Below are 72089 nucleotides of genomic sequence, written 5' to 3' on the forward strand. Positions count from 1 at the left end.
AGTTCAAAGAGTGTATAATCAATTTATCTTTATTTATATGTCACACATTTGATTTACCTACACTTAATCAATTTACCCATGGCTCATTAGCCATAGCCATGGGTAAATTGTACAATACACAGAATTAGTGTGGTTCTCCACAGATGACAGAAATTGATTATTTATTAATAGAATAAATTGTATCCATTCCTTTTGTGGTTTGGAGTAATTGTATAGAGATCCTTTGTAGTAGAAAAATGTCTTTGGAGGTTCTTATAATTTAATTTCCTTACTCAAACGCCTTATTCATTACAAAGTTTGTTACTTAAACCCTAATTAACTTAATTAAAATAAATTAAACTAAATATGAACTTAATCAAAATAAAACAAAAAAAAAGTATTGTTCCAACTAATGTTGGTGGGTTCTGAATGACGTTTGTGTGTTCTTGTGGTGTGAGGCATTATCTTAAAGAAGAAAGACAATTCGCAGTTACACAAGGTAAGGAAGAAGACATATAAAATTAAAGCCTAAAAGAAAAAAAGAATCAATTGTTTGTTATCTCCACGTGGCAATAGCTAATTCGCTCGAAGAAACCCCTTTGCTTGTGGCCACTTGTAACACCCCGCCTTCCCAGAGCGTTAGGTAACGTAAGATTTTGGGGATATTTTTTTTTTCCAATCAACAAAAATTCAACACAAACCGTTCCCTGAAGATCTCGTTATACCTTCTTAGTATATCAATTATAAACCATTAATAAACTAAGACATATACACCATCTCAAATGCAGAAGCTAGATCGAAACCTCAATATACACAAATTGAAACCACTTTATTCATAATATAAAGTTAAACCAACGTTTACATGACGTTATCAAAATTAACAACATAATTGAAAATAACATAAAGTAATTTTTCCTTTCGCACCGCTGCCTTCACCTGGAATGTTTGAATATTCCAGAGACATAGTCCATATTAGATGATGAATCATCTAAGTGAGAGTTCAAAAACACATTTTTGATAAATAAATGCAAGACATGAAATAAACCAATACATCGGTAAGCGTTAGCCCAAGAGAATCCCAAACACTTAACCATACCATGAGAAAAGAGTAATCTCTCTAAAAGCTATGCCACCATACCGACACATCGACACGACGCGATTCTAGCTTAAGAGAGGCAAGCCAACGCATATCTCCAACATCTCGGGAACAATCGTTACCAACTCCTAGCCTAGGAGGGTCACATCAAAGCAAGAATCTGGCTCACCACATTTACATCGGAGATTATGTTCCCACTCTAAACATTCAGGAACCACTACACAATCTCAACTCCAAAATTTCACATGGACCACATAATCATCCTAGTACAATTTCCCTGACCAAACGGCTTGGCACAGAAACTAAAATGGTTATTCCGACATACTCACCAGCATAAGATACCCCTATTATTCCGTCACGCCTTTGAAAAATTATGGCTACACTATCCAGACAACACCCTAGGCTGACATCCCATATGAAAACCACAATATGGACCATCTAGTCATCCTAGTGTAACTTCCCTGACCAAACGGCCCGGCACGGAAATCAAGGCGACTATCCCAGCATGAACAACAACACAAGATACCCCTATTATTCCGTCACGCCTTTGGAGAATTATGGCTACACTATCCAGACAATATCTTAGGCTAACATTTCATACGAACACACAAAACGCAAGACAATACCATATTTCACAATTCAAAACATCATATAAACAATAGTTTTATAAAATGCAATGCATAAGTTCGAAACATTTAGGGACGAACCTCTCTCATAAAACCAACCGTCACCGGTTACCGTTTGCATACAACAAAACAATTTTGTATGAAATAACAATACTTTTAGATAGAACAAACACCAAGTTTTTAGGATAAAACACCCACAGTAAATCAAGTTTTGGAAAAGAACCACTCACAACTTAAAATAAAGTTTACAGGTAGAACATTCACAATAAGTCAAGTTTTGGGGGCGAACACTCACAATAAATCAAGTTTTGGGGGCGAACGCTCACAATAAATCAAGTTTTGGGGGCGAACGCTCACAATAAATCAAGTTTTGGGGGCGAACAGTCACAATAAATCAAGTTTTGGAGGTGAACACTCACAATAAGTCAAGTTTTGAGAGCGAACACTCACAATAAGTTAAGTTTTGAAGGCGAACAGTCACTTCGAACGAAACTCAGAACACCTCGAATCTTGTGCCCAACCTTGACTTTTGAGCAACTCCTCAAGTATTTTGATCAAACCACCTCCTTACACGTCCTCACGCGCTGCCCAAGTGCTTTGCGCGTGTGATTCCTCACGTATGTTTTAAAAGCTCTTTATCCACTAAACCTGAAGCACTCTTATCTAGTACGAATTTATCACAACTTCGAATAAGAGAATCCTTAGCCATGAACCTCCTATTTATAGGTTTTGGAAACTTAGCCACAAAGAAATACATATTCTGCAATCATTTCAAATCTTTCAAAATCTTTTCCAATTATTTGAAATCTTCTAAGATCTTCTATAATCATTGTAAATCTTCTAAGATCTTCTGTAATCATTCCAAATCTTCTAAGATTTTATGCAATCATTGTTATCCGAATCAAATCTTTATCCAAATCAAATCATGTCCAACAGAATCTTATCCAATCAAATCTTATCCTTAAAGTCATCATGAGTCTTCATCTTATCTCTAACGTCATCATGAGGCTTCATCTTATCTCCAACGTCATCATGAGACTTCATCCTTATCTCTAAAGTCATTATGAGGCTTTTCCTGAATCTCTCAAATGCCCTTAGGAAAAAGGTTTCAAGAATTACATTTTAGCCTGAATTTTTGGGTAATTACACTTAGACCATTTTTAACATGGTCCTAGGCTAATTTTTAATTGTATTTTAGTTCTTGAAGAATGGATTAATTATGCTAATACCCCTGATTTTTATGTAAATTACACTTTTACCTGAACCTCAAAAATTATGATTTTGCCTCTGGCTCGGAAATTGAAATTTTGTCTCCAAACATCCTCAGTCCCTTAAAATATCTTATTTTCTCAAATATTTGAATCAAAAAATCTTGAGTATTACATCTTTTACGATCATTCGGTTTTCCAAGCTAAAATTAGTCGTACGGAGAAATTATCTCTGTTCCGATTTCTTTAAGTGTCATAAATCATGTCTCAAAATATTTGTCAATGACATACCTTTTTTTTTTAAATATTTACATTCTAGAGTACTCCATTCCATCGATTCGACAATTATTCAACTAAATTTTCAAACTGATTTTCAGTTCCTTGAACTTACTTGGCACTTTGCAACATGGGGTATTACACCACTCAAAGTTCAATTTAGTAGATGCCCAACACATGCAACAACACGTTTAATCTACGAAGCTTACCAAATTTGTAGATTATTCTTTCTTCCCTTTCTATTTCCCTCTCTCTCATTAAGTTATGTTGTTATATGGTTACAACAATAAATTTGTAGAATAAAAACGTCGTTTTCAAGCTGTCTGAGCCTGTAAAAATAAGAAAACAGTCAGAGAATGCATGAAAGTCCCTGTGTAAACACTCAAACGCTTAAATTAGACACTAAGTATGATAAAATAAACTGTATTGAAATTATTATCAAAGACGTCCCCCCATTTTTAGGAATGAAAGCCTCCTTATTTATAAAGAAATATTGATTGATTTAAAATGTAACAAAATTAGAATTTTTGTAGATAAAGCTTATCTTGACACACAATTCTTTGACACTATTAAAGCACGATTGTTGGTAATAAAAAACTTTCGACTGTCATAGGTTCTAGCTCATGTAATAATAAAAAAAAAAACAAAGAATAAGAAACAACAATCAAATAAGAAAAAATAATAAACTTCTTATGTTTTCTTTATTAGCATTTTCCTTGATGGGAATTACAAATGGCTATTGTCACAAATGGCAAATGGCTATTCACTATCTCTTTTATCAATCTTATTATTTGACACAATTCATAATTATATTTTTCTCATTTTTTGTAATCTCTACAACAATTGTTTTCTCAATTAGATTTTTCTCCCTTTGATTCCATCTTTTCATATCATTGATTTTTGGCTCACCAATTGGTTATCATCATCAATATCATCTCATTTCCCTTATTTCTCGTATTTTTCAGAACCTTGACTTTAACTAACAATTGACTTATTCTACTCAAGCCACAATTGCAAATCTTATTTGTTTGTCATCTTTAATGTCTCTTAACTTTCTATTTTATATTTATCTTTATCATCCAAAAGAACTATAGAATCTACTAGACTTACATCAATATTTTATCCAATAGTCATGATAATATTTTCCCTTATTAACCTTAACCCTTTATCTATTATCTTTGACTATAAAATCTAAAATCTCATCTTTATTGCCTTTGTCTAGCCAACACCACGATCATTATCTTCATTTTTTCTTGTTTTGTCTATCATACTTTTCAAATCTTATCTTTATTATTTTTTAATTATCTTCCTCAACCTGTTTCATATGAAATATCCCGCTTCTTGCTGGGTCCATTTGTAATATTCTTTTACTTAGGTGGTCTTTATGTGATAAACAAATCTCAGCGCGATCGCGGGCTTGGGGCAGTCTTTAGGGCAATATTATTATACATCTTCTTCTTCAAGATTGGGAATTTGTCTGTGAATGAACAAACCCTTCCATGGCCACCGCCTCCCAAACCCGAGTTCCTCCCTCTACTCCTCCCGTCGCGGCAGAGAACAGCCCCTCTCAGCCGTCAGGGACGACTCCCGTTCTCCAACATGGGCCCCTAAACCTCCCAATTCCAAACCGTTCGCCAACTCAAACCCTAAATTCAGTCCCCCTACTCCGCGGCCTCTCCACCGCCCTGTCAGCCTTCTACCGCCGCTATGACGAGTTACAAGAGCACCTCGATTTCATCCGAACCTTCATTGACTCCAAATTGCCCGCAGACCTCGCCGCCTCCCTCCCCGCCCTTCCGGAAGCGACTACTGCGATTCTCCTGGCGGCCGACGAGTTGGAGAAAGGCAATCGGGCGACCAACGATAAGCCGTCTTCTGAAATGGGGATCCATTCTTTTTGCAAGAGTATGTGTAGCCGGAGCGTCCGAAAGTACATCATGACGCATCTCTCGGACACTGCGAAGCTCCGCAAAGAAGTTCCCGAAGCTCTGAAGCTTGCGGAAGACCCTCCGAAGCTTGTTCTTGAATGTTTCGGCCGGTTTTTCCTTCAGGGCATCAAAGCGTACACTAAGGACTCGCCGATGATTCCGGCGAGAGAGGCTTCCATTTTGATTCTGGAGTTGTTTCTTCTGATGGGTTGTGATAACAATCAGATTGAGGCCAAGTTGAAGGAAGAAGCTGAGTCGGCGGCTGTGGCGTGGAGGAATCGGCTCATTGTAGAAGGTGGCTTGAGCAAAGCTTGTGAGATCGAAGCTCGGGGTTTGCTGCTTCTTATTGGTTGTTTTGGCATACCTAGTGTGTTTAAGAATGAAGATATTGCGGATTTGGTTCGGGCAGGAAGGGCAAGGGGGATTTCGGATGCCCTTCGGCGGTCAGATGTTCTCCTCGCAAGGATTCCGGGTACTTTTCTCATGTGCACCTTCCTGTAGATTCATGCATTTCATGTTCAAACTATGATGTTTTTGTTATTTGGGTTATTGAGTTCGTACGTTTATAATTATATGGTTTTGTGATTTATGTTTAAGCTACAGAGTTATCTTGGGTTGTTATTCATAAACAAAGTTCAGAGAGCAATGACTGGACGAAAGAGAAGATGCATATGAAGGAAAAAGTGCTAAAATATACGATGGAAATTGGAGATCCCTCTGTGGCATGGATATTATTTATTTATTTATGATAAGTAATGCAATATCATTAATTCTCTGTTTGGGAGTTGGGTGGGGTAGGAGATGGAACCCAGAACAGTACATAATGGAATTGAAGGAAGGGTGAGTAATGACAAAGTAATAAACAAAGTGATAATTATCCCATCCGCTTTGTTTTATTAATATCTATAGATAGATATTTGAATAGTAAGAATAAAATAGTAAAGTAAATAAAAATGTTTCTTAATGCCTTTCCTTTCACCTCTAGGCGTGGAACTACATAAAATTGATGATGTGCAATTGCCCCCCCCTCCCCTTTCAACTTCTACAATTTCCCTTTGACCCTTTGATATTGTGCATATAAATTATTATGCCCTAACACTTATCCCCTTGAAATAAAAAAGATGGGGGGCTAATTAAGTAATGCCCCACCTGACCCAAGGTCTCGACTACGCCATTGTTCACCTTCCTACACTAAGTGGGGTGTAAGGAAAAATGGAATGTGGGAGGGGAACACTCCTCCCCTCCCCTCCTTATACCCTATTTAAACAAGGGGTAAGAAAGTACCAAAAGAGGTTGAAGCCTGCACAACTATGTTTGTGTAGAAGAATATGTTACTTGAACTTGTTTTAGCTTGCTTTATCTATTGTGTTTCTGTTTAGTTAGCTGTTGTATTTGATATGTATGCTGCTTGTATTTGTTGTTAATTAGTTAGGCGGTGATTAGCATAAGTTGCGGTGATTAGCATAAGTGGCTTAGGCTCGTAAGTATATAAACTTAGCAAGCCTTTTCTCTTGTAAGGTTGATTTCATTTTTACCTTTAGTAAAAGAATTTCACGAGAGCATTTCTTTTCTCTGTCTCGGTTATCTTTGTGCCCTAGGTTTCCAATTGCCTTAATTGTCTTTACATTGTGAGGGAGATAGGGTCGAGGACAGAAAGATACATAATGGAAAGGAATGGAAAGGGAAATGAACTAACATAAAGTTTGTTACCCTTCCATTGTTTGGGAAACATGAAATGTAAATGAATGTAATATAACTTTCCTTTGTTTGGATGGAGAATGGAAGGTGACTGACTATGGTAAAGATAACAAAAATATTTCTCCTTTCCTTCCTTACACCCCGAATTGGGGAGTAAGGAAAATAAGGGTACAGTAGGGGGTGTCACACTCGTAAGGTAGAATTGTCTATTACTTTAAATTTCCATTATGTTGAGTAAGAGTACTAGAGTCATTACAAGTTGTTGGGTAGGGGGATACCTTACCTTCTAGAAGGCCCCTAACCACCTATATATGCAAGAGCCACACGCTCCTAAAATGGCAATCAATGAGAATATTCTAATTTGCCCCCCTTTCTCTCTCTTTTCTGTTATTCTCTCTCTCTCTCTCTATTCTCTCTCCCTATCTCTCTTTCTTTCTCATGAGAACTATCGAATTCCTTATTGAAATTCTACCATTGTCCTTGTCAGTACCTCTAACACTGACAATTGGTATCAGAGTTGACGGTCGTTGGCCAAAAAACATGGTGGAAGGGACTCGTATGAGGTAGCTGGAGTCACGATTGGATGTCATAGAGATGGGGTTAAGACAGAGCCATGAACAAGTGGACGAAGGATTGGAAATTGTAGAAGCGAAGGTCAGGAACATCCAAGAAGATCTAAGTCGTATTTGAGCAGATGTTTTAGAGGTCAAAAGGAACTTAAGAGGAGATTTCGCGCACTTACGGGAGGAATTCTGGGGGTTGAGCTAGCAGCTGAGTGTTGCATTAGCCATTTTCTCTAGACTTACCAACGCTAGCTTGCTAATGGATTTCCCATCTAGAGCAGTTGCTGTCCCGATCATCCCCGGAGCTAAAGGAAGATAAGAGCATGAAAAGCGGATGGAGTTCGCTCCTAAAGCCGTTCAAAGAGGCAGCATGGCAAACCAGCATAACACTTCCATGTTGAAATTGGAGATTCTAGTGTTGGGAGAAACCCTGGTGGTGGATTAGAAGATGTGAACGCTTCTTCTATCATTATAGGGCGGCGGAGGAGAACAAGGTAAATATGGTGATTGCGTTCTTAAATGATGTAGCAGTTGCATGGTTCCAAAGTTGGAGTGGGCGGACGAATGAGTTACGGTAGTCGGAGTTCGTAGAAGAGTTTTGTGATAGATTTGGAGAGAGTAGCTTGATGGACGTGGTGGAACAATTCAACAAGTTAAAGCAAGAAGGAATGGTTGAAGAATACTAGGCCAAGTTTGAGGAGCTGAAGTCTATGATCAGCCATGCTCATCCCACACTCGATTGTCATGACCCTAAGAGCAATAGAGGGGCAAAATTGTAATAGGGATATAAATAGTTGTTAAGAGGGGATTTTGTAATTTGTTAGAATTTCAGTTGTTCTGCACATGGGTGCATGGGTTGAGGCCAAATGGATTGCACATGGGTGCAGGAGCGGTGAGGCTATAAATAAGCCACTGCTGTAGGAAGAAATCAGGTTTTGAATTGATAAATGAAACTCTAATTTCTCTTTCTAGAATTCTCTCCCAATCTCCCTCTAGTTTCCTTATGCTTTCTCTTTAATTTCTTCCTTTATCTGTTCTTATTTCCCTCTCCTTGTTGTTCTGTTGTATTCCTACCCCATTTCTTGCTACCTTTCCTTCCCTATCCATCTAATTCTTCCTTTGATTTCTCTATCAAAATCCTAGGTACATGACAAATTGGTATTAGAGCAATCGTTCTTTGGCTATGAGTTCAGAAATTCAATAGTGTCTTATTTGATTTGAAGTAAGCAAGCCATATTCAAATTAGAGCAAATTGGTCATTGAAAGCGAATTCAAGTGACTCTTAGTGGAAGCGGATGAGTTGTGGATTTTGACGATTTTGGCCGATACGAGTGACCAAGTAATTCTTGCTCGAGTCTTGAAGGCTAAGTTGACAGCAACTCTTAGTTGTGAATTCAGTGAGCGTTGGTCAATAATTGCAAACGAGCAGGCCAGGTAATTTTGAATTGGAAGGCGACTTGGCCAAATAGATCTGATTGTGATTTCGACAAGTTCTTAACAGTTGGGCTTGTATTTGGAGGCATAGTTGGGCAGCTAGAGTAGGAGAGTATTGGAGACGGGCATGATAACGGTGACTCCTAAGGGAGTTCCAATTTGATCAGAATTCTCAGACGAGCAAGCAGTGTTCTAAAAGGCGCTAGGCGCTAGTCGGGCGCCAGGCTGGGGCCTAGCGCCTAGGGGGCCTAGGAAAATTGTTTTTATTTTTTATTTTTTAACTTTGTGATGTAATTTGATGTTATTTTCAATTAAATTAAAGTTGAAAAACATCAATAATGCAACATAAATCAATAATACAACAATAATGGAATGACAAGTGAAATATAGAATTAAGCATGAGAAAACAATTGTTGTAGATCAGTTCTAGATTCAAACTTCAATAAGACAAAAGCAACAATAATGCAACATAAACCATATTTGAAGAATCTAAGTATCTAACTATCTAATTGGAATTCTTCCTCTCCATATTCTTCCAATACATGATCTTCATCAGACTCAAAATCAAATTCATTGAGCTCTTGCTCATCTTCTTCTTCTTCTGATTGAAAATCATCTTCATGAAGCTCTTTCATCCTAGAACTTCTTCGAGGTTGAAGCATCTCGTCTGCTCCGGATGCTTCACCAATCACTTCCCAAGTAAGTCCCGTACCAGGCTCAATTTCTTCATCATCTCCTCCTTCAACAATCCATCTTTGTGCATTGCTAGCATCACTAGCAAGTAGCACATCAATATTCCTTTCCTTCTCCCTCTTTTGCTTGTTCATCAGTTTTGCATTAAATTGGACATAGACAAGATTGTTCAATCGATGCACATTCAGTCTATTTTTTTTCTTCGTATGTATCTACATAAATAAAATAAAAGTAATATCAATTTAAATGATAGATAAGTTATTGATATTAAAGAAATATAGTTCATATTTTCATATGCACTAATCCCTTCAAAAGTGCTCCAATTTCTTTCACAATCGGATGAACTACTGGTTAACGAGAGCATTCTTGTTGCCATTCGTTGCAAGTTTGGAGTTTGATCTCCATAAGTCATCCACCATGTAACTACATAAGTTAACAAGTATAAAGTAAACAAATTTATACACTAATACACATTAGGAACTAAGAAAAGGATTAAAGGAATTTTATACCTGGATTATAATTGTCATCATTTTTTGCACAGCCTTGAGCTGCCCACACTTTTCCAAAAGCTCCCTCTTTACGAGTATACTTTGACAATTCAACATTTATGACATGACCTTGCAATTCAAAATGATCATCACCATGATAAAACATCTCCACACAATTAAAAAACCCATCCATCACTTCATTATCAAGATATATAGTCTTATTCTTGAAAAGGTAGTAGGGATTCAAAAGGTAAGCCGCCAAATGCAATGGACTATCTAGCATATCTTTCACCCTTGTTTCAATAATCTCTATAACAGGCTGATAGTTTTTCTCAAGATTATTTAGGATCTCCTTAATATCTTCCTTTGCTTGCTTAATCTCTCCATATAAAAAACCCATAGAAGGCTTTCTATCTGCATCAAAAATTCGAAGCACCTTCACCAAAGGTGCAAAAACCTTAAGGCATAAAGTTACACCATTCCAGAAAGCAATGCTCATCACAGTAGCATATGCTGCTTTCCCTTTAACATTCTTTGACCATTTACACTCCTCCCATTCAGAGCTAGTAAACATGGACCTCAATTGGGCCTTTTTCTCCATCAAACTCTGCAAAGTAAGAAAAGAAGAAGCAAATCTAGTGACTCCCGGTCTCACTATATCCCTCTTCTTCATAAATGACCTCATTAAGGACAAGGTCTTATGGTGTGTATAAATTAAGATTGTCAAACTCTTTGCCTGATCAATGACTTTCTTATATCTTGGCATTTTTCCAATACTTTCAAGCATCAAGTTGATGGTGTGAGTAGCACATGATGTCCAAAAGATATTTAGCCTCTTCAACTTTAATAATTTTGCCGCTCCCATATTGTTGGCAGCATTGTCGGTTACTACTTGGACGACATTTTGTGGCCCAACTTGCTCAATGCACTTGTCCACATACTCAAATATGAGTTCACTTGTATGTGCTTCATCTGATGCTTCTTTTGAAGAAAGAAAAGTAGTGCCCATGCTAGAATTAACACATAGGTTCATGATGCTTCTTTTTTTTCTGTCTGTCCAAGCGTCTGTCATAATAGAGCACCCATTTTGTGCCCATTCTTCTTCATGCTTCTTCAGTAAGTCTTTCATTCTGTCAACCTCTTCCTTTAATAACGGTTCTCTCAACTGGTATTGACTAGGAGGTTTGAACCTCGGCCCAAATTGACCAACCGCCTCAACAAACAATTTGAAGCTATCATGATCAATAGCATTGAAAGGTATACCAGCTTCGTACACCCATCTAGCACAATATCCTTGTACAGTCTGTGTTCTCTCTTTAAACAATGTTTCACTAATATTTTGTTGCCTTTGCGTCATTCTCGAACTCAAACAAATTTCAGGACTAATGGAGCTTGCAAACTTATTTATAGGGCCAAGAGTACGAGGGGCTTTTTTACTCCCTAACTCTTCCAATTCATCTTCATCATCCACCCCTTTCCCCTTGTCAGAAATATTAACCGAGGATCTCATCATATCTTCCTCCTGCTTCTTATTCTTCTTCTTACTCTTTGCCTCAGCAATAGCATTCTTGCATTTAGCTTTATCATCCGGAGAAGATTTTGGACATGCAGAAACATTTCCGGAAATGTGGCCGATGTGTTCTTTGACTCTGTAAACTCCTCCAGACATAACTTTACCACACAACTTGCATTTAACTTTATCCATGTTCTTTGGATTAATTAACATTCCATACTCCCATTTGACATCATTTGATTTCTTTTTAAGAACTGAGGCAGCATCGGACGATGCTTCCATACTCCCAATTCCATCCGACATGACTTCTTTTTTTTTTCTTTTTTTTCCTGAGTAAATTGACATTGAATGATTGAATTAAAATAGATAATTAGGCTAACTAGCTAACAAACAAAGCCAAAAACTAACAATATATAGTCCAAGCAGCACCAGCAACAGCAAGCAGCAACAAAGGCAGCTTGCTACATTTGTTGCTTGCTTGCAAGTTGCAAATGTTAATTTTTTAAATACATTAATAATAATAATTAATAAGTATTTGAATAACAAATAATCAGATATTAATGTAATTATATAAATACTAAATTAAATAACAGAAAAATAAAAAAAAACAAAACGGGGAGAAGCAACAGCAAGCAGCAGCAGCGCTGCTGCTTGCTTATTGCTGCTACTACTTACCGAAGGAGGTGGAGGCCCGGAGGGTGAGTGAAGATTGAAGAAGATGAAGGCTGAAGCTGCTGCAAGAGCAAGGCTGCAAGAGACAACTGTCAACTGTCAACCAGGGGGTGGCGGTGTGCGAGCAGCGAGCACGAGACGGTGGCGACGGCGAGTGAAGAAGGTGAAGTTGTAACAGAAGAGACAACCAGAGTGTGGCGTGGCGGTGTGTGAGCACGAGATGGTGGCAACGGGCCGACGATGACTCTGCAACTACAAGAGACGGTGGCGGCGTGCGAGCACGAGAGAGGCGACGACGACGGCGACGGCGATTCAGCAATAGACTATTGGTGGCGGTATGCGCGAGAGAGAAGGGGAAATTGACGAGAGAAAGGGGTAACGGGTAAGGAAACAAAACCCTAATCAATTTATACTAAATGCTTCACGCGGCCCAGGCGGTCGATTTGGCCGCCTTGGCCAGGCGATTCACGCGGCTAGGCGTACGCCTTGGACGCCTAGGCGTCGCCTGGTACCGACTAGCCGGGCCGACGCCTAAGGTGGCCGATTTGGCCATAGTCGCGGCGGCCAGCGGCCGCCTAGCCCCTAGGCGGCCGCCTAGGCCGCGTTTTTGTTCACTGCTAGCAAGGCCTTCCCATCCTTGTAGCTGTTCGCAGGAGAATTTCAAAGAAACTGAAACCATTGATTCTCAATTCTGGAGAATTTTGCTAGTTGCATCACAATCGCTCAAGGAAGGTGAGCAGTCCAGACGATTCCAATGGTGAATTCCGGGGATTTGGCGGAATTCTAGCAATTTGAAAGGTTGTTTGACTTTGGAGCAATGGTGAATGAAGGTGATTAACGAAGGTGAACAATGGTGGATTCTAGAGCAGTTGTTCTTCGACTGTGGTTCATGCAATTTTGGGTAAATTGATTCCAACGTCTCTCATCGAAATTGATTTGAGTAGTCCGACGAACTTTCCTTGTCGCAACAGAATCTGGGACTTCGACTGCTGTAGACGCAGTTTAGGGAGGCAACCACAGAGCATTTTGCAATCTGATAGCAGATCGGAATGTGCAAGAATTCTGAAGAAGAGTCGGTGGCCTCGGCCATTGGACGATGATTGGGGTGTGGGTCACGGCTGTTGTAGGTCTTAATTGGCGGCGAGTGCAGTGATTCCCAGGCTATGATTGCTCCATTCCATCATTGCTAATTTCCAATGCTCCACAACGATTAATTTCTAATCGTTTATAGGCATTACTTTTCGATGGTTCTAGGTTTGAATTTTGAGAGGCGAAGTAGACCGAATTAACGTAGTTGAGGCTGTGGTTCCAATTCAAGTTGAAGGTTATTGAATCTGGAAAATTCTGCAAGATTAGCAATGTCGGAAGGGATGTGGATGAAGAACCTTGAGTCCGATGTGCATCGGTTCCACTCGGTAGCCACTGATCTGCAGGCTCGAGTGGAATTACTGGAGATCGGAACCAAATGCAGCCATGAAGCAATCATGGCATTGGATCGGTAGTTGGAGACCTCTTTAGGGGGCTTGGAGAGAAGGTTGAATGGGATTATAGATGAAGTGGGAGCTTAGATTAGGTATGAACTATAGAATTTCATGGACATGTTCACTCGCCAAAATTAGTCATCTCTGAAGGGATCGACTTCAAATATTCTAGAGAGTATTGGGAGGTCTTTTGCTACATCTTTCTCTGCTCAATATAGTGCAGCTTCCCTTGTTTCTATTCATGTAGAAACCATTCAAGGGCTGCACAATGTATATGGGAGCTTTAATGTTCCCACTATGCCTGGCACGCTTGCATCTAGAAACTCTACAATAAATAAGGTTCCTTCAAGTGGAGTTCAACAACATGCTGGAAGCCTTTCTAGTGGTCATTTTGCCTCAAATAATCTCCCTATTGCCCTTTCTCAGATATCTCATGGTAGCACACATGGTCATACAGGGGTGGCAAATAGTGGTGGAATGAGTGTTGTTGGAAGCCTGGATATAGTAATGGGACAAATGGAGTTGGTGGGTATATTCTTGAGATTCTTCCAACCTCTGTTGCAATTGGTAACTGGGGTGCTGTTCCAGGAATAGGAGTATCTCCAATTCTTGGAAATGCAAAATCTCAAATTACAAACTCAATGGGAAACATAGTTGGTGGGGGCAACATTGGGAAGAACATGAGCTCTGGTGAGGTTGCTAGGGTAACTACAAAAGGACCATCAGATCTTTTTGAAAAAGAAGTTCTTGTAAAGGGATATTCCAACAAACATGAAGAAAAATGAGTTGTTGAATTCATTGCATGGAATCAGAGTGGCGTAGCAGATATTGGTGCTGGAGTCTTTCCTCAGATTTCGAACTTACTGAAATACAATCAGATTTGGAACGAAACGTTGACTTGTTGGATGAGTCTATATAAAGTAGCTCGGAGTTGGAGCTGAGAATGGCAATGCCTGTGACATTTATCCTAGGCGGGATCAAGATTGGATGGTCCACATGTAGTTGAAGGCATTCATCAAGGACTTGGACTAAAATGGTGTCACATTCCTAGGGTTAGCTAGAATTGTGATAGGAATTAGGGGAGAATCAGAATTGAAGGAAGGGGGAAATCAACAGAAAGAGGGAGAAGAATTAGAGAAGAAACGAGAGGGAGATTAGAGAGAAATCTTAGAGAGAAAAATGATAAATTCAAGCATATCCCATCTGATTACAGTAGCCCTTTATATAGGCATATCAGATTGCATAACCATCCTCATGCTTCTAACTAATTGCTAAAATCTCTCTTAATAAGCCTATTACTACATTACCTCTTTAATGCTCCTTGGGTCATGACAAATGGTGATGAAATATTAAGGAAATTGGGGTCACTGTTAGCCAATCTTCTGGAAGTACACCAGCCTACATTGATGAAATTGTGGTGGGGAAAGTTGTCGAGGTGTACATGAGAACTACTACAAATCTGCTACGCATACAGAGGATTTTCAAAACTTCTCCATCCAAGCTGTGGAAGAGAAGGAAAAAGGCATATAGGAAGCTGTGGAGGTTTGGCATTTTGATAGATTATTGAAGATAATCTACCTTGATTTACTATAAAATGAAGAGAATTACACTGAAAAAGTAGGAAAATGGACTTTCAAGAGGTCCACTCTCTCCCAATATCTTCCTTCCTTCTGAATGGCCTCTCTATTTTACTATTTTCCTTATTTATATGTTGCTCCAGCTATGCTCCTCTAACAGAATCTGTTGTACGCACATGCTACTTGCCTGCTCTCCCCATAATGCCCCTTTAACCGTATTTGTTTCTTTTCTCCTCTCCCTTATCCCTATTCTGCCCCTGCTTCTTTCGTCTATGGTAACAGAATTGTATGGGTCTTATGGGTCTTCTATCAATGCCTCCCCCCATAGAACTCACCTTGTCCTCAAGGTGGAAGTCAGGAAATTGTTGCTGGAGCATGTCATAGGGTTCCAGGTGGCTTCCAAGGGTGGCAGCCCTTTCCACTAAATGAGTACATCCAAGCCTCTTAAGTTCTTACCCATTCTCGGCCTTACTCCAATAACGGCTTCCGGTTCTACTAACATCTCAAGTTCTTCATTGAGCTGGCTAGGTATATCCGTTATGGTAGTGAGCATACCGTTGGCCTTGCGTAATTGGGAAACATGGAAGATGGGATGAATGCTACAAGTCGCAGGCAAGGACAGCTTGCAAGCGACTTGCCCAACCTTCTTCTCCACAGCGAATGGGCCATAAAATCGGGGTTCTAGCTTCTCATTAGGACATGCAGCCAGCAACTTGCGACCGTAGGGTTTGATCTTCAAATAAACCATGTCTCCCACTTCAAACTGAACATCCCGCCTTTTCCCATCTGCCCTTGCTTTCATCTGAGCTTGAGCCCGCTGTAATTGAGCATTTAATTCATCCAACATCCGATCCTTTGCAACCAGCTGTTGCTCCACTGTCGACACCGGGGTGGACTCCCTTTCGAACCGTAATAACCCCGGAGGCTCCCATCCATAAACCGCCTGGAAGGGAGTAAGTTTGGAAGCCGTGTGGTAAGAAGTGTTGTACCATAACTTCGCCCATGGTAGCCAGCTGAACCAAGCCTTGGGTCTTCTTGACGCAAAGCATCGTAAATAGGTTTCTAGTGTCCGGTTTAAAACTTCCGTCTGCCTATCCGATTGGGGGTGGTAAGTTGCATTTCTACATAGATTCGTGCCTTGGAGGCAAAATAATTTTGCCCAAAAATGGCTCATGAAGACTTTGTCCCTATCTGACACAATAGATCGAGGCACCCCGTGTTGGCGTATCACTTCCTTTACAAAAATCGCAGCTACACTGCTAGCAGTAAAAGGGTGTTTGAGCCCTATGAAATGTCCATATTTACTCAATCTATCCACCACGACCAATATGCTGTCCATATTTTCGGATCTAGGCAAGCCTTCAATAAAATCCATAGCTATATCTTCCCATACCTGACCGAGAATTGGGAGTGGCTGCAAAAGGCCCCCAGGTGATAAAGCTTGGTATTTGTGCTGTCGGCAGATGGTACATTGGTTCACATAGCGGTGGATATCCTCCTTCAATCCAACCCAGTATACATTCGCTGCTATTCGCTTGTATGTCTTCAAGAAGCTTGAATGCCCACCCAAACTCCCATCGTGCCTCTCTTGGAGCAATGTAGGAATCAAAGTTGATCCCTTAGGTAAGTATAATCTGCCCTTGAAGAAGAGTTGATTATTGGCCCACTGATAGTCGGGTTTGGCCGACGGATCCAGCTGGATTTCCTTGATTAATTTTTGCAATTCCACATCTGCCTCCACTTCCTTAGCCAGTTGTTCAAGTTGAATAACCATAGGAACTGTTATTGCAAAAAGACCAGTTGGGCGATTGATTCTAGAGAGGGTATCGGTTGCCTTGTTCTCCCACCCGGGCCGATATTGGATATCAAACTGAAAGCCCATCAGTTTTAGCAACCATTTTTGGTGTTCGGGACTCACCAATCTTTGCTCCATGAGAAACTTCAAGCTCCTTTGATCGGTGCATATGATAAACTTATAGCCTAATAAATAGTGCCTCCATTTTTGGACAGCGAACACTATTGCCATCAACTCCCGCTCATACACCGACTTATTGTGACTGTTAGGATTAAGGGTATGGTTGTAAAAAGCAATGGGGCGATACTCTTGTATCAACACAGCCCCTAAACCTGATCTAGACGCATCCGTTTCCACCTCAAACCGTTTAGTGAAATCGGGTAATGCCAACACTGGTAAGGAGGTCATCGCTTTCTTCAACTGTTGGAAAGCTTTTTCTGCTGTTTCATCCCAACCGAACCCGTTCTTTCTTATTTTTTCTGAGAGGCCAAGCCAACTTCCCATAATCTTTCACAAACCGTCTATAGTACCCTGTCAGCCCCAAAACCCCCCGTAATTCTTTTATCGACCCCGGCCTTAGCCACTCAAGCATGGCCTTAACCTTGGACTGGTCAGCAGCCACCCCTTCGCGTGAGATGACATGGCCCAAATATTCCACTTCCCGTTGCCCGAACTGGCACTTTTTTCTGTTGGCGTAGAGCTGGTTTGCAGCCAACACCTGCAGCACCTCCTTTAAATGTTGCTCATGTGCCCCCAAGTCCTTGCTAAATACCAAAATATCATAAAAAAAAAACCAACACGGATCGTCTCAACTGACGAGGGACTGAAATGTTGCCGGCGCATTGGTCAGCTCGAAGGGCATAACCAAGAACTCGTAGTGCCCCTCGTGAGTACGGAATGCCGTCTTCGGCACATCTTCTTCCTTAACTCTAATCTGGTGGTATTCGGCCTTCAAGTCCAGCTTTGAAAACACCGTGGCCCCATGCAATTCATCTAACAACTCATCAATCACTGGGATAGGAAATTTATCTAGCACCGTTACTTTATTCAAGGCTCGGTAATCTACACAAAACCTCCATCCCCCATCCTTTTTTTTTAACCAACAAAACAGGACTGGAGAAGGGACTAATACGAGGTCTAATAATCCCTGCAGCAAGCATTTCCCGTACTAGCCTCTCAATTTCATTTTTTTGAACATAGGGGTAACGATAGGGCCTCACGCTTACCGGAGAAGCTCTTGGCTATAAGTTGATAGCATGTTCTCGTGTCCTCCTTGGTGGCAGCCCTTTTGGATCATTGAATATGTCACCAAACTCGGCCAACACTTGCTGGATGCCACCCTGTGTGACAGCAGTGAATTCCCCACAATCTGCCGAGAGACACCCTAATTTAAGAAGCACTCTCTCCCCACTGTCCTTTAGTGCTTTCATGATGGCCTTCAAGGTGACAAGGGTTTTGCTTAAGCTGGGATCCCCTTGCAACGTGACCATCACCCCTCCTGCATTGAATCTCATAGTTAGGGACTTCCAATCAACCTGTACCTTGCCCAAGGTTGCCAACCATTTCACTCCTAGGATGACATCTGAATTGCCCAGCTCCAAGGGAAGGAAGTCCTCGGTTATCTCCTAATTTTGAAGAGAAAGAAGCACCCCCTTATAGATTCCGGCGCCCTGCACAGCAATCCCTGTTCCCATGATCACTCCATAACCCGTCGTCTCTGACCTTGGCAGTCCCAATGTCTGTACCAGCTCAGCTGAAATGAAATTATGCGTAGCCCCGCTGTCTACAAGTACTACCACCTTGTGGCCAGCAATCTGCCCTCGCACCTTCATGGTTTGGGGCGGGGTAAGCCCCACCACGGAATTCATAGACAATTCTATCACCTCTCCCTTAGCCTCCTGCACCTCCCGTTCACCACCTCCATCCGTCTCCTCTTCTACCCCCAGCTCATCCTTCTCTTCGTCATAAATTACCATGACTTGTAACTCCCTGTTTTTGCAGCGATGCCTAATAGAGTACTTCTCATCACATCTAAAGCATAGGCCCTTCTCTCGTTTGGCCTTCAATTCTGTCTCACTCAGTCTCTTGAAAGGCGGATTACTCCCCTTACCGGCAACCGGATTCTGGTGCAGCACAACCGCATTGGTCGTTGCTGGCTTTGGCGATGTTGGTGGGGCAATCGTGCTCACCGATCGGTGCTGGTTCGGAAATGGGTTGAAGTGAGTTGTTCCCTTGTTTTGACCACTTCCGAAGGAGCCTCCTCTGACTACCATGTTTCTTTCCTTAATTCGTTGGGCCACTTTCATGAGCTGATCCAATCCATTCGGCCCTAGTATTCGCAGTTCCGCTCTGATTTCTGGCTTCAACCCATTGATGAATTGGCCCTCCAACAAGGCCTCCGGCAAGCCTTCGAGAGGTGAAGCCAATGTCTCAAAGCAAAGGTGATACTCTCTAACTGATCCCCATTGCTTAAGGGCAAGGAATCTCTCCTCCAGGGTCCCTTCATGTGTGGACCTAAATCGGTTCCTTAGCATCACCTTCAATTCTTCCCAACTCCGTATCCTCCTCTGCCTTTGTTCCCATTGGAACCAAGCGAGTGCTGGCCCATCAAAATAGAGAGCTGCGGATTCTAACTTCTCAAGTGCTGACAACTGATTAACGATGAAATACCTTTTAGCCCTGAAAATCCAACCATTTGGATCTTCTCCCTTGAAAATTGGCATTTCCAGGCGCCTCCCCTTGTAATTGGACCTTCTTGCCCCTTCGACTCCATCATCCCCCTTGCTTCTGCCCATTCTCACTTCCGGCGTTCCCTCCATGAACGAAGAGGAACCCTGCGGCATCTTCGTTCCCTCCCGCTTCCCTTTTCTCCCTCGTTCCTGTTCATCCCAATGCACCATCAGGAGAGCGAACTGATCAATTAGAGTGGCCATGTTTTTCTCAATTCCACTCGCCTTCTGCATTTCCGATTTTAGCGACTCCAACCCACTGTACAACCCATCTATCTACCCTTCCAGGTCCCCTACTCGGTTTTGCTGCTCTGATACCAAAATGAGAGATTACTGAAGATAATCTACCTTGATTTACTATAAAATGAAGAGAATTACACAGAAAAAGTAGGAAAATGGACTTTCGAGAGGTTCACTCTCTCCCAATATCTTCCTTCCTTTCGAATGGCCTCTCTATTCTACTATCTTCCTTATTTATATGTTGCTCCAGCTATGCTCCTCTAACAGAATCTGTTGTACGCACATGCCACCTGGTTGCTCTCCCCATAATGCCTCTTTAACCATTTTTGTTTCTTTCCTCCTCTCCCTTATCCCTATTCTGCCCCTGCTTCTTCTGTCTATGGTAACGGAATTGTATGGGTCTTCTATCACATTTTTTAGGGACAAGAAATGTTTTAAGGCAAGGGAGAATTGTCATGACCCTAGGAGCAATAAAATGGCAAAATTGTAATAGGGATCTAAATAGTTGTTAGAGGGTATTTTGCAATTTGTTAGAATTTCAGTTATTCTGCACATGGGTGCATGGGTTGAGGCCAAACGGATTGCACATGGGTGTAAGAGCGGTGAGGCTATAAATAAGTCACTATTGTAGGAAGAAATTAGGTTTTGAATTGATAAATGAAACTTTGATTTCTCTCTCTAGAATTCTCTCCCAATCTCCCTCTCGTTTCCCTCTGCTCTCTCTCTAATTTCTTCCATTCTCTATTCCGATTTCCCTTTCTTTGCTATTTTGCTATATTCCTTCCCCATTTCTTGTCGCCTTTTTTCCCCTATCCATCTAATTCTTCCTTTGATTTCTCTCAATTCTCTATCAAAACCCTAGGTACACGACATCGATGAGCATTACTTTGTGTCAAGTTTCCTCAATGGGCTGAATGAGGAACTTAGGCCTATGATCAAGATGTTTACAACCCACCATCGTGAGGCAGGCTGTAGAGAAGGCTTGGCTACACAAACTTTCCCTGGAAGCTTTCGTGAGGAAACAAAAGATCTCGTCCAAGGGAGCCGAAGAAGGTTGGCAGAGTCAGGGGGGAGGGTACAAGGGGGGAAGCTCCCAGATGAACAAAGGAGTCAGGGGGGAGGGTACAAGCGGGGAAGCTCCCTGATGAACAAAAGGGGTTACCTACCCAGAGCACCCATCCAGGCTGCCCCCATGAGATCTCTCACTATGGACCAAAAGAGATAGATGGGGCTATGTTTCAAATGTGGTGAGAAGTACACCCAAGGGCACATATGCAGGGAGCAATTGATGTAGATGGAAGGGCAAGAAGATGAGGATGAAGAAGAGGTAGATGAAGAAACAAAGGAGCAAGAAATAAGGGAAAACATTGAAGAAGAAGAGGGAGGACAGATCTCCCTTCATGCTTTGGAGGGCCAACCCTCTGAGAAGGTGATCAAAATTAGAGGAATGGTGGGAAGAAAGAAGTTGATTGTGCTCATTGATAGTGGGAGCATGCATAGTTTCTTGGATGAGCAATCATTGATAATGGGAGCATGCATAGTTTCTTGGATGAGAATATAGCTAAGGAACTCTCGTGTGTGTTGCAGACCACCATACCCTTTTCAGTGACTGTGACTAATGGCCACCAGATGATCAGTAGGTACAAATGTTAGGGGTTTACATGGAGAATGCATAGGTATGAATCTTCAGCAAACGTGAGGATCTTGCAACTAGGAGGGTGTCAAATCGTATCGGGAGTGGACTGGATGAGGACGGTGAGTCCTCTAATCTTTGATTTCAACACCTTAGAGGTGACCTTTGAGAAAGGAGGAAGGAGATTGACGTTGACCTGATGTATGGAAGGAGGAGAATGCAGGGCCATCTCGGGAAGTCACCTGCAGAGGCTATTTAAGCATGAAGAAGGAGCTATAGCCCAACTGCATTATGTAATTGCTGTTGAGGTGGATGAGAAAGGCAGGGGGAATGGCGAGTCTAGAACAAAGGACCGCCAATGGCTCAAACTAGATGGCCTCACCAGATCCCCAAGCAAGGTAAATCTCAATGACTCTTTACATTCCTTATTGGTTGAGTTTGAGAACTTATTCCTAGAGCCTTCATCCCTACCCCCTAACTGTTTCTTAGAACATACAATCCACCTTAAGCCTAACACAGAACCTATAAATGTCCGTTCCTACCGATACTCCCCTTCAGAAAGCAGAAACTGAACGTCTTGTTAAAGACATGCTTTCCAAGAACATAATCCAACCCATCCAAAGCCCCTTCGCATCCCTTGTTCTTCTTGTTAAGAAGAAAGATGGGAGCTAGAGGTTCTATATAGATTATGGATAGTTGAATTTCCACACGATAAAAAAACAAATTTCCTAATCCCATTATTGACGACTTGCTAGATGAATTGGCTGGAGCAACCATATATTCAAAACTTGATCTTAGATTCGTGTACCACCAAGTCCGGATGAGTTGTTCAGACATCCCCAAAATCGCCTTTTGTACTCACCAACGATTGTATGAATTCCAGGTTATGCCCTTTGGCCTAATCAATGCTCCAGCCACCTTCCAAGCATTGATGAACCATGTGTTTAGTCTCTATCTCCGAAAATTCATCTTAGTCTTCTTTGATGACATTTTAGTATATAGCCCTAACGTGGAACGACACTTAAACTATCTCAAAACCACTTTCCAAGTCCTTAGATCCCACCAATTGTTTGTAAAGAAGTCCAAATGTACCTTTGCAAAAGGGAAGGTGGAATACCTAGGGCACATAATTACAGGTGAGGGAGTAACCACAGATCTTAAGAAAATCACGACTATGATGGAGTGGTCGGTTCCCAAGACCATAAAGGAGTTAAGGGGATTCCTTGAGCTTACTAGCCTATTATAGGAAGTTCATTAAGGGCTATGGAGTGATCATCAAACCCCTAATTGAGCTGCTTAAGAAGAATGGATTCGAATGGAGTGACAAGGCAAAAGTAGCTTTTAACGCTCTGAAGATAGCTATGGTCCAAGCCCCTATTTTAGCCTTGCCTGATTTCACCAAATCTTTCACCCTAGAAACAGATGCTTGTGACACAGGAGTAGGGGCCTTGCCTGATTTCACCAAATCCTTCACCCTAGAAACAGATGCTTGTGACACAAGAGTAGGGGCAGTGTTGGTTCAAGAGGGCAGATCTATTGCATTCCTAGCCAGGCCTTAGCTCCCAAACATTTGGGGTTGAGCATATATGACAAAGAGCTTATAGCAGTCCTCATGGCGGTGGATAAATGGAGATACTATTTGGAAGAGAATCCATTTGTCATCAGAACACACCACTAAAGTCTAAAATTTCTATGGGAACAAAGGTTGCACACGCAACTTCAAAGGGAAGGGGTGACCAAATTGCTTGGGTTGGACTATACCATTTAGTACAGAAAGAGCAAAGAGAATATAGTGGCTGATGCATTATCTAGAAGGGAGGAAAAAAGAGAATGCCAAGCCATATCAATGGTAGTCCCTGATTGGATAAAGGAGGTATCAGGGAGTTATGAGCAGTCAACCTGGGCTAAAGACCTTGTTACATAGTTGGCAGCTGGGCCAACAAAGGGATATACCTTAAAGGCAGGCTTACTGAGGTACAAAGGGAGACTGGTGATTGGGGAAGACCCCCAACTTAGGGAAAGAATTTTGCAAGCTTTGCATGCATCGTCTATTGGAGAGGGCACTTGGGCTTGAACGTCACCTACAACAAGGTAAGGTAGTTATTCTTTTGGCTTGGGATGAAGAAGGAGGTTATTGCCTTTGTGCTAAGGTATCCTATATGTCAGAAATGCAAACATAAATAGGTGCCATACCCGGGGCTACTCCAACCCCTGGACATACTTGAACAAGCATGGCAACCCATCTCTATGGATTTTGTGGAGGGGTTATCGAGGTTTGAAGGTAAGAACACCATCTTGGTAGTTGTGGACTAGTTTACTAAGTTCAGTTACTTCCTTAGTATAGCCCAGCCATTCACAACCCCTTATGTGGCTAGATTGTTATTAGACGTTATGGTAAAGGTGCATGGCCTACCCTTATCCATCACTCCTGATAGGGATAAGGTGTTCACTAGCAACTTCTAGAAGGAATTGTTCAAACAATTGGGGGTTAGGTTGCACATGTCAACCGCATACCACCTTGAAACAGACGGGCAAACATAACATGTGAACCAATGTCTTGAGGTTTATCTAAGGTGTGTCTGCTTCTCCAAGCCAAAGAGTTGGAATAAATGGCTACCTCTTACTCAGTGGTATTATAATTCTAACTACCATAGCTCACTCAAGAGATCTCCCTTCAAGGCATTGTTTGGCTATAAGCCCCCATTGAAACTTGTAATGATGCACTATTGTAATGTGGAGCTTATGGTTGATCAACACTTGAGGTAGAGACAAGAGGCCTTGTAGGTGATCAAAAAGGAGCTAACAGTGGCACAACACAGGATGAAGCAATTGTCAGATTGGAGGAGGAGTGAAAGGAGTTTTGAGGAGGGTGATATGGTATATCTAAAAGTGAGGAGGCTCCAACAACAGCTATTCACCAGTCTTCTTCCAACTAAGTTAGGCCCTAAGTATTTTGGGCCATACCAAGTGGTAGCTAAAGTGGGAAGGGTGGCTTATCGGCTGCAACTTTCCAAAGGGATTGGAATCCACCCGGTCTTCCACGTGTCCCTCCTAAAGAAGTTTGTAGGACCCCATGACTCAGTCAGTGCAGAGCTGTCCTCTTGCCTTCCTTAGAGACAGACCCTCTAGAGACGACAGAGCCGTTGGCTGTGCTAGATGACTCTCTACCCTTGACACGTGCTGGTGTAATGAACCAACCGCCATCTAGATCACACCACGTGGGAGCATCTACCGGAGTTGCTCACACAATTTTCCCAAGTGATCAGACTATTGTAATTTCTTGAGGACAAGAAATGTTTTTTTAAGGGAGGGGGTATTGTCACGCTTCTAGGGTAGAATTGTCTATTACTGTTATAATTGGGAGCATTGGCAGTCCAAGAAATTACCCTATGAATCAAGAAAAATGTTCACTCTTGGACGCACTCACAATCCTCTTGGTTTGGACACAAACATCATACCAGAAAATAAATGTAAGCAAAACAGAACAAAAATAATAAACAAGAAACAGAAACAGAAACAGAAACACAAACCACAATGACACCAGATTTTATCCTGGTTCGGATTGCTTTTAAGGACAACCCTACATACAGTCTTGAACCTCCTCGAGAGTAGCCTTTATCTTATTCAAAAACCGATCAGTACAACAGCATGATTGATCACTCTCTTCCCTCTCTATCCCACCCGAATACAATCTTGTTGGAGATTACAAAGAACTTTTTTTGGATACAAGTCTTTCCTCACACACACTGCATTTGAACATAGAGAATGAGAGTGAAATCTAATACACACACACCCCATGCCCTCTATTTATAATAGTGGGCAAATATCCCAACGAAGACTTTTAAATAATTACAGTTTAACCCCTGAACTATAACTAATTATAGATTGCCCTTTCCACTGCTAGACTTTATTCCTAGCTCCCTAAAACTGGCCTTTTAGGCTTTACCACTGTCCTTCCTCTAATGTTTATTTCAAACAAGACTGCTCGAATTTTCAAGACTACTCTATCTACCTACCAATCTACCAAGATATGCTTAAGATTAGGGTAACCTAGGCTGTCTTAAGCTGTCCTTACCCTATTCCAATCTCTATGCCTTAGAATTTCCCAGCTTATCCTTCCCCCCACACTCTCAAACACTGATCTAAACACTTAGCTACACCTTGAGAGTTCTATTTGGAGAAAATGCCAATGAAGCTGCCTCTCAATATACTAGGCATACCACTGGAATACTCATAGCTTCCACATGCACTCAATTTCTTCCAATCTTATATCATACCTAAGGAATTACTATCATACCTAGAAAGACCTTCTAAGCAACCAATCTTTGCTTACCTTTCCCTCTAGCCTCTTATCCCTTGGCTATACTATAAGATCACTTTTCCCTTAGTTTTCACATGGATAATTAGCTGTTCGTGATACCTATTTGATCCAAAGTTAAGCCTTTATGAGCTGTCTTACCTGATGGCCATTTGCCTAGCCTTTCTCCCTAGGCTTTCCCATCTCCGGCATTTCCTTAACTTACAAATAGACACATAGCACTCCACCTATTTAACCTAAGGGATCTTCCACCTAAGTCCAAGATTCTCCCCAAATTTACATGGCTCCATGCCATTCATTTGGATAAGAGTGCATCACCTCTTCTTATACAAGAGGTTCCATTTTTCAGCCTATTCCATAGCACTCAAACCAGAGCCTAAACATCCTTCAAACCCAACATTCCATACTTCACTAATACTTTCTTGTGGTTTTATCTATTCTCATCCTAGGCACCACTCTAAAACTTCTACTCCCTTGCTCATTATCAGCTTGATGATTCTATTTCCCTTTCCCCTCACTATTCACAAGGACCCTCACTGCAAGAGCCAAAGCTATCTTAAATAGTAGCTTACTCCCTCTCACAATCCAGCGCAAGCTTTCACAATGAATATGACCAAAATTGTTTCCAGATTTCCCTATTGCTATACCTTGGTTCATAGGCTAGTTTCGGACATTCCCAAAGGATTATACATGCTGTTTTATTTTTCCAGCATCCCAGATTCCATCCCTTGCCCTTAGCATCAGCTAATTTTATGTCCTATTAGTAGAGTTTTCCCGCATAGGTAAGAATCCTAGCTTTAGAAGTCTTAGGCATACCTATTTCATAACTCTAAACCACCTAACCTTTCACACCAGAAGCAATTTCCAGCAAGCTCATATTCAATTCCTGCAAGCTCATATATGCTTGGGAATTCATTGGGGACACACCATCTCTACTAGGTTCACTTCACCTAGCTCCACCATGAGACAAGGCCTAGATAGGTTTCCCTAGATCCTAGAAACTGATCTCTAATGAGCTTTTGACATATACAAGGTCTGTTTTGGAGACTTCTACTTTGGTGACCTTACCAAACAACATGGTTTATATTCCCTTGTACTTGTAAATTTTTCCCTCCCCCTAATATCCCTAGCCTTAGATACCTTTCTTAGTCCTTGCTCACCATTGTGAGCCATCCTTAACAAATGACACAGCCTAACCTTATCATAGGCTATCCTTTCTATCTTAGGACTCCAATTCTCCTCTATAGGAGAAACCCTTTCTATCTAATTCTCCTAGGGAAATTAGGTTTATGATTAAACAGGGATAAATTTACAGCTTCTAAAATTTGGAACAGCTCCACTATGCATCCTAATTTCTCCCATCTCCAATTCCCTTGACCTTAATTTGTTACCTAGACAAACCATTTCCCCTCCACCATGTCCCTATGGGTAAATACCCATTTCTTATGAGAAGTGCATCATAAACCTAGTGCCTATGCTACTTTTCCTGCAACAACAACAACAACAATTATAGGACATCCCCACTCTCATAGCCAAAACCACACATGGTGTTTGAACATTCGGGGCTGGTTTTTTCTTGGGATTCTTTCTTCCTATTTGGGCAGTCCTTCTTCATATGCCCTTCTTCATGGCAATGGAAGCATTTAACCACTCTCTTGCCATTCCTAGACTTAGACCGAGACCTACCATTTAACCTAGGGTCTCTTTTTCCTGTTCTAGAGTTCACTGTCAAAGCTTCTATGGCAGATTTTTGGGACTCTACCTTGTGTTGTAAATCCTTGGAATTCAAAGCTCCTATCACGACATCTAGGGTCAGCTTATCTCTCCCATGCTTCAAGATATCTACAAAGGTCCCATAAGACTTAGGAAGAGAGTGTAATAAGACCAAAGTCTTATTCTCATCTTCATAACTAATATTTATATTCCCAAGATCCAAACACAGTTTATTAAAACTGTCCATATAGTCTTGCAAACCTTTGACCGTCACTCATCTTGAAAGGAAAAAAATTGTGTTGTGTTTTCAAGTACAGCCGGTTAGAGAGGGTTTTAATCATGTAGAGTGCATCTAACCTATTCCAAAACTCCTCCGTGGTTGTCATCTTTGACACCTCCCGTAAGACTCTGTCTCCTAGGCTTAGAATAAGGGTTTAAAGGGTCTTTTGTTGATTTCCTTTCTCCTTTCACAGATTTCTTTTTTCTGTTCTTCAGGGAGAGACTTGGGTATTTTCTTTTCTGCCTCTATGGCTTCATCTAGACCTAGGTTTCCCAATAAGGCCCTCATCTTCATCTTCCATAGGCCAAAATCATTTTGGCCATCGAATTTCTCAACATCATGCTGTGTGACAGAGGCTGAAGAAGCCATTCCTGCGGGTATGTGTTTAATTCTAATCAATCTTGAAGGTTCTTGATGAGAGACCCGGCTATGATACCAATTTGTTATAATTGGAAGCATTGGCAGTCCAAGAAATCACCTTATGAATCAAGAAATATGTTCACTCTTGGACACTCTCACAATCCTCTCGGTTTGGACACAAACATTATATTAGAAAATAAATGCAAGCAAAACAGAACATAAACAATAAACAAGAAACAGAAATGCAAAGCACAATGACACCAGATTTTATCCTGGTTTGGATTGCCTTTTAGGACAACCATACATCCAGTCTTGAACCTCCTTGAGCGCAGCCTTTATCTTATTCAAAAATCCGATTAGTACAACAGCATGATTGATCACTCTCTTCCCTTTCTATCCCACCTGAATACAATCTTGTTGGAGATTAGAAAGAACTTTCTTGGACGCAAGTCTTTCCTCACACACACTGCATTTGAACATAGAGAATGAGAGTGAAATCTAATTCACACACACCCCATGCCCTTTATTTATAATAGCGGGTGGATATCCCAATGAAGACTTTTAGATAATTACAATTTAATCCCCCAACTATATCTAATTACAGATTGGGATATAAACTTCTATTTAATTTTTCATTGGCCCTAAAAATGCATTGCTTTCATTGATCTTCTTATCTTATACTCTAGACAACTTTTAACAATTACTTTAAATTTCTTGTAATTTCCATTATGTTGAGTAGGAGTACTAGAGCCGTTACAGGCTGTTGGGCAGGGGGATACCTTCTAGAAGGCCCCCTAACCACTTATATATTTAAGAGCCACACGTTCCTAAAAGAGCAATCAATGAGAATATTCTGATTTGCTCCTTTCTCTCTCTTTTCTGTTACTCTCTCTCTCTTCTCTCCCCCTTTGTTTCTAATGGCAACTACCGAATTCCTCATTGGAATTCTACCATCGCCCTTACGTCTGGAACTGATAGAGGGCATGAGGGTATCATGTACCCTCCCTTCCCCTTCTGTTTCATAATGAAACTCTCTCCCAAATTAGGGAAAGAGTCTCCCTACCCCTAATGTGCCATACATTTGCCCTTTGATCCACCATCCAAACATAAGAGAGGCAAAGGATAGGCAAAAATTGCACCATGAAAAATCTATAAAATGAACTCATCAACAAAATAAGTGAAAGGGAATAAACAAATGGAAATCCTCTTTTAGCCACAAAAAAATGGAGAAACAAGAAATTCTGCTTTGAGAAAGCATATATAACACTTTTTGATTTAAACACCACTCATGCAAAAAGAATGATGTTCCAGGCCAATCTCAAACTTTTTTTTGGCATCTCCTCGCCTACATCTTTAAGCTAAACAGATTCAATCAGTTTGTTATCACAAGTAGTTCCTACATGGGATTGGACTAATGATATTTATAATGTTTGAATTCTTGATGTAGATGCTGTAGGCTTCCTCCACTCCTCAGAAATTCCATGATTACCATCTCTAGAATATTGAGTCTCCAATCTCCTCCTTTGATTGATGATACTAATACTGCATAACACCACTTGAAATATCATCCTGGACTGACACTTTCACTTTACTAATGACTAATCTCCCCACGTGGTCTTCTTCCCCGACATTGTGAACATCAATCGCAGTATGAAACTCCTTATGGTTCCCTTCTCTAATGAGCTTTTCTAATTTTGTTTGCAACTTTCTATTTACTTCTTTCTGACAGCAGGAGTCTATCAACTTCTCATCTTCCCTCTTCCATATGCAATTTCTCACTCCCTAAGATAGGCTCTCTACCCTGTTGGTTCATCCAAAATCTTGATGTTTGCTAACAACCCATTTTTCTTGAACCACCCATTTTTCTTGAACCTCACTTTACTAAAGATCTCCACTTGTTATAATTCTTTGTCTATAGCTTCAAATTTCTGTTGAACAAACATTATAATGTGAAGCTCTAGCTAGATCTGTAAAACTCTCCTCTTTAAGCCACATGTTTTCATACCTAAATAGGGAAGGACTGTCAGCTGAGATCTTTGCCTTCAATGTAATAGGGTTGTGTTCAAATCACCACAACAATGATATGAACCTTCAATATTGGAAAAGTACTCTCAAACAAGGTAGACCAATATATATAGGGATAATTACAGAATTGTCAGGACCCTAGTCCTAACTGATGTTTCCTTAGAAGATAGAATTGAAAATTGAGGGAGAAGTAACAAGAATTGAGGGGGAACATACTGAAATTAGGGAAAACTGACTGAAATGAGGGGAGAATCCAAGAGAATGGGGGGAGAAAAATAGACAGAACTTGAGGGAGAACAAGAGAATTCAATAAACTTGATAATTCATACATTCATATCCGGCCATGAGGGTTATGGTTGTCATATATAAGCAGCCCACAATTCTATAGAGCAGTTACCAGTCCTCCACTACTAGTAACTGCTCCTTTAAGTACTCCACTACCTCTCCACTACTCCATAACTAAGAATAATCAGATAATAAAAGTAATAACTAACTACTTCAGCAAAATAAGTGCAAATAGAAATAAAAATAACAAGCTGGTCATGGCAAGAATCATACCCAAGGTTTGCTATAATTTGCACTTTTCATTGAACTTGTTAACATCACCGTTTCATACCTAAACCATTTTAAACCTAACAGAAACATACCTAAGGTCCAAATTTTCATAGAGAAAAATTTCACAAAAATAATCAGTACACTTTTCAAAGGTAGATAAAAGTGTTTGTGAAGTTGCAAACCCAAAAAAATTCATTTGAGGGGCGTTAGTTATCTAAAATTGACTTCTGTAGTTGACTTTTTGATACTTAAAATCCTTTTAATGATTTTTTTTTGGACTCAAGACTTTATCAACACTTCTATTAACAGTTGGAAAGTGAATCGACTATTTTTGCGAAATTTTTCTTCATGAAAATTTAGACCTTAGGTAGGTTTCTTTTAGGTTAAAAAAATTCAGGTATGTTTCTATAAGGTTAATAGGAGTTTAATGAAAAGTGTATATTATGGAAAACCTCAGGTATGTTTATGTAATTATCCTCTATATGTATATTTATATTTATATATCAGTAGGAAACTTCAGAGGTTTTTTCAATAGGCCTAAACCAGCTAATGAGACCTCGTCAAAAGAAAGGTGTTAACTCCTCAAAATTTGGTGAAATAGTGAAATAGAGAAGCTTCTCATCACTTCATCCCTTGTACATCCTTTTCTAGCTGAACCTGATTACCTAGCAGTGGAGGCCTTGTCCAAAGGTGGCATCAACTCCTCAAAACTTGATGTATGAGAGGAGTCTTTTTGTCAAATTACTTGTTCTAGTACACTCAATCCTGTTGTGGACAAACTTGATCGCAGTAAAATCATTCCCGAGTAGCAAGGACAATTCCATGAGGCTGTCACCCTAGGTAACTGCTCCAAGGCTTTCCTCTTCTCAGCATCTTGTGATGATCATACACCATTGAGAAAGCTTTGGAAAAGCTTAATTAACATTGTTAAAATGGCAAATAAAAGAACATGAGGAACACCACCAACTTGGAAAGCTGTTAATGTCATAGTAAACCAGAATAACCCTAGCCACTCATGGCATCCAAATTGACCTCCATCATCTGACAACCACTTCGCAAACTTTTCACAATTTCCAAGGCCAACTCCTCATTTAGTTTCTAAAATTGAAAAGATTTACCTTTCCGCTTCCTTGGCAACAATTTGATCTTGACCCTCCTGTTGGGGTATTTAACTAGGTGGGAGATTATGCATAAGGGAAAAGAATAAATGTCAACCTCAACTCCTCCTGACCATAACCCTCAAAAGGGATTCTCATGAGCTGACTGAATTTTTAGGGCTTGTTAAGGCCTAATTTTATGCATTATGCTCCTTAACATTTAAAAATTCAAGCACCCAAGTTGTTGGAGGTATCCCACGCTTCTAGTGCCTCCTTGGCCAATGGCTTAGTCTACGCCATCATAACAAACATATACATGTCCAAGGTGTTAGGTGTTCCATACTTTCTACCCTCCATATCCAACATTTTAGCATCCACCATCATAAACACGTGTATTCTGCCTGTAAAACACCCATACAGGCACATGAATGCTTCTCATCAACACCCCTCCTTGGGCGACATTAATAAAGGACTACCCCTTTGGGAAACCTTCTTTACTCAAATACATCCCATGTTTGATTTAGAAGGAAGAAGACCTTGATCCAAAGAATGAGAATGTTTGATATAATATGGAAGCTCCTTTTCCACTATACCCTCTTAAAATAGTCTTTCTTTCAATGACAGACTCGACGAAAATTAGTGATAAGTTCACAATTCAGCCCTACTCTGTACCAACACACTGATTCTCTGCTTAGAGGGGAGAAGGTTCTTGGGTGAGGTGGTTAAATTCCACTTGGAATTAAAGGCTTCACTGTCTTGCGTAATCCCTAGTAGACCACTTCCAAGGCCCTCCGTATATACAACTTATCCAAAACTAGGAGGTTTGGCTAAATGACCTAACATGGGGCTTTTTAGGACATTGGTGCAAACTAAGATGGTGGAGAACTAGTGAAGAAGTTTGATGTAGGGCGAAACAAAATGACCACCCAAAAATGCAGAATTAGTGCTAAGATCAGTATAGGTTCAAAGTTGGAATGATAGTATGATATTTAGGATTTAAGAAAACCTTAAATGCTGATGGTGTCAATTCTTCATCTTCTTCACCTATTCTGGACAATGTGCAATGGGTTCCTATCAACCAGCTAGAACCATTACTGGATGAAGAGCTGTTGGGTGACATCATTGGAGGCAGCAACATCAATGGTGTCAGTGGACTGGTGACATCCAGATCAGATCCATCTATCCTCTTTCTCTGCCTGTTTGCCTCCCTCCCTGCAATTTCCGGCCAAGGAGAACGGAGAAGAATGGAGAAGAAGACTGGTTGCTGGTAGCGAGGCGGCATCAGAGAGCAGCAGGTAACTGCTGCTTGCTGGTTTCCCCTTATTCCTTTTTTTTTAGTTTTAATTAGAAAAGGAGATTAAGAGCGAGATTAAATATTAATTTAACTTAATTTAATTTTAATTAATATCATTATTGCTAAAAACAAACGGAGGGGGTGTCTGAGCTAAAAATATAAACCATGGGGACCTGTAGAAGCGTTTTTACACATGACCCAAACTACGGTCTGGGTGTAATTTACTATAAATTAAAATATGCTGATTCTCTAATCTTGCCACGTTGAAAAGTAACTCAGATTTGATTAAAAAAATTTGATAACATTAATGTGAGGCGGGACAGTAAAATTTGCAGAAAGTAGGGAAAGAAAGAGAAGAGATTATGAAGGAGGAGCTTGTGAGAAGAAGAAGCAGGGAGAAGAGAAGAACAAAGAAAGAAGAGCGAAATCTTCAAAAAGGGGAAATCAATAATATTCAGTCATCGAGTATGAATAAAAGCTACATTATGTTGCCTATTTATAGGCAATTAAAAGATAACATCTAATAAAAAATGATTATGATCTCTAAAATCAAATATAACTCTATCTAATCCCTAAATCATATAAAATTCTATCATCTAAACAACTATAATAAATCAAAACAGAACTTGATAAAACAAGATAAAACCTAGTCTAAATCTTTAAACCAGTCTAAATCTTATTTTAAAATCAAAATCAAAATATCCCTATCATAATGTTCATTTTTCGATCAATTCTCTTCAACTTGTCTTTTTTAGTCCAAGTATTTCCTTGACTTTTCATTCTAGCACATCTTTAAAAGCATTTTGTTACACTGTTGGTAAGTGTTGCACTTAATCTTTGATTGTAGTTACTTCACCATCAATTCCCCAATAACAAATAAGTTAGAAACATTAAAGATTGGTGTGATTTCTAGATCAGATGGCAGTTATTTTAGATAGGTATTATCACTGATTTTCTGTAACACTTTAGATGGCCCAAACTTCCATGACTTGAGTTTATGATAAGTAAAATGTTACTCTCCTCAAGCGCAGTACTAAGGCACCTTCTTTGATGCAGCGTGTAGTGCGTGTGTCAAGAAAACACACAAAGAAACCCTTGAAACAATAAGTTTCAAGTATCCTTGAGAGAACAAAGTTCAACGACCAAAGCTGGACTCTGAACTAGGTGCAAGAACCGAAGCTGCTTGTTGGAAAAAATCGAATTGGTTTGTTGGAATTTATTGAATAATAAAATTGATTACAACTCCTAAATTCTAGGTAATATTGATAGAGTTTGGCTAATCTATCTAATACTTGTAAATAAAATCCAACTAGAATTCTAATAGAAATAAAATCCTAACAAACATGAAATAGAATTAACATCCTAAAACATATGAAGTATTAAAATACTATTTTGTTACTGTTCCAGTGCTATTGTTTCGGTTTGGTCGGGTTGGCCTTAGGATGGGTCTTGATTGGTGACCACATTATTGAGAGCATAGTTCTAAAAGGCAATAGGCGCATCGAGGTGCATAGGGTTTTGGAGCCTGAGGTGTGAGGCGCACGAGGCAAAGCGCACCTTTGGGAAGCGAGACGCACATTTCATAAAAAAAAAAAAAAAAAAAAACTCAAATATTTTAAAATCATATACAACTATCAAATTATCAATAATAACACATGCATATCATTCTTGATTCATCATCTTCAAATTCTAAACTAACATCAAAGTTGATTCATTCATCATGCAAATTCTAAACTAGAAACATTATTAAAGTTCAAACTCAAAGTTTCAAACTCAAACAAGTATCAATCATCATATAAAGTTCTAAACAAACACATAAACACTACAAGTCCACAATCAATAAAGAAATTTTAATCAATCATCATCAAGAAGATCATTAACATCAAGGTCAATATCTTCATCATCCTCTTCAATCACCCCTTCATCTTCTTCTTCCTCTCCCTCTTCCAAGTCTTCATCATCTTCGGTCTCTGTCTCACTTTCCTCATTCTCTTCAATCTCCTAAATTACTCGCTGCTTTGAAGTTGAAGCCAAAGTTGAACTTGATTGTGATCGAGTTTGTTTAATTTTAAATCGATAACTAGGCTCTCCAACTCCTGCAGCTGCAACAACATTACTCCATGTCAACCCATCCCCAACATCATTTGGAAAAATAGTTTCATCATCTTTATCATTCTCCTCATCAAGCTTTCCAGTCAACCATTTATTGCTTCATCAATGTGGGTCAATATGATAGGGTTAGTGGTATCACGCATTTGATACCTACGCCTCAATGCTCTATTGTATTTCACAAACATCAAGTTGTTTAAATGAAGTTGATCAAGCCTGTTTCTTCGTTTAGTATGAAGTTACAACAATTCATGCAAAAACATACTATGAATAAGCTACATGAAACAAACTAACTACTAATAAAAATTGCAAGTGTTATATGTACAATGCACTTACATTTTCAAGCACACTCCAATAACGTTCACACCCATATGAACTACAAGTCAAGCTAAGAATTTTAATTGCAGAATTTTGCAATGTGGGTGTTGACATTTTATATGAAGCCCACCATTTAGCTGTCCAATAAAATTCATAGGTTAATTATTATCTATTATCTAAAATGATTATATACATAATGTAATATATATATGTGTATATCTGGTGATTTCTCAGCTCTCTTTCTAATAGCCATATAGTTTCTAAAGAACCCATTTGCCTTGTTATACATTGAAAGCTCAGCATCAATTTGGTCTTGAATCTTTACATTTGGATTTAACTTTTTAATGCATTCATATAAGCTAGTCATGATCTCTGGATCTATACGTTTAGCCTTGTAGAAATATTTTGGATTCAAGTATCAACTGTCATGACCCTAAGGTTTAGCTAGGGTCTAAGAAGGAATTGGGGAGGATTCGGGAGGGAAACGGAGAAGAATTGGAGGGAGATATACAGCAGAAATCAAAAGAAATGAGAGAGAATTAAGAAGAATGAGATGGAGAAAGTAAGGAGGGAAAATATGAATTTACTATGTTATTTTCAGCATACCTTTCTCTACATACTAGGGCCTTTTTATAGGTTATTCAACAGTAAATGAAATCTGGAAAATAGCACTCATGTGCTCCTAACAATTCACAAAATACCTCCTTCTAACTACTACAACCTTATTACAATAATACCCTTCTAACTACCCTTGAGTTGTGACATTCCCTTCCCCTTGAAAGGTTTCTTGTCCCCAAGAAACTTATTACAACCAAGCTATCGTTTCTTTATCCAATGCCCATCTTCACCCATTGGTTTCTTCTTCGTTTTTCCTTCTTCTTATCTTATTTTTCCCTTTTTTTTTCCTTTCATCTTGTTTCGCTTTATCCTTCTGCTTCCTCCATTGCTCCAAATCAGAAACATATTGCTGAAAGGTTTTAGTGTAATCAATATCATGCAAGCATCCTCCCTTAATCTCTAACCATTCTTGAACTGCCCTCAATTGGTTATCCACTTCGATTAAGGCACAAGTTTCCTCTCAATTGATTGATTTCTCAGTTGGAGTTACTTGATCCATAGTAGGTAATTTAGCAACTCCTTCCATTCCTATTCCTTCAAAAGAAATAGATTTAAGATCTCCACAATCTAAGATTGTTGTGGCTGTTTCCACTCCAAGATCTTTGGCTCCCGGATTGCTAGCAAACATCTCAGCTTCATCCTCATCAGTTACCTCCTCCAACGGTGTTATATTGAGGGTTTTAGCGATTGGATTTCCAATACCAGTGAGAGTGCTTGGGATGCTGCCAACTGTTGGACTGCCATCCCCCAATTCTTCGATCCCTTCTACTGTTTCTTTTTCTTCCTCATCAGCTTCTTGCATCTCTAGATTAACAGCCTTAGAAGCTCCATTGATCATATAGGTTTTGGTCCTTTCTCCAAACCGGTTACACAAGTCAATTACAAACTGCGACTAGCTCAATTCCACCCTTCCCCAGCTCCAATTCTGGAACCAAACGTATGGAATTCCACTCAGATTAGCTGTAGCCATTTTTACCTTCTCCTTTTCAGCTACTCGGTGTTGGTAGAACACCCATTCACATTGCCGGATCCACCATTTTGGCCTATCCTTGTCAAACACCGGAATAGCCAATGGAGCAATAGTGGCCCAATCAACACTTGGAATTGAGGTCGATAAAGTCCAATTAGTAGTATGAAATTTATGTGAACACAGGATCAACAAATGATCCAGTTGCCTACGGAGGTCCTTAATTTCCTTTGTTGCAGCAATTAGTCCTTCGACCATCTCTTTAGTTCAATTTCTTGAAATTGCACCCTGTAACAGCCTCTTGATCAGCCTCTTAAGGATCCATTCGGAAACTCCTCCTTGTATTAAAATTCAGCAATCCTTAACTTCAGAATTCCGTCTCTTAAAATGATCAACTGCCTCAGAAAATCGATCTTCCATAGGGCATTGTTCTGTGCAATCTTCCTTAATCTCTGATGCAGGAGCAACCTCCAAAGTTCAGTTGTTGCTGAACAGCCTCTAATAATCGCCTGATCTGAAATGCAGCCGTGACAATCACTCGGCTCCCTGAGTCTCCTTCAAGATCAGATCGGAATCGCTATAGAACAACAATTCCCCGCCCCTGTAATAGCTTCCAAAGACCACAAGCTGCTTCTGGAAAATATCGATTCCCTTCTTACCACTTCCGACCGCAGCTTCCTACTTGCCTCAACCTCAATTCATCCATGGTTGATCTTCAGGTTGCCTAATCGAATTTGCCTAACCGTTTGGTGTTAGGACAAATCAATGCGGCAGCCATAGCATGCACCTAAAGCTGGATTTCTCTTTCTGGATCCTGCGTTGCTTGGCCTTGCTGCCTTCTGATCACAAACAACAGCACATCACGCGTACTGGTCTGTTACTTAACCTAACAGAATCAAAATCACCTTCCGATCAAGTGAGGAGCAGCCAAAAGTTGATCGCAACAGCCAATAGTGACTTCCCCTCCAGCTGGAATCGGTGTCTTTGTCTCTCAATTCAGTTAATCCAATCGATCTCATGCAATAAATTGGAGCAGCTCACTAAGCGATGACTCCAGACTTTAGAAACACGATCAAAATCCAAGCAATTTCTAGTTCATACCATCCGAGAATCTGAAGAAAACTTCTTGAAGCACATGAAATTAACGAATGGCAAATTCATACCTGGCAAAGAGGTTTTTACTTATATCACAGAGTTTTCGTTGGATCAATAAGAGGCTTCTGATTCAATTGCTAGCTTCCTTCAGTCAATCAGATTCAATAATCGCCCCAACCCATGCCCAATCACCGTCCAATTGGCTCCAGAATTTTCCAGAGTTTTGCTGCTTCTTGAATCTCCTTTCGTAACTTGTTCGATTCCACACCCAATCATCGACCAACTTCTCATTTTCGGTGCTACTTCTGTTGCTCCCTCTAATTAGCTTGAAAAATTAAATCAATGTTCGGTCGGAACTCTTTCAGCTTGCAACGTCTTCTTGATTTTGATTTTGCAGCTGAGTTGTCTTTTGATTTCGAGCATCAGCCTCCGTCAGACCTTGCTACAAATTCTCGATTCTGAAAGCTGCCTGATCGGATATGCTTTTGCTTCGCCACACTTCGTCACTTCTTCTGTGATTCAACACAACTCAATTCTGAGTCACTTGCCTGATCTCAACACCAATTCAAGCCGCCCTCCTCCGTTTAACGATTCCGGCGCAGCCAATAACATTTGCCTTCTAGGATTAATTTGAATTCCGCTTCACCTCTCAGATCAGACAGATCCAAATCTTAATTTTGAACTCAATCGCATGCAAGTTCTTCGAACTCAATTGTTGCTTGACGTGCATGAATTATAGATTTCCGAAATCACCTCAGCCTCGTCTTCACTAGAGTTTGATTGAAATCCCAGCCAAGGAAGGATTGGCTCTGATACCATTTGTCACGACCCTAGGGTTTAGCTAGGGTCTAGGAAGGAATTGGGGAGGATTCGGGAGGGAAATGGAGAAGAATTGGAGGGAGATATATAGCAGAAATCAAAAGAAATGAGAGAGAATTAAAAAGAATGAGATGGAGAAAGTAAGGAGGGAAAATATGAATTCACTATGTTATTTTCAGCATACTTTTCTCTACATACTAGGGCCTATTTATAGGCTATTCAACAGTAAATGAAATCTGAAAAATAGCACCCATGTACTCCTAACAACTCACAAAATACCTCTTACTAACTAATACAACCTTATTACAATAATACTCTTCTAACTACCCTTGAGCTGTGACACCAACCAGCAGTGTGCATGGGGTGATGAAGCTGAATATCGTATCGTTTATCAATGATCTGAAAAATGGGTGCATACTTCTTTTCATCCCCATTAAAAGAGTTAGCAATCGCTTCTTTGGCCCTATCCATGGCCTCATATATGTATCCCATAGCCGGCTTCTTCTCACAATCCACTAAGCATAGTACACGCACCAATGGACTGGCCACCTTTAAAGCATATACAACATTATTCCAAAATGAAGGCATCAAAATCACTTCTACAACCTTTTTAGCCCCCACTTGCTTGTCAACCACTCCTTAGAGGTAAACATCCTTCTAGTTGCTTTTTAGACTATGCATTCTGCCTAAAGTGATAAAGGCAGTTGCAAACCGTGTTTTTGCAAGTCTTAACAACTCTTTCTTGTCAATAAACCTTCTAAGCATGTTTATTAGACCCGAACGAGTATAGATGTAGCTATTCACCATAACAGCTCTCTCAAATGTCTTCTTCATATTAGGCAACTTGAAAATATCTTCCAACATTAAATCCAAGTAGTGCGCTGCACATGGTGTCCAAAACAACCTAGGATATTTTGCCTCCAAAAATCTTCTTATTATTATTTAGAGTAAAATTAACAAGATATTAGTAAATAATAAATATCTAATGAATATTCAAATTGTTCTATTTATAAACATAATACAAATTACAAAAATGAATTCATATCTGCTAAAACATTGTTTGAAGCACTATCGGTGAGCACTTGCACCACATTTCTTACTCCAATCTTTTCCACACATTTATTTAATGATTAAAACATCTTTTCCCTTGTCTTTAAATAGCTGGAACCATCAACAAGACTCTAAAAACATACTTCCTTTAGGAGAATTGACTAAAAAGTTAATCAATGTCCTTTCTCTCTTGTCTTTCCAGCTATCTGACAACATGGAACATCCATATTTGGCCCATGCCTCTTCATGATCTTTCATCATTGTACGTGTTGCTTCCACCTCTTGTTTGAGAAGGGGAACCCTAACTTCATGGTAACTAGGCGGCTTCACACCCGGACCATACTTATCAACTGCTTCTATAAAGACTTTAAAAGTGTTATATGTCACTGCATTGAATGGAATGCTTGCATCATACATCCATCATGCAAAGCTTCTACAAACTTAAGCTCTTAACTCTTTTTTTTTGCAAAATCATTCTTACCCAACCTTATTTGCCTTCCTTTACTCTTGCTTTTTAACATAGTAACTTCTTGGTCTTTAAGAAAAACATCAAGTGGACCCTTTTGTATTGGCCCTTTAGCACTACCAGTACCGCTTCCACTTCCGGTAGATATATTGGGTCTTTTTCTACTTTGTGGCAGCGGCTCCTCCTCATCATACCCTTCACCAAATTTCGCTCATCCCTGTCATTCTTCTTCTTTTGCATGTACTCTCCAATATCTTGTTTTATTAATGGAGGACATTTTGGACAAGCTTTAGTATTCCTAAAACTATCCACAAGATGTTGTTTTGCCCGAAATATGCCACCTTTCGTTACTTTAAGACAAAATTTACATGCGATGGTATTTCTATCATTAGGATCAGCTTCAAAGTAATTTCATACCAGGTTAGTTTTGGAAGTTGTCGATGACATTGATTGGACTGTTTTAACACATTTCCAACTTCCACAAAATTCTCCAATCAACAAGAAAACAACAACCGTATAAAGAGAGGCGGGCTCGGCTCGACAACAACGAGGAGAGGAAGATCGGGTCGATTGGCGGCTGGTGCTAGAAAAGATGGGAGTTTCCGGTGGCTGGACAGCTTGAGGAGGGTGTTTTCGGCGGCTTCCAAGGTGTTTTCGATGGCTGGCTTGATGGTTAGAAGGAGAGGGAGAAGATGGGAGTGACGTCGGGAGGAAGATGGGAGTGACAAGCCGACTTGCTGACTTGGGCTGCCCAGGTTTTAAATAAAACCTAGGTTTCATGAAGCGCGCCTCATGCCTCGGCATCTCGCCATGCAAGGTGAGGGCCTTCTGGAAAACTCATCGCCTCGGCCTAGTCGAGGCGCCGAACTAGCGCCTTGCGCCTAGGCGCGCCTTTAACATCTATGATTGAGAGAACAAATTTCAACGATCAAAGTTGGACTCTCAACTAAGCGCAAAAACTAAAGCTGTTTGCTGAAAAAAATTGAACTGGTTTGTTGGAATTTATTGAATAATAAAATTGATTACAACCCCTAGGTTCTAGGTAGGTTTATAGAGTTTGGCTAATCCATCTAATACTTGTAACTAAAATCCAACTAGAATTCTAATAGAAATAAAACCCTAACAAACATGAAATAGAATTAACATCCTAAAACATATAAAGTATTAAAATGTTGTTCCGCTACTATTCCAACGCTATTGTTCTGGTTTGGTTGGATCGGCCTTGGGCTGGGTCTTGATTGGTGACCACATCACTCTTCAAATTCCTTCTCTCAATGATGTTGATTAGCAACTTAAGAATAAGCCTCCATCACTCTTCCTTAATGTTAATCTGACCTCTTCATGGACATAGAGTACGTTTAGCAAAAACCTCTTCTCACTTTTAACTTCTTGGGAAAAGGCCCAAGTCAAACATGTTGAGCTTGCAACCCATATGCAGTCCTGAATGGTGTCTTGTTACTGTTCATATTTATTTGAATTATTGTAGGCAAATTCAGTGTGTGGTATTATGAAATCTCACGTTTTCACATTATTTCCAATAAGGCATCCCAACATGTTTCCCAAACTTTGGTTGATTGCTTCTATTTGACCTTCCATTTGTGGATGACAAGTGCAGGAATACTGATGCTCAGTTCCAATTCCTCGATAAAGTTCTCAAAAAGTGCCTTGTGGATTTGAAATTCTATCATAAACAATAAATAGTTAAGAACTTAATGCAGTCTCACCACTTCCTTGGAAAACCAATTGAGCAATATCTGCTGCATCTAAAATCCTAAAACATGGAATATGGTGTCATCTTTGAAAATTGATCAACCTCAACAAAAAGGAACTGAATCCTGCTACAATCTTAAGAAGTTCCAAGACAAAATCTATTCTCAAGTGAACTCAAGCTGCTTTATTTGCTCAGCTTGAGTTTACAACTCTGTTTTATGAACTTAACCTGCCAAATTGACAAGCTGGATACCTTCACCACTCTGTCCACATCCCATCTTCTTCTCTATGCCAAACTGTTCTCCTAAGCTATTACCATGAAGCTCCCTGATAATCTTCTCATACAAATATCCTCTAGAATGCACATTTAATTGCCTTGACTAATAGCCATCGTGGAACCTGTAAGGCAACATTTCTGCATTGGACAACCCTTGCAAATCAGCTACGATGTCATTGAAACTAGGATCAGTTTTATACTAATCTTTCAACTCTTTGAAGGCCCTGCATTGCAAAATATTTACCCCTTACCACTTCTATCAAAATGTCCAATATCCCCTACGGTTGCTTTGCTGGTTGTGGCAGCCTCTTGACTACTCTAATGGGCAATTTGATCATTCTGAACAGCATTGGAATTACCATGAGTCCTCTCATACATAGGGCTCCTTACATTGTAGAACAAAACTCTTTCTTAGCCATTAATGCAGGTTGTTGAGAATGTTCAACTTTGTATAAACAGACTACTCCAATCTCATCTCTTATTCAAACCAACAAGATAATGGGGCGTCATTTGTTCATTAGTTTCATTCTGACCAACTTCAATTGAAAGGTAATTAAATTGCAAAGTATAATCCTCTACCATCATATGATTTTACTTGAATAGAATCTCTTAACAACTCTATGCCACAATCAGCAAGCAAAAGATTCTTCTGCATCTTCTCTTTCTTGCACTCTCAAGTGTTATTTATGGGTTGCCTTGTCATGCACGTTGCTCTTCAACTCTCTTCCAACATTTAACTGCAGTGCCCTTCAGCTTAAGTTTTACAAACATCATCTTCCTATTTTCTACTGTTAATCTCCACCCAAAGTAATCCTCCAAGCTAGCTTCCTAATTTAAGTAGTCTGTTGGATGCACATCTTTCCATGGAAATCACCAAAGTCAACTTTGATGCCACCACCATTCAAATCAAGATAATGTATTAACCTTCTTTCAATGCACTTCTTGTTGTATAATTAGCTGGTCCTACATCATGAAAGGGGTTTTCATCTTCTCCATCTTCAGGTTTGTCCTCAAAACCACGTTCTGCTAAAGGGTTGGGTCACCTTTTGGACTCCATTTGTTCTCCTGGATGTTCTTGCTGATATAAAGCTCGCACAATTAGTGACAAATCTTAAATCACACACCTTCATCTCAGCCCATTATTTTTGCTGGGCTTGATCGAGTCTTCCACGTCCTCTACCACCTCCAACATGGCTCCCAAGCAAAAATTCTAACACACATTTTTGCCTTGGTACCACTTGATATTAGGTGAGATGAAACGATAGTAGGGAAAAAAGTGGACTAAGATCACTGTAGTATGGAACATTTAGAGGTTGTTTGGGTGTTGAAAATAATTTATAGTTTTTTATCTCCAATTTTCTATAAAATCTCTAGTTTTCATTTTTTGTAGAAAATTTAAAAAATGAGTTCAAATGTTAGTGCGGAGAATTAATTTTCAATCTAGAAAAATTGGAACATAAAAAAGAAAGAAAGATGCTTTTCTTTGGTGTAACTTGTGTTAGAGAAGATGGAGATGATTTTCCAAAATTCCTAAAATGAGTTTGAGAAGATTGTGTTGTTAAATGTCTTGTATATATATACATGTATATATCCCCAACCCAATAGGCCAAAATTCTTGCTGTGTTTCATTGAAAAACAGCAAGATTTGTTCATTTTTGGTTTTTAGATTTGTGTTAGTGTGTTTAAAGGTCTTAAATTCTAGATTTATTTTTTTCAAATTTGTCTCATTTTGTTTTGTATTTCAGCTTGGCTGGGGATCAGGGCGGGTTCTAAGATCCTTGTTCCTGATTGGGTTGGGGGATGGGGTTAACAATTTTTACCCTGTTTGGGTACAGTGTGGGGTATGGATATCAGGATCGGGGCTGGGTGGGCAAAACTCAGCCCTCCGCTGCCCCTTTGCCACTCCAGAGCATGACAGAAGTAATCATTGTACTTTTATCACCTCTAGTCTGAACAAGTCCCTGCACTTTTGTAAGCCTTCATCCCACATGGCTGGCAACTTCCCTGATGTTGTCTTTGTGGGTTCTGATTCTAACTTCTCCCTCTGCTCCCCCATTATCATCTTCATCATCATAAGCTGGGATTTTAGCTCTCATCATATCTTGTGTCATGCCTATACCTCAAACTCTAATCTCCCTACTTCCCTCCCCTCAGCCTTGGCAAAACACACACAAAATAAAAAATAACAGTAAGAGGGAAGGCCTAAAACAATATCTCTTACTTGTTTCTACTCTATAATCTAAGCATCTGTATATGAACTAGGGTTGATATTTAACATTTTCTATTTTTTTCTTGAATTTTCTATGAGCCATGAATTCTTTTTATGAAATTATAAACTATTGTTGTGATTTTTTCAAAATTTTTGTTGGCAACTGTTCTAAAGATGGTGACCAAAGCAAAAATCTAATTCTATAGCAATGCCATGCTGTTTTGCCTTTATTCATGATGACCAAAGTTGGTGGATCTGGTCTTTTATCCACCTCTGCTTCTGTTGAGTGATTAAACATGAGAAATATAATTGATTTCTATTGGAGAGTTAGATTTGTATAAGAAAATATGATTTAGAAAATAAATACATATTCACAATAGAAAATAATTGTGCACTATTGAGCATAATGTGTTAAAAAAATCTGACGATGGTTTTGCCTTTTATGCATATTAACATCTGAATTGGTGGTTGGTTGCCTGGTTGATTTTGCATTAACGTTAACTCTTTTTTATTTAATTTTAATTGCACCTTGTGATGGGTTCGGTTGCTTGTATTCACAGCCTTATAACATGGTGTTATCTGTTACAGAGATAATTGATTGGATGGTATCAAATGACATGGAGGTTAGAGCAGTGAACATCGTTTATGATTTTGGCCTGGAGAGTAGGTTCCCCCCTCAGACAATTTTGTCATCATTTATAAGGGAGTCAAAAGCGAATTGGAAGAAAGCAAAAAAAGCAGCACTGGGTTCAATTCCAGCAGTGGTATGTGTAGTTTGAACTCTTTTTTGCATAAATTTCTTTAGGATTTTAGTTTGCCAATCCAGAAATTTTGTAATTCCATGCAGACTGGAGCAAACAGAAAGCATCTACGAAATCTGAAACTTGCAATCAAGTGTTCAGAAGATCACAATATAGACCTATCAAAGGCTTTTAGTGGATGGAAAATCAGTGACGCTGTATCTAGCCTTGAAAAAGAAATTGCCGATCTTAAGAAAAAAAGTCAAGAAGAGAAGGCAACAAAGAGAAAAGCGGATCAAGTAGAATCCTCAGAGAAATTCAGAAGCCAAGAGCCGAAACGACCGAGGTTTGCTGGAAACTGGGCGCCACAACAGCAGAGGGATTCTGCATTTGGCAACGAAAATGGCATTTCTGAACGTATCTCACCCATACATGGTGGATATCCTCCCAGTCATATCAGTGGTTTCCCTGCTGCTTCCTCATCATCTCTGCTGCTGCATGGGGCTGGGGTGCCTTCAATTGTTGGAGCTGGCATTTTAGCTGGAACTGATGGTAGTATTTTGGCAAGAGGGCCTTACTCCGGGGTTCATGGGCGGATCGACAGGGCTGGACAGGTCATCGGTGACAATGGTCTCCCGTATGGGTGGCGTGGAGGAGAGTATGCCTCGAGAGAGAGATTAATCGAGCGAGAGCTAGCTGAGTCGGCAGCCCTGAGGGCTAGGGGATTGCTGGGTTCATTGCCGGGGCAGGCGCGGGAAGGGTTTGCCGGACTGCCAAGATCCTCCATTGGTGGTGGTGGTGGTTCGAGCAGGAATACAAACTCTGATCTCTATCAGTTTGCGGACAGTGTTGTGGAAAGTGAAGCATTTGGGGGGGCGCGTCGTGGTGCATCCTACTTGTATTAATTAATTAAGCGAGCGGATGAAGTGGCAACTGTATCTAGTCGGTCATTCCTACAATCCCCTTCCTTGCTTGTGCCTGTACGGCTGTACCTGTTCCTTTGCGGCGGCTTTTTGGAATACTCGACGCATAAAGTATTTAAACGACTGTTATTCTCTCTCTTATCTCTCTTGAGTCTTAGAAAGGGGGGCTGATGCAATTTGATATTGAACTTTATGTAGAAATTGGGGTTGGGTTTGGGGTAGGGGTAGGGGTAGGGGTAGGGGTAAGGGGGCTTCAAACTCCATTTTGTTTTGTCCATCCTTAAGAGACCAACATCTATTTGCATTGCAGAAGTAAGGATGAAAAACTTTGGCAGAAAGAGCTTCTTTCTTTTATATGCCCCAACCATTTCAATTCATTCCCCTTTATCCAATCGCTACTCTACTAATGCTCCTGACGTGTGACATAAGACAAAAATGTTTTACACAATTTTTTATTTTATCTTTTTAATGTCTCTTTGCATGGTAAAATATGTTTTAAACATTAGTTGCATGTATATAAACGTGTATATATATATATATAAATGTATGAATCATGAATGTATATATCAAGATTTTAGGGCACGGGGATAAACACAAAAGTATACGCAAATGAGAAACGACAAATTATAAGAATTAGGATAGAAGAACATGGCAATATATGTGTTATTATTATTTTTATATAATTATAAAAAATATAAAGATGTTTTCATAAAAAGAAACAATAGTTTATTCGCATTGGTGTAAGAAGGAAAATCGCTTATGAATTTTGAATTGAAAAGTTATTTTATACAATTTGATGTAAAATATGTTTATTATAAAAATATTTTTGCATCCTTTTTTTCAATTAAATACTAAAAAGATAAAAAAAAAGAAGATATTTTTCTCAAAAATATTTTACACAAACAGACGGAGCCCTCATTTAAAGTATATAAGAGAATAAAAAGTCAAATTCACCTTTAGTGTTTTGATTTTAATTATTTTAGTATTTGAATATTTAAAAATTAAATTACTTATAAACATTTTTCTTTTGAAATGTTAGTTTTTTTTTTTTTAAGCTCAAATTCAACTTTAGAGGTGAATTTGAGTATAAAAAATTAGAAGCTAAATGGATCAAAATTGAAAAGTTTAAACATAATTTAACCTTTTTCTAATATTAAAGCAAAAGGTGATTCTTTTAATATTTCCACTAAATAAGACAATTTATTTTAGATTTGTCTTTGTTTCCTTTGATATAAAATATCAATAAAATAATTTACCTATTTTCTTTATGATGATAACAAATATATTTTACAAAAATAAAGAGAAAATGACTTAAAACAAATAAATTCAGTAAATTTTTATGTTTCTATCAAATTCCTCAAAAGAACAACTGTTTTACGCTTTACGCCTGGAGTTGATGTGAGGTCACTCTGTCTGTGAGTGAGTTAATACTATAATACATATTATATAAATGATCAAATATAAATAAATTATATAATATAGCCTATAATTAAAGCATATATAATATGTTTTTCCTAATTCATTAAGATGTTTGGTAATCTGTAAAAATAATAAACCCACCCTGCTTTCACGTGACAATAACACAGCAATACCAACAGGCCTTAAACCAAACAACCATTGTTCAACTTCGTTGTCCTCATAAAAGATTGTTCCCAGGCAATAATGAGAAGATTTTATATCCCAAAATGGTTGTCAATGGTATTATAGTACAAAGAATATTGTTATTTGCCTGCCCTGCCTTTCTGTACAAGAATGAGTTCATTGCTATACCATATAGAACAAAATTTAATAGGATATACAGTACAGGTCCAATTTACATACAAGAATTGGTTGACATTATTATTAGCATGATATTACCTATAAAAGGGATGTTGAATCTGACAAATGAATATTAGGACTGGGACTGTTGCTGACTACTGGGCTTCCTGAATCATCCAAATCAATGATGGCAGTGTCACCAGGATTGATATCTCCAGACAGAAATGCTTCACTCAGGAGGTCTTCAATTAAGAGAGTTACAGCCCTCCTAAGGGGCCTCGCACCATAACTACGGTCAAAACCTTGTTCACATATGAGATCCATTACTCTTTCAGACACCTCCAGGCTGATTCCCACAGATGACAGCCTTCCCTTCACCTCTAGTAGCATTAGGTTTAGTATTTCAAGCATCTGAAACAACGCAGAAGCAGCGTTACCATCTTAGCTTTAGTGCTACTGAGGCCTAAAGGTCTCAAAAATGAAACAAGAAAAAGAACCTGCACTAACAAAGAAGTGTCAAGGACACAAACCTGAATCTTCTCTAAGGGACGGAAAACAACTACTTCATCTATCCGGTTCAGCAACTCTGGTCGGAAGTAGGCCTTCAGTTCTTCCATTACCAATGCTTTCAATCCAGCATATGAAGTTGTCTCGTCCTCTGCAGTGAAGAAACTGATGGCGTTGTGCCTGCCCTTTGCAATGGCAGTAGAACCCACATTGGAAGTCATCACCAACAATGCATTCTTAAATGATACCCTTCGACCCTGTTAAACAATTCATGGTAGGGCTTCATCATTTTAACTGATTGATCAAGTAGGGCATAAGGATACAATTTGGTTATTGAAAAGATTACTTCTTTTCTAAGAGTAGAGGTTCTTTCTGTTTCCTTGCTCAGGTGAGCCATAAGGTCCATGTAACAAACTTTTTTGATGAAAAGAACAATAATACATTTAGCAAGAACAAACCTGGGAATCTGCAAGGTGACCGTCTTCAAATATTTGGAGGAGAATATTAAATATATCTGGATGGGCCTTTTCAATTTCATCAAGTAGTACCACTGTAAAAGGTCGTTTTCTGATAGCTTCTGTAAGAGTGCCCCCTTCTCCATAGCCTACATAACCTGGAGGTGAGCCTATTAACTTACTGACAGTGTGCCGCTCCATATATTCACTCATGTCCAGTCTTAGCATGGCACCTTCCTGTTGTAGAAACATAAGATTTACATAACTATTCCATCCATATTATTTACTAGAAATATGGTTATGAGACGTGAATCAACATGGAAGCAACTGGTAATTACTAAGACTAGGGTTCTTGTTATCATATTGGATGGACAGTTGAGACTTTCAGTACTGAAAGAACCAATATTGTGTACACCAAAGATTTCTCTTAACCACCAAATTGCCAATTTATCCACAGCTTTTTTGATCCTACCATAATTTAGTTGAATCAAATTGTTATTACAATTTAACTTTATTAAGTGACTTTTTAAGTTTCAGTTATCCTTCTAGAGGGAAAATAGAAGAAAAATGACCTACCATGAACTGCAAGAGTACCTCAGACCCTTTTTACTCCAGTAGTACCCCTGTCCAGACTATAAAGGGCAACCCCGAGGCTCCCAGTCTTGCAATGGTTGAGGGGGGATTGTAGATTGTTACTTGTGCATCCAGTGCTATCTTTAGCTTCTTAATGCAGTCCATTTCCAAAAAGGTGTACCACCATATATAGTTGTAAATCTCATAATCTAATAGACATGACAGAATTCATAATGAATCTTGGAGGTGAAAAAGGATTAGGGATCCAACTGAAAAAAATTGGCCATAAAGCCATGATTGAGTGAAGTTCCGTTATTAAAAAGCCTATAATGAGAAAACAAATGGTCAAATCAAAGTCTAGCAATCTCTAATTTTTTGCCTTTTATATCTCAGTTACCCTCTTATTTTAGCTTTTCCATATCCTTACATTTTAATTTATGTCAAGGCAGATTAATTTTGGGGTTGGGATCATCCTACCAATCTGGCATCCAGACGAGTGTGGGTTGGCCATCATAAATCAATATATAAGTGAAACCAAATTAACAAACTATTGTGTGCATTTAAGAAAGGCTGATTAATTTTTTTGGGTTACAATATGAAATGTAAGGGTGATCTTACAAAAAGATGTTTGTTGGTATTGGTCATACAAAAAGATGACTAGTAAGAGCATTAGCCCCAAAAACTTTGCCATTGTGTGTTTAAAGATTTCAGTTATCCATGAAGTTGAAATTGATAAGTTAGAAGAACAAGAAATCCAGATTTTATCTTTCTTTAGCAAATTGGGCAAACAATTTATTGTAGAGATTATCAGTGCAGATAGATTAAACTGGAAGCATATGCATAAAGTCTTACTGAGCCAAAATAGCAAGCTGCCAAAGCTTTTGTTAACTCAGTTTTGCCAACGCCGGTGGGGCCACAGAACAGCATTGCTGCAATGGGCCTCTTAGGGTCATTCAGGCCAACCCGGGATCTCTTCACAGCTCGACAGATTGCAGCAACTGCTTCATCTTGACCAACAACCCGTTTCTTAAGGTGCTCATCAAGACCCACCAGAAGCATTCTTTCATCAGCAGTAAGCTGCTGAACTGGAATCCCTGACCAGAGTGAAACCACTGCTGCTATTTCACCAGGCCCAACAACTATAGGTCTGAAAAGCAAACAAGATAAACACTCAGTTCAGAAGCCAATCCAGAGAACTTGAGTTTGACATGTTGATTCTTCATTCACAAATGAAGGGATAGTAGGCATACACTTCATTGTTAGATGTGTCTGTCAAAGATGTGTTGTCTTCAATGCTGGAAATGCCGTCATCTTTACTCAGGTTACCAGCAAGGACCTGCTCAAAGTATGAAGTAGAAACCATTAGAACATTGAGATGATTTGACTCTTAAATAACAAATGGATCCCGCCTACAGGAGCAGTTGAATTACCACTTCATGCATGGCCTGAACGGCTCTAATCTCTTGCCAGTAATCATCTGGCGATTTTGAGAGTATACAAGTTTGCTCTTCCTTTTTTCTTCTGAATGATTCCATTCGGGCTTTACTTCCAGCCTCATCAATGAGATCAATGGCCTTGTCAGGAAGATTCCGATCAGGAATATACCTTGCTGAAAGGTAAACAGCAGCATTCAAGGCCTCTAACGTGAATTGACACTTATGATGGGCCTCATACTTTTCACGCAAACCCAAGAGTATCCTAACTGTGTCATCCTGTAATTTTTAACAGCCAATCTAGTAAATGGTCACACAACATACCTGATATTAGATACATTAGAAGAAATTTTAAAATTGTTACCAGACTCGGTTCATTAATCATCACTGGCTGGAATCTTCGTGCTAATGCTTTATCTTTTTCAAAATGTGTCCTGTATTCATCCGTAGTTGTAGATGCTATACACTGCAAAGAATAATTTTGGCACATTTTAGATATACCCAACTACACTCAAAAAGAAGGTATCGGGGTGGAATTTTACTTTATAGAAAATACAATGAAAAAAGTTCCTTTAAAATCATATGCACATATAGGCCTTTAGTTAAGAAAAGAAGTAGAACAGGAGGAAGAAACAAGGTACAGGAAAGGGCATATGCCACACAACCTAGGTAGTGGCACATCTCTGGTGACAAAATGTACCAGCTATCAAAGTTTAACCTCTTTCTTGTAAGCAATCAAGGAAAATCTAACACTTGCTGACATTGAAACTGTAAAGGGAATAACTGAATAATCAATAAAGAGGAAATGATTGAGGTGACAACAAAAGCAGACTTGAGAAATCATAAGAAGGAAATTGGTGATAAAGGTTTGACTAAAGCACTCGATGGAAAAAGATATTTTAAGATGGCAGTCAAAAATGGAAAGTACATAACAGACCATTTGTCCAGTCAAATACTTGATATTGGACTGGAAAACTCAAGGAAAAATAAACTCCAGCCTCAAGTGGAGTTTATTAAACATTTTATTGTGTTTAGGATGTGATGTGGTATGGATAGGACCGCTGATGTGAAGCCTGAGGGAGTCTGAGAGTTGAGGTGAGTCAAGTCAATGATAACTCTGGCAACTAGAATAGAAATCAAATGCTACTTAATACATGTGGCAAAATAATAACTCTGATTTCTCAACTTGGGGAAGAAATAGGTGCCCTCCTACTGACTCCAAGCAGGTACATTTTAGGGAATTGATACCCTGGTACGATGTGGACTCATGGGCCCATGGATGCCCTAGGAGATATATACACATATTTTATATCATTATTGATTAATTGTTGATTATGATTTCCTGAGTTATTACCCTGATACCTTTGATTTGTAGCCTTATGACATCTATTGTTGTTACACCATGATGTAAAAGTTAGAAATTGAATTTATAACAATGGAATCTTTGGAAAAGAAATTTGGTTTTACTTATCTTATATATGAAAAATTATGTATGCTCCAATGTCATGGTATTTAACATTTTGGGGGGTTGATTCTGTATTTGTCAAGGATAATAACCTTTATTGGGATCACTATATTATACATTCATCATAGAAATGTCAAAAGGGTTGGGCAGCCTGTGCTCCTAACCCTTTATTGGGCTCTCATGGCATAACCCCATCTGAGGGCTTGGCCCGTTGGGCTCGGACTAATTCTGATCTTATAGAAAATATATAAGATTATAAATATTACAATTTTGATATTTAATTTACTACGTCTAATAATTTAAAAAATCATATAAACAATGTCACAATGACAATCAATAAAAATTATATAAATATTATTCATATGATCATGTAGACAATCACTAAAAATAATTTTTATAACAATATAACTTTACAAGAATATGTTACAAAATTATATAATACAAAATTAAAAAGCTGATATAAGTTATAAGAATGAGAATTATGAGATTAAGATTTAATAATAAAAAAAATATGCATTCATTTTTATAACTTCTAAATATTTATAGAAAGAGTATTAAAAGTGGAATTGGACTATTAGAAACTTTTAGAAGTTTCAATTTTCAAACTTTTAACTTTTAACCTTTTATTTTAAAAGTGGAATTTGTATTTAAACAAATATTTTTATAAAACATTAAATCCTTCTCACATATTAATTAAATAAATATATTTTTACAAAATTATTTTTAATTTATTAAAATGTATTTTATAGAATTAATTTTAAGATTATTTAAAAAATAGGTCTGCTTGTCAGCCTTTTGAGTAGCTTAGTGCATTACAGCTCGTGGGCCGCAGGCCTGGCTTGGCTCGAAAGCTAATGGGCTATCTTGGCTCGACCCATCCTATGAGATCATGGGCCAAGTTCAGACTAGCATTTTATCCATGGCCAAGCCCAAGCTCAGCCCGTGTAATTAATGAGCTGAGCTGGGCCAAACCAGCTCAGAAAAAGCGCACCTAAAGGCATTCCTAGGACAGGCTAGGCCAGCCCAACCCAGTCCAGCCCGTTTGTGATTGGATGGCTTAGACAGTGTTCTAAAACGCACTAGGCGCTAGTCACCCGCCAGCTTGAGGCCTAGCGCCTAGGGTGCCAAGGTAAATTTGTAAGTCTTTGAAAGTTAGGCGCTGCCTAGTCGTCCATTAGGCCTGATTGATCGGGCCCGGCGCCTAGGTGGCCTTTTAGAACACTGGGCTTAGGCCCATGTTCCACAAGCCAATGCTTGGGGTTCATGGCCAGCCACACTACCTGAGGAAGGGGAAGCGGCAATATGAATTGGTAAAATGCAATTAGTTTCTTAATATAATTAGTTTCTCAAGACAGACACCAAGGTCTTGTTGTCTACTTTGGAATTTTCTTCACATTAGAGACTTCGCAGGTAACATGCCAGGTTTCTCTGGTGCCAATTTTACTGCCAAAGCAGTTTAGAAATGTTTGAAACACTAGAAGGTTACACGTTGTTTATGAGATCCAATGTAGCTCTAGAAATAGCCTGAGTGTCACTCTTGTTGTGCCTTGGTTTCCTAGATTCAGTCTGCTCTCAATCAAGAATCACATTATTTTCTTCCCATAGACCTAGGATCATAACATTCTTAATTCAAGTATGGGCCTAACCTCATAGAAAGGGGCAAAGAGGAAAAACCATGTTTTCAGCAAGACGCATTAAGTGAGGTACCAAGTGTTCGTTTCCACCATCAACTGCTGTCATATGCAATAAGCTGGTATTATTCATATGATCATATCCCATGTATTTACTCGTCTGTGTCATTTTTCCAGTTGTAGTTAGACAAAGATAACAATTGGATGCAGCCCTCATGCAGCAGTTAAGACTATGGGTATATGAATTAGTTTTATGTCAGAAGCAATCACCTGTACTTCACCTCTCCCAAGAGATGGCTTCAGAAGATTTGCAACATCAAGACCTGAACCCTTGTTTCCCCGTCCAACTGTACCCGAACCAATAAGCGTATGGACTTCATCAATAAAAAGAATGACATTGCCTGCAATGCCATCATATGATGATGAGCCATGATGTAAAGGTTTCTGATTGCAAGCACCCTAGAAATGTATTCACCTGACTTCTTTACATCCTTTATTAATGCCGTAACACGTCCTTCTAACTCTCCCCTCTCCTTAGCCCCTGCAATTAATAGACCAATATCCAAGGCCATGATGCGTTTTGCCTGAGTAAAAAAAGAGAGAGAGAACAGAAAAACAAAGCCAATCAAATGGTTATTCAGAATGATTTTTAGGAAACAATTAGCTGAAACTGAATAAAACCCAAGAATTTAAATGACCGGAAATTACATTACTCTTCCATTTAGGAGGAGGAAGCCCGCCAAAAGAATGAGCAAATCCAAGAAGTTACATGACCTAAAGTAACAATTTTCATTTACTTAGGAGGAAAAGACCTACCAACAGGAAAACAGGAACATTTCCCTGAGCAATGCTAATTGCCAACCCCTCAGCAATAGCTGTTTTCCCAACTCCAGCTTCCCCAAGAAGAATAGGATTGTTTTTGGTCCTTCTGCAAAGTATCTGAATAATTCTCTGAACTTCCGTGTCTCGGCCGATTACAGGATCAATGAGTCCATCACTAGCACGAGCAGAAAGATCCACGCAGAATTGGGACAATGCATCTAACAAAAACAGAAATACAATTAAGCATTCCTCTCCAGCTTTTACACGCAAAATCAAATAGAGGAACCAAGAGCAGAGTGAAATAAAATTTAAAAATTTTACCTCTTGCTTTCTCAGACGATCTAACAATGGTGGATTTTGCAGTTGATGTTTTTTCCCGTGCACCTTTTAACGCAGGTGGTTCTCTGCCATCTTTGGCGAGCTCTCCTTGAAGTCTCAAAACTGCCACAGCTGCCAACTGATTTACATTTGCCCCTAATCTGAAATCATATTAGTCTGGTACTACAAATGCGAAATCAACAAAATAACACAAAACATCCTCCATCTGATGCATTTCTTCTGATCATCTTTGATGATACAAATCATAACACACAAATTTTCAGTGCCAAGCATGTCATATATGTATTTGATCTGGGATAATAACAAATGGCTTTCTCCAAGTGGAGGGCCATCACAAATCTAATCAGATGCAACTTCGAGATTCCATGGGTATTTTGTAACTCAATTTTTTTCTGGCTGATAAGACAGACTACACCTAGAGTTTACTGCATACAGACATATAGCCTGACATGTTCTCCACACTGGTTATCTCAAATTTGAAGAAATTGCTGAACCCGCCCACTAATGATCGTTAGTCAGCACCCACCTGGCTAAGTTTCACATACTTGTGTAAAAATCACATTTGATGATCCAAAGACATGCTCTGGTTAGATGCATCAGAGTTTCCATGCCTGTTAGCGTGTAGTAGAATTTAAGCTCTAGGGCAAGGTAGATGGAGATTAAGTATATTGAATTCCCAAACTCTTGGGGTTAACTGAACTGGTAAGAGAGGTTGCCATCCTCAGGACAACATTTGGAACTGAGTCACCACACTTACAGCTTGACAAAACCACTGGACAGTGATTGGGGAACCCAGTGGGTTCCCAAACCCAGCAGAGGTGTCAAATTCTCATTGGCCTAACAAATGTTAAATTTTAAATGTTAAAAGTAACTGCTAAATATTAAAATTTACTAAAACCTCAGTGGGTTTAGGAACCCGGAACCCACTGGGTTCCCCAAACTTTGTCCAAAGCGACTAACAAGCTTTTTCTTTGAATACCCTTGGTCCAGGTGCACAAGTCTATATTATACGGTGATAAAAAAGTATGCTAGAGGTCTCATTACAAATAAAAGATTTCCTAAATGGTCAGGTCTCTTGTAGAGTAGCAATAATATACCCAAACCCACCTTCTAAATTTCCAGCCCACTATTCAAAGCTCATTCTAGTATTTTGTGGATTGTAGCAGTCAATTACCCCCTCACCATTCAAACCAACAACAATGATCCCAAGCCTTAACCCTACTAGGTGAGCAGCTGCATGAATTCTAGACCTCCATGTGTTTCTATCCATGGCCATATCCTCCTAAACCATTCATACCCACAAAAAAAAAAAAAAAAAAGAATCAGCAAGACGACATACCATATCATTTATTCTTAAACACAATCAACTTGGCAATAAAATAGCCGTTTAAGTTTTTCTTGTATCAGTCTGGAAAATTCTCCTGTTTCATTTGTATTCAGTTCCGTGGGTTAGTGACATAAATTCGAGCTCCCCCCAATCATCTCTACTCATAGCCATATTTTCTATAATGTCAGATACCAAGCCATGTATAAGAGTCCTCTGACAAATATAGAAATGATTGCAGATCAATAAAAACAGTAGAATCCACAAGCACATGTATTTGCACACACAAAAAGAAATAGATAAATTTATACACACACGCACGTACTTGTGTGTGTGTGTGTGTGTACCTCTTGAGGACTCGAGCAGCACTGCCATCGTCAACAGTGAAGAGGCCAATGGCGATGTGCTCAGGCGCAATGAAATTGTACCCCATAGTCCTCGAATACTCCACGGCCGCTTCGAAAACCCGCTTCGTGCTGATCGAAAACGGCACGTCAGTGGCCGACGAAACCTCGGAAGAAGCCACCAAATTGCGGTCGCCGCTCTCCTCATCGTCCCAAATACTGCGAACCGCTTCGCGAGCCATGTCTATGGTGATTCCGGATCCGAGAAACCCATCCGGCGCACGGCTCTCGGTGACCAAACCGAGCAGAAGATGCTGCGTTAACACCACTTCCTTGCCCAGGGCCTTGGCCTCCCTTTGGGAAAACACGACAGCCTTGATTGCCCGTTCCGTGAACCGCTCGAACGCCGCGGAGATCGCCGGCGGCGACACGCGCTTCCTGGACACTGGAGTTAGGGTTCTTCCCGGCGCGATCGAAATTCCGAAGTATGAAGAAGAAGAATTACCACTAGTACTACCAGTAAAAGAAGAAGACCGGTTCGGGGACAGGGAGAGCAGTTTAGGGGCGCCGTGGCGGCGGTGGATGACTGCGGAGACGCGGCGGCGACGGCAGTGGCGAGAAGAAAGAGGGGGAGAGAACTTGATTGTGGAGTGAACGGAAAGGGGAGAGGAACACGAAGGCGAGGCTTCCATAGAGAGAATCAGAACAACGAATTGTCAGCAATTGAAGAAGAAAAAGGCTGGAACTTGAAGAAATACAGAGAGACAGATTGGGAGATATGGATTCAAAGGAGGAAGGAGCAGCAAAGAAAGGAATATCTCTCGGACAGAGAGAGAGAGAAAGAATGAATCTGGCCGCACGCCAAAGCCACCACGTTTTCTTGCTTGCTTTGCTCTGTGTCTTGGGAGGAGCTTACTTTATTGCGGCCAAACTCCAAAAGTGTCTCAGCCTTTGTGTCACAAATACCAAGTCTTCTCTGAAGCTTCTTTTGTTTTGATGCAGCAATCCAACCTCCAATTGCCATCTGTTGGTCGGCTTCCGAGCAGAGCTACTACCCAGCTATTATTAGTACTAACAATAACTTTGTTTTTTTTCTCTTTTTAACGGTTTATGCTCGAGTTAAAAGACAATAATTTTATAGGGTTAAAGTAATTGGATCAATAATAAGTTGGAATTTGTACCAGTTATGGGTTCGACTTTTTATCTTGTATAGTGAAACAAAGTCTCTCTATTTACAATTCACTTCTTCTACTAAAATTGAGAACACAAGCGAAGGAGAATCGCGTAACAATAATAATTTTATAAAATTTAAAATTATGATAAATTATATAAAATCTCATCTACACTCAAAGTCATGTATATTATTTCGTGTACTTTCGATTGCATCAAAAGATCCCTCTTACACTTTTAAAATATTACAATCGGCCACCATCTATTATTATTATAGAAAATTTTGTGTAATAATCTATATACATAACACATAACTCTACATATAGAATTTCAAAATTTTGTATTGATCAACTGATAACAAAATACAAAATTCTAAAATTTTGCGTTGGTCAACTAATAAGTTGGGCAAAATTCTATATAACAATAACAGATGATAACTGATTACAACATTTTAAAGATGTAAGGAGATCTTTTGATGCGATCGAAAGTACAAAAAGATGAGTTGCACATGACCCTAAATGTAGTAGAATTTTATATAGGATGTTTATGACCTTCTATCATGCTTGACGTTTCCTGAATTAAATGTTTCATGTCTCCTCGATCTATTTTACTAAAATTTCTAGTGCTCAACATCAATGAGCCGTTTTCTCATTGGTTTGGAGAGAGCAAAACGCACACGAAACGAAAGGCTGGCGCTGGCTTTGGGTTTGGCATGGCATGGCATGGCATGGTTGGTTGGCGCTGAGTTGATGGGTTTGATAAGTCCAAATCCAATGCCAATTTCTCCAAGCAAACCGCCCAATATTGAATCATTCAATCATTGGTTTCGCTTCCAAAACTATAAAATCAAATGGCTTGTTTTATTATCCATGTTGGTAGAATAGTAAGCAAAATTATTAATAGATTCACATATACTTGCGCCCGCCCGGGGGGATTTATGAGTTGAAAATTAAGGAAATCAATGTAATAAATTCATATATAACAAAAGTTATTTTTATTTAATGTGAAGTTGTTCTTTACGAGATTTTAAAACATAAAATTCATTTATGAAGCGTGAAGGAAGTCAAAAATAGTGTCGGTGAAGCACAAAGGAAGTCAAGAACGGTGTCTGTGAATGTGAAAGAAGAGAGAGAGAATGAGAAGAATATGATGTGTTTGGATATTGGGTTAATTAAAAAGAATTTTATTTGGATCAAATTATGAATTTGGTTTGGGACAATATATTTGAATTGAGACTTAGGAATACGGGCTCATTAAAAGTAATAAGATTAATAATTCAAAAAATAAATAAATTAGATGAATCTAAATTGAAATTCAGTCCAACCCTTTATCAAATTTACCTCTACATATACTTGTTAAAAAATTATTTATAAAGACATTGTATTTAAAAGATTTAATTTATTAGAGTCAAAAGATAGATTTGAGTCAAAATGTATGTTGTGTTTTTTAAAAAAATAAACAATTAAAAGTGGAGTGTGACATGAATGGCCGTCAAGGTAAAAATGACTTGGTTTAATCCATGAAGGGTCAAATTAGTTAAAGACGGTCCCATGATGTGGACATGATATAGATATGACAAAAATTTAAATGAATTGAATAAACCATCAAGTTCCAACACGTTTTTCTTAATTTTGATGCATCATCATATTCATTCATTCATGAAACATGAAATGGCATGTTGGGTAGGAACCAAACCACCAAGGAAGGGTCATCATCGTCCCTTTTTGAAGCTCAAGTCATTATTATATTTTTTAAATTTTTGTATTAATCAATTTTCATTTTCACTTTAAGAAGAATAAGAGTGAATATATACTTGGATTTTTGTTGTTTACTTTTTATAATGGTTGGGGTCGGTCACTATTAGAACTATTCAAGTGCTATACTTTTGGCTAGCTTTCCCTAACCATGAGTAGGGCAAGGCTTGAAAAATCGATACATGGTGGATCAATGCAACGGGACATTGGGTTTTAAATTTTTTTAAAATAAATGCATGATGAAAGCAAAACGACCCTTGCAAGACTCAGTATAAGTTATTCACGTGTTAAAAACCAAAACCATTCGTAGGGGGTTTTCAGAAATACCTCGCAGATGTTTTGTTGCTATCGGTCGTCCACAAAATTGCTCCAAGTAGCTTTCATGTACCTACAAATTAGGTGATCAACCCGTTTCCGTAGACAAAAAGGTCCTAGTCTATACACGCCCGAGCTGCCACCAAACTCTTCCCCACAACACAAGTAGCACCCTCTTGGAGAAAAAGAAACAAGGCTAGAATGATCCCAAAGGTTGCAGCCTTGTTGTCCAACAGCAAAAGCCTAGGAAGAAGAAGCAAGCAACAAGAAGTTAGGAGGAAGTACCAACCTCAAGCTTGCTAGAATGGAGAATCAGGTAAGAGAAAGCAACAAGGAGCAAGAGGAAGAATAAGAAGCTCTCTGGACTTTTCTCAAATCTTCCCCAAGCTTCCAAGGACATGCCAGGAGTAGTGGTGTTTCCTTCATTTTCTCCACTCATTTATATACACACACACTTCATGGGAGGATATATATATTATACTTTGTCCCACTATTATCTAATAATAGCTTTTTCACTAACACTTAGTGAAACCAAGGTCTTGTTAACTTTTAACGATGTGTGTCTCGCTAACACTTTAGCGGTCTTCCATTCAAGTAGGTCTTAATGAATGACACTCAATTGCAATCGACATCATTAACACTTTAATAAAGAGAAACACGCTTTACAACAATGGATCACTAATCAGCACAATACTTGGTGTGCATGTGACTTTCTAGATTCATAGTCATGTAGCAGACAAGACACGTCAACCTTTTGATGCCAGTCAAATGCCTCGACCTACTAAAATGATCTCTCCAAACCCCTATAGTATCTTGAAAGATTATGAATATCCCATAGTTAGGACTCAGGACGATCCTAACGGGAATGAAGGTCTAAACTTTAAATGAACCTATTAAGCTTATATTCCCATGCTCTATAATCATTCCACTGTCTAATATCCCAACCAAGTAAGAGTCATGAAATAATTAAACTTATAGAACTCGATAACTATCACTACAAGAAAATAAGGGATTTAAGACAAATTTTTAAGATAAATTTTGAAACGTATAATTTTGCATCTCAAATTTGAGACAGATTTTGAGACGGAAAATTTTCCGTCTCAAACCTTAGATGAATTAAAAATATTAATTTATAAAATCTAAATTTTTTATTTAAAAATAAATATATTTATTTAAATTCTAAATATATAAATTAATATATTTCATGTGCATAAAAATATAAAATGAAATATATATAAATGTAAACTAAATATATAAGAAAATATAAATTAAAATATATATCAAATGTATAATAATTAACTATTGATAATATTTATTAAATATGTACAAAATGTAAACTACTCCCATAATGATCGATGTATCATATATCTATGTTCATTTATATTTTTATATGAAACATACACTATATTTTAAAATTATAAAAGTCTATAAATAAAGTAATTTTTTAAAATATCATTTGTATATTTTACATACAAAATTAAAATTTATCATTACACAAAATTTAAACTTAAAACTACTTCTAACATACATTTAGTGGTTATATGTAAATTTTGTAAAGTCTACATAAGTATTTATTTAAATTTTAAATATATACATAAATATATTTCATATGCACAAAATATAAAATTAAATATATATAAATGTAAACTAAATATGAAAAATTTAGAAATTAAAATATAATTTAAATGATAATACACTAATTAACTATTGCTTCTAATGTATTAAGACAACTATATGGAGGCTCTATTTTTATACTTTCACTCAATATACTTTGAGTTATGCTATAATTAATTAATTATTTACTTCAAAATCTAAATTATTAGATTTTTTTTCCTCCCCTATAGTTTAGTAGTATTTAAGGTGCAAGTTTTCTATTTTTAAACATAACATAAACATGATCAGGATGTATATTTCTTTATATATAGTATACATCAATCTCTATATAATATACATCAAGCATGACCTCGATTAATAATAATTTTAGTATTATCTTTTTGAAACATTTATTTATTTAATAATATATTTAGTATATTATTTGGTACTTAATTAATTTAAGGATAATGTCAATTATTTTCTTTAGTGCAATGGTTAACCATCAATAAATGGATTGTGTTTGATTAATCCTAAATATATGAATTAACTTAAATTCATATGGTCGAGATGACATGAAATTTAAAAATGTAATATACATTTATGTTTATATAAATGAGTTGAGTTTTTAATCCATCATATTCTTTTATAATTATTTCAATAGTGAATGATCTACTCAATCTCTTAAATAACTTTTTAATGATTGATTGAGTCAAAGATCGTTCATCCATTACATTATTAGGGTTAACTCTTACTGTTATCAACAGATTATTCAATATTTGACGTGATCATTTTATTCAAAAGAAAAGAAAGAAAAACTAAAATCGAGTGTTTAATATTGAATCTCCTCATTTTACAAGTGTGAAAGAAGATTTTTATTTGTACATAACCTTTTCACACAATATAGTTTTCAAAAATCAAGAAAATATGAAAGATTGTTGATTTATAGAAAATAAGATTGGTTTACGGAATAGATAAAATGAATAATTAAAAATAATTTCCTGATAGAAAACAAAAACTATAGAGTTTTTTCAAGTTAATATCAGAATATCAATAAAAAATAAATATAAACATTAGAAGCTACAGTAATAATAGTATTATAACTTTAAACACTAATATCAAAGATTATTTATTTATGAATAATTTTAAAGTTTTTATTATTTAAATAAATAATAAACAGCTTAAGATTATTTAGTACGGTATGATTGAGATAACATCTTGGAACAACTTCTAACATCAATAACACTTATCGATCATGCTTACTTTAGCCAGGGGTTTACCAACCATAATCAACTAAGATCATATAAGATGTTTACCCTCATCTAATAGATGACAATGGATCCATTTAGTGGACATCTGTCTCTATACACCACTGCTTGAAAACCACATAAAGAACATTCCCATCTCTTATTTTGGATGGTTCCGCTCAACGAAAAATCTTTGACACTAATGTACAAGACAATTTTGTCGCCTCCGGTCAGAGGAATAGATACACAATCGAAAACATACAACAGATCGTTAATCCTTAATGAAATGATAGGTTTGAAATACTATAGCACACACCCAAGAGGGGGGTGAATTGGGTAATTTAAAATTTAATTTAAAACTTGAAATCCTTTTGATGAAAAATAAAAATTCAATGCAAGTAAGGATTAATGAAATGCTTGGAGCAATAAATGAAACAAAAAGCATAAGAAATAGATGAACACAAGTATTTATAGTGATTCGGTTTAAACTAAGTCTAATCCGTTACTTTAACTCCTCACAAAGAATTTTGCAAATCAATTCACTATAACCTCCTACTTGAACTCAAGTAGGCCCTCTAGTTCAAGACTGGAAAATACAACCTCCTATTTACACAAGCAAGTATTCTAGCTATACAAGGTAGGAAATACAAAAAATGTTTAATAGAGAGGTTCTAAGAGTATACACTCTTAGTTACAATGTCTCTCAAAATAAGATACAAAGATTTGAAATTAATTTTACAATATGATACACAAAGCCTTTTTGAGAGAAAAATAAAACTCAAGCATAATTGAGAAGATGAATAAATTTTGTAAGCTCACTTCACCTCATTTATATCCATTAGTCTCTTCAAAATCATTTTTGATTTATATTTATAAATATCCCAAGAGCCATTGGAGGCTTTTAGGGACTAATTCAATCAACAGAATGAAGAAATCGATTGACAATTTAAAGTTAGAGTTTCTGTCGATCGACATATCAAAGAGATTCTGTCGATAGATTAAGAACACTGAAAATCGATTTATTACATATATATTTGTGAGCGTAAAGAAGCAAAGGAACGTGCAGGAGGAGTGGCAGTGCGCGCCACTTGAATTAATTTTCTTTTATGTTTATTATATGTAAGTTTGGTTATTTATAAATTTGTGCGCTCATGTAACGAAGAAAGCTTCAATTGGAGTGGTTGTGCATGCACTTTGGGTGCTTGTTGTGGAAGGTTCGATTCTTGATGCCGCCACTTTAATTTGCTTATGTTTATTTATTTAATTAATTTTTAAGCCATTTGAAAAATAATTTTTATATAACATTTTTAATCAAATGATAATCCAAATACTATAGAAAAGTTTTTGCAAGATTTTTGGCATTAGGCTACTTAAATTAATTTTCATTCAACATGTTTTTAATAATATTCCAAATGCTATTAAAATTATCATCAATATTTTGACATTGAATTTAATTTTTATTCAACAAATTTGATCAAATAGAAATATAATATTTCAAATGTTATCAAGAAATTTATAACAAGATTTTTGACATTCAATTTTATAATGAAATTAATTTTTATTTTGATACTTAATAAAACATATAAAAATTATTCTGTGCACCCAATTAATAAATATAAATAAAATAATTTCATCATGAAAATATACTTGATTTTCATCAAAGCTATATTAAAGGCAAAACATTAATTTATTAATAACATGCATTCCATCAATCAACAGCTTACAAATGAACAATCCACAGATGCAAGCATTAGTCAACAGATCATAAGGAATTGGTCAACAGATGACTCTTTTGCCTTTGAAAATTTTTATCTTCATTTTGACCAACGATTCAAAACCAGTTTATGAAAATCATTTAGGAGATTTATCATAATACTTATTTGTACAAATCTCCATCTATAGAAAATTATATATCATTTAATTTTCATTTTAACAAAACACTTGAAATTGATTTTTGTTTCCAAATCATATACTTTGATTTAGAGTATAAAACCATTTGATATTTTTCATCATCAAAACTAAACACAAGAGTAAAATATCACTTAAAGTCACATGATCTATCGCAGACATCGCATTCAATAGATGTACTCAACTAACATCAACTCACATGTCTACTATTTGCATCTCATGTAAGATGGTATATGACTCACCACACATACTCATTAGCATCTCGCTCTAAATAATAGTGGTAGCACACGTGCTAGTCTATAATGGATAAATCATATTCTCCTTTTGATAAATCTCAAGACCAGGAAGACCTTTAAGAAATCTTGAACAAGAAATTTGTGTTATATCATTCTTAACACTTAAGAATTAGATTTCTACCAAGATATCTGGAGACTCATTCATAAATAAAAAATAGAGAGTATGAATGAATATATGACCTCATAAATATAAACATATATGTGACAATATTACATCATTAATGCCAAACACATACATCACATGTGTAAATCTAGCATTTAGAGCACTAACACTAACAATACTGGGCCTTGAGCCTATCCAAGAGTTGTTCATCTTGCATAAAGAGGGTGGGACTTCGTCCCTTGATATTTCTTTGGCGATCAAGTTAGTTGCCAAACTTGAAATAGAGTGATACAATGATGATGCAATTAATAAGGTATCCTGACTCTTGAAATTCTCACATTTTATGTAGGTGTGCCAAGGGACAATTGAGGGCTATAATTGTGCCACATGAACAATTAGATACAGGGTTGATGGTCAAATATGATATGCCACGTGGATGGTTGGATTTGGGCTTAGGTCCAAGCATGGGCCCAAATCCAATCCTTTGGACCAGATCTTTCATTCCGGATTGGTATGTTTCCAAGTTAGATATTGGTCTTGGTCTTGGGGTCTATGGTTCCTATGTGTCTTGATACAAGTATGAGATATCTTTTGCCAGATGTTGTCTTTGGAAAAATTATAATGAAGGGACTTTTTGTATTTTTCTAAACAATTGGAATGCTACCCATTAAATTTTAAAAAATGCTAGTACAAATTGGGCTACACCCTCGGCTACTGAAAGGAATTAAATTTATTTTCAATTTATTTTCTTTACAAGGCCCAATGTAACATTATTTACCAACCCAATGTTATCTCTATCTCTCTCATGACCGTTTCTCTCTGCCTTTCCAGCTATGGTCCTCCATCTCTGGCATGTCGTCCCACCTCTACCTCCGACATCATCTCTTTTTGTCATCATCGGTCCTCACTAGCAGCAAAGTCGGTCTTCTGGCACCCTCTCCAACAATGTCATCTCCTTTTGTCGTTTTTGATCTTCTCCAGTGAAATCTACCACCACCATTGCCCCCACCAGTCATCCACGAAACCTGCCAACTCCTAGAAACCCATAAATCCCCAAAATGAAACCCACAACCTTCTAAGCCCTTGAGCGAGAAAGGGAAACTTCCAGTCAGCCACTACACCCGCCATTATTGACAGTCATGCCTACCGTCGCCCCCATATGTTGACCACTACATTTGCCAACGCTCATTTATGAAGAGATAATTATTTGGACAAAATGAATGGTTTGTCAAGTAATTTCATAGATTTATGTACTGCTTGATTAATGTTTGGTATTTTCATGTTATAAAAGTTGATGATGAGACAATGGAAACAAATGTACAAGCAATGGATGACGAAAGTTTGGGAAAAGATGAAGATGATATTTTAAGGGAGAATTGGGATGGTTTGGATGATGAAATCTTAGGAGAAGATAGTGAAGTTATTGTGTCGGAGGTTGGGATAAAGTTTAAGGATTGCAACGAAATCTTTGAGTTTTACAAGTGATATGCATATAATGTAAGTTTTCCAGTTAGGAAAAGAAATTCAAGGAAGGGTGAGGATGGGGTAGTAAGATATGTAACATTTTCATGTTGTCGAGAAGGCCAAAGAACTAGGGCTACAAATACTTCTTTGAGGCCACAACCAACCATTGAAATAGAGTGTAAAGCTAGGTTGACTACAAGTTCTAATATTCTTGGAACATGGCGAATTAACACAGTCCATCTTGAGCATAATCATAAGACGAGTCCATCCAAATCCCAGTTGTTTCAATGCAACCGACAATTAAGTGTACATATAAAATGGAAGCTTGAAGTGAATGATATGGCTAGAATTTTGTTACATAAAAGCTATAACTTAGCGATTGTCAAAGTGGATAGATATGAGAAGACGAAATACATCGAAAGGAATTGTAGAAATTATGCTGAAAAATTTAAGCGATTACGACTATGAGAAGAAGATGCAGCCGCAACACAATCTTATTTTTCAAAAATGAAAGCAAATTGCCTTGGGTATTTTTTTTTTTTTAGTATCGATTTAGATGAAGAGTCTATTGAAAAATGTGTTTTGGGATAATACTAGGTGTAGACAAGTATATAAGGAGTTCTACAATGTTGTGACGTTTGCCACCACATACCTCACAAATAAGTATGACATGCCATTCGCTCTTTTTGTTGGTGACAATCATCACGAAAAATCTACGCTGCTCGGATGTGGGTTAGTGTTAAATGAGGATACAAAGATGTTCATTTGGATATTTAGGACATGGATTCAATGTATGCAAAGCCAGGCTCCTAACGAAATAATTACGAGCCAAAATAAGGCTATGCAAAATGCAATCCAGATAGTATTTTCGAATACCAAGCATATATGGTGTTTGTGGCATATATTAAAGAAACTGCTAAAAAAATTTGGCAACCACGTTCAAAAAGGTGCCATATTTTCAGTTATATATGGACTAGTTTATGATTCATAAACTCCAGAAGAATTTGAACAAGGCTGGATTAGGATAGTTGAACAACAAGAATTGCATGACAATGATTGGCTGGTCGAACTTTACATTGATAAAGGTCATTGGGTTCCTTATTTTTTGAAAACGTTGTTTTGGGTAGGCATGCCAACAACCCAACGTAGTGAGAGTATGAATGCATTTTTCGATGGATTTGTTTATTCAAAGACATCGTTGAAGCAGTTTATTGAACAATACGGGTGAGCACTAAAGAATAAGGTTGAAAAGGAGTTCCAAATAGATTTTCAATCATTCTTACAAATGGTTCCATGCATTACACCATATGAAATTGAAAAGTAGTTCCAGTTGGTTTAAACTATATCAAAATTTAGGGAATTTCAAGCAGAAATCAGTAGAAAAATGTATTGTGACCTTATATTTGCCGACGAAGGGTGTTCAAGAACTGCGTACAAGGTAGAAGAGGATGTTGTATGATGATAATGTAAAATGTCATATTTTACTCCCTTAAAACTTAATCTTTTATATTTATTTGGTGTCTAAATGTACTCATTATTTTTATATTTTGATTTAGAAAGCAAATGAAGGCATTAAGTGAAAAATGGAGCTAATTAGGAGATTCTGGATAATTTCAACATTGTTTCGTAATCTAGGAATAACTCTCTCATCCGAGCTCTAATTGAGATGATTCAAGATGCTATGAAATGAAAAGAAAAAGATCTACAACTTTTATGTTTTGAGTTTTGAGAAATATTGGTTGCATCGATGACGAAATCGAGCTTGAAGTTGTTGTGCCTACACTGTTGACATTTTGAAACACCCCTTAGATTGCAAGTCTAATACGCGGTTTATTTTCTGAAGTTCCAAGAAATGGAAAGCGATGGCAAAGGAAATTCATTGGCGCAATTTAAGATGACTTGGAAGCTGCAATTGCACAGTTGGGAAAGAAATCAGTGAATAATGGGTCAAGGCAAAATAGAATTATATATATAATAATATAATAATAATGCAAAGGTGAAGCAGTGTGAGTCCAAATTGAAATTGGACTTGGATTGAAAGGAATCAAGAGCCCACGCTGGATAATATAATAGGGATTGAAGATTCCAAATTGAATGGGCCCATGGAAATTGGAGATGGGCTAGGTGCGCTGCACTTACAATATATATATATATATATGTACGTATATATATGAAAAATTAAGGAGAGAGCTCACGGAGGCATTAGGCAAAAAAAGGAATACAACCTATATTGCATAGAAACACTTTATATGAGTCGTTTTTTTTATTTTTGAAACATTTTCAAAACGTTTCCTATTCCCGTTTCGGACCCTATTTATACCAATTTTTTTTTTAAAAAATGTTTGTTTCCACATTTCTGTTTCCTATCGAAAACGTTTCTTATTTCCATTTCCGTGTAACATAGAATAGAACAGGCAGATGAGGCTCACGAAATTAAGAAGAACAGGTCAGTGGTCAATTGGGACCTCTCTCTCCCCTTTTTCTTTAATTTCTTTTTAGTTTTCATCATGGTGTTGTGTGGCTAATTTTTTATATTTCGTTTAAGGAAATGGAAGTCTCGGAATCAATAAAATTGTAAGATTTAATTTGTTTTTATTATTCAATTTATGTTTTGAGTATAAGATGTTCTTCTGTACCTATTTTCATAATTGTCTTGTTTAATTACTATGAGACCTACTAATTTATTATTCATTGCAATCTATTGCTAAGTTAGATATTAAATCCGTAATTGTTTGATCCCTCTAATTTGTGAAGTAACTAAGATTTAATGATTTGTCGCGTCAGAAATTATTAGATCTTATGAAGAACACTCGACTAAATTAAACGCAACCGCTTATGCTTGTGTTGTTTAGTTTCATCGATCTCTCTAACTCTTAAGGCTACTACCAGATTAAATCTTTAGCGCTTGTCTTGGGTTATTTAATAGTTAGAGTTTATTAGATTGCTTGTTTTCTAATTAAATATGACTAAAGAGAGATAGGAAAATAATTCTAACGGTGAATATTCTTAGTGTGAATTGATATATATTTGTATCGATGATCAATTGTAAGATTCCGATGGTGGATGTTGACTTAGACTAAGGTTTGTTCTTTTGACTGATTTTGATATTTCAATTTGAATTGTTCCTTAATTGTTTTTCTTAAAGTTGTTTTCGTTATACTCAAACCCCCTCGTTATTGTTCACATAGCATAAAACTAGGCTAGATACTTTTCGTGAGAAGGATCATTGCTTACACTACTATATTTATTTTTAGGAGTATAGGTTTTATTTTTGGTTGCCTACCACAGCACACCATCGTAGTTGGTGAGGGTGTTAAGAGGAAAAAATTTATCGTTTTATTTCAAAGGGATAACTGCAAATTTGTTTGTAACTGCCACCTATTCCAGTTTAAGGAAATTATCTGCAGGCATACTATCTTAGTACCGATATGTTATAAGGTAAAATCACTTCTTGTAACATCCCAGTATTTTGGAAGCATATACTAATTATTGGTTTTCTATTTGAAGTAACTTGTGATCCATTACGGTTGTGTGGATTTGAATAATTTAGTGGAAAGAATAATAATCATTGTACTTGGAGTAATTATTGAATATTTGAAATATTAATTTGTTGATTTTAAAAGAAAAGTCATGTAATTATTGGAATATGGAGTGTAAAAGTTATTGGTAATCAGGGTGTGGTAATTTTCGGAAGTTATGGATATTAAATATAAATCCAGGAAGGTGGGCACCATCTGTGGGAGGAGGTGGCTAGAGCAGGTGGTGTGCGCGCGAGGGAGCCAGACGCTCGGTGCAGGTTCGAGCCTCGGAAGGCGCAGTTGCCGGGCGATTTTGCTGGATTTATTTTCCAGCTATTGGAAGGCCAAAACGGCGCCGTTTTGGGCGCCATTAGGGGGCCTGGGTGCTGCGATGGCCACGTGAGGTCTGCTGGAAAATATATTCTTTTAATTTATTTTATTTCAATTACAAATAATTATGGCCACAAGTAAATGAGAGCCATGTAGATAAAGAAGCTATTAGTGCAACTACGATCATTAAATGAGAAAGTTATGAAGCTAGAGATGAGAAATGAGCCGGGTGGCTCATGGGCCGGCCCGCCTTATAGCCCGACCTATTATTGTAGCAAACGGGTCGGATTGGCCCCCTAACAAAATGAGGGCCGTGCCGGGCCAGCAATATGTGGCCCGAGGCCCGGCCCACCAGAATGGCCCGTGGGCCGGCCCACCAACTGACCCGCTAAAATGGCCCGGCCCTGCCCATCAAAAAATAAAAAAATATTTAAAAAACTATGTTTGTATTTAATAATTATAAACACAATAATTAAAAATTATGTTTCTTGTAAACATAATTTTTTTTTTGTAATATTTGTAAACATAATTATGTTTGTAAACATAATTTTAGTGTAATTTTTGTAAACATAATGTTTATTGTAAACATCATAATTTTACAAACATCAAAATTATAAGTAAACATTAATAAACATATTTTAAAAAATATTAGTTACATTTGAGAAAAAATAAAAAATATATATTTAAAAAATTATATATAAAAAAATTAAAAATAAATGGCTCATGGGCCGGCCCAGCCCAGCAAACCCATGGCTCGGACCGGCCCATTTATTAAGGGTCATAGGGCCGTGCCGGGTCCAAATTTTCATTTCCTTGGCCCGACCTGGCCCGTCTCTCTCGTGGGCCAAATTCAACCTGGCCCACCAAATAGGTGGGCCAAGCGGAATGCGAGCTGGGCTGACCCGCCCATTTCCCATCTCTATATAAGCTGGAGACTTGGGTGCCAATTTCTCTTGCCAGGCACGCAATATAGCAGAATAGTAGAGAATAAAAATTTAATTGGATTTGAAAATCACTTGACTACCAACTTCTCCTGCCAAAGGCACGTAGCATGGACGCAATGAGTATAAAATTTAATTTGATTTGACAATTGCATGATGGCAGCACATGAGGAGAAGAAAGAAATAAATATGAAAATAAAATATTAATCGCAATCTTGGGATTAGGGGGG

General features: G+C 38.2%; 2 protein-coding genes and 1 non-coding gene across 4 annotated transcripts; 1 reads left to right on the top strand and 2 right to left on the bottom strand.

Annotated features, from left to right (window-relative positions):
- Positions 1 to 4631: 4631 nt before the first annotated feature.
- Positions 4632 to 46706, top strand: LOC127789867 (protein FRIGIDA). The gene is made up of 3 exons (XM_052318918.1): positions 4632 to 5585; positions 45498 to 45673; positions 45757 to 46706. The coding sequence occupies exons 1-3, from the start codon at positions 4685 to 4687 to the stop codon at positions 46552 to 46554; spliced, it is 1875 nt and encodes a 624-aa protein (XP_052174878.1). The 5' UTR covers positions 4632 to 4684; the 3' UTR covers positions 46555 to 46706.
- Positions 13822 to 13902, bottom strand: LOC127791283 (small nucleolar RNA snoR35). Its single transcript, XR_008020920.1, has one exon. It is a non-coding gene; the product is annotated as a small nucleolar RNA snoR35 (small nucleolar RNA).
- A 1521-nt stretch (positions 46707 to 48227) lies between the features above and the next one.
- On the bottom strand, positions 48228 to 58177 carry LOC127790315 (chaperone protein ClpD, chloroplastic). 2 transcript variants are annotated; one of them, XM_052319756.1, is made up of 12 exons: positions 57227 to 58177; positions 55538 to 55695; positions 55211 to 55434; positions 54870 to 54978; positions 54665 to 54795; positions 51663 to 51764; positions 51296 to 51577; positions 51116 to 51201; positions 50718 to 51012; positions 49296 to 49529; positions 48861 to 49094; positions 48228 to 48741 (listed from the first exon to the last, which is right to left on the bottom strand). In XM_052319756.1, the coding sequence occupies exons 1-12, from the start codon at positions 57913 to 57915 to the stop codon at positions 48430 to 48432; spliced, it is 2856 nt and encodes a 951-aa protein (XP_052175716.1). In that variant the 5' UTR covers positions 57916 to 58177; the 3' UTR covers positions 48228 to 48429. The 2 variants fall into 2 exon arrangements, with proteins under 2 accessions (XP_052175716.1, XP_052175717.1); XM_052319757.1 differs by having other exon boundaries at positions 57205 to 57580.
- Between the last annotated feature and the right edge of the window lie 13912 nt (positions 58178 to 72089).

The sequence above is a fragment of the Diospyros lotus genome, chromosome 14 (genome assembly GCF_014633365.1).
Source record: "Diospyros lotus cultivar Yz01 chromosome 14, ASM1463336v1, whole genome shotgun sequence".
NCBI classification, from domain to species: domain Eukaryota; kingdom Viridiplantae; phylum Streptophyta; class Magnoliopsida; order Ericales; family Ebenaceae; genus Diospyros; species Diospyros lotus.

Excerpts from the sequence above, each read along its gene's own strand:
- LOC127790315 (XM_052319756.1), bottom strand. The coding sequence starts at position 57,915 with ATGGAAGCCTCGCCTTCGTGTTCCTCTCCCCTTTCCGTTCACTCCACA. Across the intron at positions 54,796-54,869 it reads AAAGGATGTAAAGAAGTCAG|GCAATGTCATTCTTTTTATT; the intron begins GTGAATACATTT and ends ATGGCATTGCAG. Across the intron at positions 51,202-51,295 it reads TTCAGGCCATGCATGAAGTG|GTCCTTGCTGGTAACCTGAG; the intron begins GTAATTCAACTG and ends TACTTTGAGCAG.
- LOC127789867 (XM_052318918.1), top strand. The coding sequence starts at position 4,685 with ATGGCCACCGCCTCCCAAACCCGAGTTCCTCCCTCTACTCCTCCCGTC. Across the intron at positions 5,586-45,497 it reads TCTCCTCGCAAGGATTCCGG|AGATAATTGATTGGATGGTA; the intron begins GTACTTTTCTCA and ends TATCTGTTACAG. Across the intron at positions 45,674-45,756 it reads TGGGTTCAATTCCAGCAGTG|ACTGGAGCAAACAGAAAGCA; the intron begins GTATGTGTAGTT and ends AATTCCATGCAG.